This window comes from Doryrhamphus excisus, chromosome 15, assembly GCF_030265055.1.
Source record: "Doryrhamphus excisus isolate RoL2022-K1 chromosome 15, RoL_Dexc_1.0, whole genome shotgun sequence".
Lineage (NCBI taxonomy): Eukaryota > Metazoa > Chordata > Actinopteri > Syngnathiformes > Syngnathidae > Doryrhamphus > Doryrhamphus excisus.
Window position 1 is genome coordinate 9,449,144 of NC_080480.1, and position 71,573 is coordinate 9,520,716.

General features: G+C 42.9%; 4 protein-coding genes across 7 annotated transcripts in view; 2 read left to right on the forward strand and 2 right to left on the reverse strand.

Annotated features, from left to right (window-relative positions):
* The window catches only part of LOC131103405 (serine/threonine-protein phosphatase 4 catalytic subunit B), a 13,287-nt gene extending 76 nt beyond the window's left edge, over positions 1-13,211 (reverse strand). The window contains exons 1-9 of one of the 4 annotated variants that reach the window (XM_058049681.1): positions 13,050-13,211; positions 12,255-12,515; positions 11,352-11,403; positions 11,229-11,279; positions 10,960-11,061; positions 8,661-8,834; positions 5,704-5,830; positions 3,224-3,413; positions 1-438 (exon numbers count right to left, since the gene is read on the reverse strand). The exon at positions 1-438 is cut by the window's left edge and continues 76 nt beyond it. In XM_058049681.1, the coding sequence (XP_057905664.1) occupies positions 309-438; positions 3,224-3,413; positions 5,704-5,830; positions 8,661-8,834; positions 10,960-11,061; positions 11,229-11,279; positions 11,352-11,403; positions 12,255-12,364 (936 nt within the window). In that variant the 5' untranslated portion in view covers positions 12,365-12,515; positions 13,050-13,211 and the 3' untranslated portion in view covers positions 1-308. The remainder of the gene's footprint in view (positions 439-3,223; positions 3,414-5,703; positions 5,831-8,660; positions 8,835-10,959; positions 11,062-11,228; positions 11,280-11,351; positions 11,404-12,254; positions 12,516-13,049) is intronic. The other 3 variants (XM_058049682.1, XM_058049683.1, XM_058049684.1) reach the window with 3 other exon arrangements.
* Positions 13,212-18,401: 5,190 nt separating this feature from the next.
* On the forward strand, positions 18,402-29,778 carry engase (endo-beta-N-acetylglucosaminidase). Its single transcript, XM_058049671.1, has 14 exons — positions 18,402-18,619; positions 19,147-19,223; positions 19,307-19,508; positions 20,360-20,508; positions 22,676-22,827; positions 23,244-23,392; positions 24,498-24,669; positions 24,996-25,099; positions 26,638-26,749; positions 27,087-27,274; positions 27,357-27,499; positions 27,928-28,024; positions 28,380-28,491; positions 28,914-29,778. The coding sequence occupies exons 1-14, from the start codon at positions 18,519-18,521 to the stop codon at positions 29,319-29,321; spliced, it is 2,166 nt and encodes a 721-aa protein (XP_057905654.1). The 5' UTR covers positions 18,402-18,518; the 3' UTR covers positions 29,322-29,778.
* Positions 29,779-30,995: 1,217 nt separating this feature from the next.
* Positions 30,996-36,939, reverse strand: rpl23 (ribosomal protein L23). The gene is made up of 5 exons (XM_058049687.1): positions 36,858-36,939; positions 35,036-35,119; positions 34,409-34,537; positions 31,580-31,693; positions 30,996-31,123 (listed from the first exon to the last, which is right to left on the reverse strand). The coding sequence occupies exons 1-5, from the start codon at positions 36,868-36,870 to the stop codon at positions 31,041-31,043; spliced, it is 423 nt and encodes a 140-aa protein (XP_057905670.1). The 5' UTR covers positions 36,871-36,939; the 3' UTR covers positions 30,996-31,040.
* A 586-nt stretch (positions 36,940-37,525) lies between these two features.
* Positions 37,526-57,537, forward strand: mrpl37 (mitochondrial ribosomal protein L37). The gene is made up of 8 exons (XM_058049673.1): positions 37,526-38,185; positions 41,330-41,513; positions 47,544-47,659; positions 48,028-48,216; positions 52,529-52,683; positions 52,920-53,051; positions 54,358-54,432; positions 57,307-57,537. Exons 1-8 carry the CDS (start codon positions 37,807-37,809, stop codon positions 57,382-57,384), a joined length of 1,308 nt encoding a protein of 435 aa, XP_057905656.1. The 5' UTR covers positions 37,526-37,806; the 3' UTR covers positions 57,385-57,537.
* The last annotated feature ends 14,036 nt before the right edge of the window (positions 57,538-71,573 follow it).

The following is a 71,573-nucleotide window of genomic DNA, read 5'->3' on the forward strand; positions in this document are numbered from 1 at the left end:
GACAAAACAATAGTGAATACAGTGGCTTGCTTTGGCCAGCTCTTACAAAATAAATTGCATAACCTACCGGAGTATTTTTCTGGAAAAAAATATGCTCATTACATGCTAGCTTGAAAATAAACTTGGTGAGGAGAGGACTACAGAGTAAGAGAGCAAAAGAGGTATGAGAGAAGAACAAATGATCTGAAGTTGACATTGCCAGAGATTAATGGGATTTCCAGGTTTCCAGTCAAACTGCAGTGAGTTCTGAATTGCCCAGAAGCAGGACATCCTGTCCAGCGCCACATAAGCTTGGGGGAAAAAAATCTTCACAGGAAATAGTCTGCAACTGGCTTCTTTGATGGAATGCCTCTGGTCTCCTGCGGCGCTGCTTCAAATATGATGAATTCTCGTTGTAAATGTTCATCCAGCTCCAAAATGGCAGCCACGTTACCACATCTGCGTATCCAAATAGAAAAGATGGCTGTGATAATTCATTAACAAGAGATCGACAACTATAATGTTTATCCAGCTTATCCGTTTTTTAAAAAATGCATGACTCCAGTATCTCTCAAAAGTAATGTAAGTAAAAAATATAAAATAAAATCCTGTACAATATAATGTCTTCTTTCTTTTTCGGCTTTTCCCTTCAGGGGTCGCCACAGCAAATCAACTGCCTCCATTCAACCCTGTCTTCCGTATTTGTCTCTTTCACACCAACTACCCTCAAGTCCTCCTTCATCACATCCATAAGCCTCCTCTTTGGTCTTCCTCTATGCCTCCTACCTGGAAGCTCTAAACGCAGCATCCTTCTACAGGAAACCTTGGATATATCGGACTCAGATATATCGGAAATTTGCTCACAACGGACAGATAAAAAAGAACCAATTTTTCTGTAATGCACTTCCAATAAAAATTAATTGCATATATCAGATTTTTTATAACGGATTTCGCCTATTTCGGACAAAATCTCCAGTCCCGTTCCAATGCATTTCCATTAAATTTCCCTCGCATATATCGGATGGCCGCATCGTGGCGCTCCGATTCGCCGAATCGTGACAGGCCGCTATACGACGTCATTTGCAGCGTTTGCAGCGTTGCCTGCGCGTCCAGGTACATTGGAAACATAGTCAAGGAAGTGCCTTTTTTATAACGGATAAAATCCGATTTACGCATATACCGGATATAAATCCGATATATGCGTAAAACGGACATTTTCCGGTATACGCATATAACGGATTTCGCTTATATCGGACAAAACCAGTGGGAACAATTGAATTCGATATATCCGAGGTTTACTGTACGAATATATTCACTATCTCTCCTCTGGACATGTCCGAACCATTTCAGTCTGGCCTCTCTTGACTCCAAGGTCAGACTGTTAAAGACTGTTAGAATGTTAGGGACTTCAAGGTCTCTAACATATAATGTCCCTCTGATGGATTCGTTCCTGATCCTATCCATCCTGGTCACTCCCAATGAGAACCTCAGGATCCTCATCTCTGCTACTTCCAGTTCTGCTTCCTATCTTTTCCTCAGTGGCACTGTCTCTAGACCAGGGGTGCTCACACTTTTTCAGCATGCGAGCTACTTTTAAAATGACCGAGTCAAAATGATCTACCCACTACAAAAATGCAAAACATCTATTTATTTTCAAATGTATTGAGGATTATTTGTACGTACAATGTATGTTGATGTACCTTACATAACCAAATGAGCCAATATTGCAAAACACACATAATTAACTATTAAAATTTTTTGTAATTACCTGAGTTTACTTTGATGACTTGCACTGAGTTGAATCAGCCAGGGATGCATAGTCCGGACAGTAGCTGCTGATAGCCAGCCTCACGCACACTTCCAAATGTTCATGTACATTGTGAAAAAAAAGTCCACCTCCCATTCCATATGGAAGTGATATGTTTTTGCCTTTTTACTTGGTCCAGCGCCTTCACTCATTTTAGTGACCATAAACTTTAGCGAGGGCTTAAAATCTCGCAATTTGCCGACTAGCTTAGCACTTTGCATCGTTGTTTACGCATGAGCGGTGACCTAAAGGTCAAAATTCAGTTGTCATCTGACTGGTTGTCCTGTATGTCAATCAAGTAACGGGGGTGGATGATAGGCTGACATCGTAAGTTCTGCTGCACTTAGAGACGTTGTTTGATTTGATTGGTCACCCGAAGGGCAACATTCAGTTGTCATCTGAATGGCTGCCCTGTATATCAATCAAGTGACGGCATTGATGCCAGGATGATATTTTTTTCATGTCACGCCGCGATCGACCAGTACCACCTCCGCGATCGACCGGTAGATCGCGATCGACTTAATGAGCACCCCTGCTCTAGACCAAACAACATCCCTGGTCTCACCACAGTTTTGTGAAGCTTTCCTTTCATTTTAGCTGAAACTCTTCTATCACACCTGACACTTTTATCCACTTTTCGCCTGCACACTAAGAGTGTGGAAAATAATCAATTTAATCGATACATCGATGCGCGCGATGCGAGTGCATGGGCTCATTCAATGGGTACAGATGCAATTGACGGGTGAAATCTAGATTCATCGCGATGCGTTTGTGGGTATCGGTAAAACCTGATGCAAGCGCCGTACTTTTGTTTAGCTCAATCAATCAAATTGAGCTCTATTCAAAATACCCTAAAAACCCATTTTATTAAATTATGTCACTGTTTTTGCTTACAAAAATACAAAATGTGTTAGGTGGCAGCGGCTCTATGTCAATCTTAACTATGTGTAACATTAGTATTATATTTTTTTTTAGGCTTTATTTTTTTGCAGAATCAGAAAATAAAGTTCCATTGACTTCCCATTATAAATTAAGCCTTTTGTAACACGTAATTACAGAGCATAAACATGCATTTTCTAATTTCACAGTTTCAGTTTGTTGAAAAATCCTACAACATGTGATATTTACAGTTTAGGACAGATTGTAAACTTTTCAACAGTAGGTGATAGCGTTTCCTTCAGGGAAAAAAAATATATATATATTTTGTAATTGAGAACAGAAACATGCATTTTATAATTTTAGGGTTTAATTTTGTTCAAGATTAGTCAAATTTTAAATTTACTATATAGAGTGAGATTGGACAATTTTCTCTTTGTAGGTGACAAGTGTTTCCTTCTAGATTGCCGTCAGGTCAGTAGCTTACATAGCTGACTTGTTGATGCCCATACAAACACAAATTGGAAGAAAACGGAACATTAAAAATACTCTATATCTTACCTGTAGCAGTAGTTGGGTGCTGACCAAACAGTGAGCACAGTTTCATTGAAGTGCCACTTATAGCCTTCCATGACCAGTTGATGTGCTCGGCAAATCATGTGAATGTCATTAGCAGCATTGAACTGGGCCACCACATCGCTACCAAACAAGTAACCAGCACCCCTTGGACTCACCCCCCATCCTGTAGTGTCTAAGAGCAGGAACACAAAGTGAGACTACATTTTTTACATTGGAAGCTTCCAACATATAATTACACTGAACAAAAATATAAATAAAGTAATCTAAATAAATTTTTTGCTCTCATTATTCATGAGCTGAACTCCCTCAACTGTTGTTCACAAATCTGTGCCAGTGCGCATTCTAACATTGATGCGCATGCACGCGATGCAAGTGCAATCGGCTCATGGGTATGGATGCAATTGACGTGTAAAATCTAGATTCATCGCGATGCGTTTTGTGGGTATTGGTAAAATCCAATGCAAGCACCATTTTATTAATGTTCACCTTCACCCCATATGCTGTTCCCCAGGTGCAATGAATGCACCATCATTATTTCGCGCTTTGTATTGAATACGGATGGAAGCCATGAGGCACATATAACTACTAGTAAAACAACATGGACGTTCGCACACAAGCAGCAGCGAGGACGTTTCTATATTTAACCCCCCCCCCGCGACGTTTAAATGGTATGTTTGGAAACACTACGGATTATCAAGAACAGCGGAAAGCTCGACAAAACGTCCATCATTTGCAAAGAATGCCGCGTTAAGAAGCCATACAACGGCAGCAGACAAACATGCAGACCCCCACCCCCAAAAGGGGACACCATTTACTGAATATACTGCCAAGTGCCTATAAAGAATAAAGCCAAATCCTTTTTGTATGACCATACTGAATTCCATTGCATTCCCTTTGCTTATTTGCATCATGTTGAATTGCATCATATCACTAGAAATTGCATCATATCGGATTGCATTGCTTTGAACTAAATGATTATCGCATCGTATCGTATCGTGAAGAGGGTGAATCATATCGCCAGAAAATTCAATGTATCGTTAAAGTATCGTATCGCTGGCAGTGCATCGAGATGTGTATCGAATCGTCCTCAGTGCTGAGATTCACACCCCTAGCGCATTCATGCTTAACCTAATCTAGCCACCTTGCAGGTGTGGCATATCAAGATGCCACTGACACAGCATGTATATTGCACAGGTGTGCCTTCGGTTGACCACAATAAGCAGCCACTTCAAAATGTGCAGTTAAACTGTATTGGTGGTGGTCCAGACGGGTTCCTCAAATACCATATACACCAATCCAGTGCATCCCAAACATGGTCACTGGGTAATATGTTGGGTGAGTATGCTGGCCATGCAAGTACAGGGGTGTTTTCAGCTTCTAGGAATTCTGTACTGAGCCTTGGAACATGGGGTCGTGCTTTATCATGCAACAAGATGAGGTAATGCTTCTGCCTGAATGACAAAACCATGGGCCTCAGATTCATCAAAGTATCTTATGTTAAGTATGTGCATTCAAAATACCATTAATACTGTAAAATGCACCTGTGTTGTGGATGGAATGGCCCATGGTGGCAGTGGGGATGATATAAAAAGTCTTGTAAAAAGCTACAAACCTTAATTCATATAATGAAATACACTCTCAAATTGCAAAGAACATTTATTTATTAGTAACACACAGGCTAATTTTTCAAATGGGATGTCAGCCTCTGCACACGTTGCTATTAAATCTTCAACAAACTGTAATGCCTGTGCTTGGGATTAAGGAAGATGTGGTCACCTATGCAATTCCAACTGCATATGTAAGATATTTTTATGACACTCTTGTTTACACAGTTCGATGACAAACAGCTTTTGTTTTAAAGGCCAGTAGTATGTCCAACGACGAGTTGGGTACAAGAATAAATGTGCTTCCCGTCTTCACTCTACATTTAAGCGGTGAAGATATACTCATCTAGCCTGAGTCATGCACTCAACCACCACTAAATGAAGTTAACCCGCTAGTTTCCATTCGCTCTCTGAGCTGCCACCAACCGTCGCCAGTGTTTATCGCCATTTCAACCTGTTTAATCCTGTAGGAGGCAGTTTTATTTGTCTTATGTAGCAAAGTTCGCAGAGGCAGGCAACTCTGCTTGTTTCTGTTTAATTTAAAAGTAATTTTCTTGGAATTGAAAGACTCTATACCAGTATATAAAAAAATATCAGCCAACATCTTAGAGGCCAATGATGGTCACACCAGATACTAACTGATACTAACACCTGTGAGGATAGGATAGAATGATGAATGCTCACCAGCACATATTTCGACAGATTGTGAAAAATATTTGAGAGAGGTAGGCTTTTTGTGACTTGAAGTCTAGCATCTTTGAGTTCAGCTCATGAAAAATGAGAGTAAAAACAAAAGCATTATGTTTAGATTTTTGTAGAGTGCAAACTTAATCCCTTTGAAAATAGACACTGGATTACCTTCTGGGTCTGACCAAAGCAGGTCACACATGGGCCCATCATGGGGCACTTCCTGTTTTCTGTCAATCGTCCTTATTTGATCCAGTGTCTGGATGGAAGGAGACAGGCCACCATGCACACAAAATATCTGAGGGGACACAAAGGACTGAATGAAAACAGATGATCCACATTAAATGAAACCAGAAACTAAAAATAAGCACACACAGAAAATGTTTGAAGAAAGAAGAAGACATAACTTTGCAAGGCTCAGATTAACAACTTAAAAATGCGTGGTCGCAGACAGCCAGACTGTATCTCCCTCTGCACCTTCCAGTTGTTTATAAGGCTGTATATGTCTATGTACCTTAAGAAATAAACTAATTTACATTTTTTTATCCCTTTACACCAAGTCCTGAAGGTTGAGGCTGTCACGTGGTAACTCAAAGTTTCACATTCCTGCCCAGATTTTACATGGGATTTATGTGAGACTTGGCTGTACCGCCTCTTACCCATACCGTATGCTGCAATGTGTCAAGGCAGAGGTAAAAGAGAAAAGAGGAGTAGACATATAGAAACATTTCTCGTTTGATGCAATGGTGAATAAGAAACTGTGTAAAACCGTGGTTCTCAATTATATTCTGTCATGGGACAGAATTTTTTTTTTAACTCAACTGGAGTTTTTATTGAGAACCCCATTACCTGTCTTCTGACCTAGTAAGCAGACACCAAACCAAACGCCATGCAGGGGGGACGCACCCCTCTATATGACAAGCACTGGTGTAAACCATGTAAGCAATTACATGGTTACACAACAAACTTGAAGCGTCATATGGAAGCAAAGAGAAGTGACAATTTGCATAATAATCTGTTATTTTCATGTTATGCTGTTATCTTTACTGCTAAGAAAGCAGAGTTGTGTTGACTAGTACATTATGTAGAGTTTATACTACTTCATAGAGTAGTTGCCGATACCGATTTTTTTCCATCACCCTTAGCCAATGGCCGATTTTGCTTGGGCCGATACTGCTTTTGATCCCTCAATTTACATGAAAAAATGACCATGATAACAAATATTACAGGTCTCATGTTTAAACAAATATTTATTGAAATGTAAACACTGAACACAGTAGATTCAGCTTTCTTAAACACACATTTAAACGGAATTATCAACTTTAAAAGGAATAAATATACAACTATGTGCAAAACATTTCTGTCGTAGTTTAAATTTATCTAGCATCAATGTGATGACTGCTCCTCCGCAGTGTGACGCTCACCCCCCCGCACCACCGCCTCCACACACACAAACACATCACACTGACACAATTTAGTATGATATATAAAACATTTCTCTCACCATTAAAGTTTGTGTTGTGCACGCTAAAGACCTCTCATAAGCAGACACGGCTGCTCCAATTCCTTCTGTGTGTGTGCCTGCTCGGAGAGAGCGCACACACGACACGCATTTAAAGTTGCATAGTTGTTCATTCTTGTTCTGCTCAACTAGTGAGAGTGCTTTTATTCGTCTGTTGCGTTTGTATGCGATGTTTTTGGGCTTTCTTGTTGTCACACCGTGACTTTTAACTGTTATGCCTAGCAATCACCCAGTGAAATGTGATGGGCTTAGTAAAGTGTTAAACGTGAGCTAACTCTATTACTTGTGAAAATGCGCCCTTGATGTGATTCAACAGTGGGGACGGGGTACCGCGACTACGAGTGTTGCGGGGTCCTCTGCCGCCGGGGTAACACAAAGCTGCCCCGGCGGATGCCTGACTGTAAATCATGCGGTGGAAAAATACATCCGCAAACATACGCGTGTATCGGCCGATATCAATAGAAGGAAAAAACGCAAATATCGGCCCGATATATCGGCCGGCCAATGTATCGGTCGATCCTTAGTGCTAACTAACAATGCTATGAGGAACACAGCGATGAGGTTTGCAAGGCTAACGGATAACGTGCTTTGAAATGATAAATTAAGCGAGTTAAGGTCAAGGTGTCGACAGACATTAAAATGTTCAATTTTGATGACAAAAAAGCCTGGAATATCATGTTGCATGATCAGATAATGAAGTTAGCAGAACTGCACACAGTCAATTTTTTCGGTCAAAATGAAGGAACTAAGGATCGATCGATACATCGGCTGGCCGATATATCGGGCCGATATTTGCGTTCTTTACTTGAATCGGTATCGGCCGATACGCACGTGGGTTTGCCAATGTATTTTTCCGCCGCACGCGTCACACTGCGGAGGTCATCACATCATGCTAGATAAAACTTAAACTACGACAGAAATGTTTTGCACATGGGTGAATATTTACTCCTTTTAAAATTGTTAATGCTGTTTAAATGTGTGTTTAAGAAAGCTGAATCCTGAATTTTTTCATATAAATTGAGGGAGCAAAAGCTGTATCGGCCACAAATATCGGCCCAAGCAAAATTGGCTATCGGCTAAGGGTGATGGGAAAAAATCGGTATCGGCCGGAAAAAAGAACAAATACATTTAGAAGAAAAAAGTCAAGTGCATTATTGTCATGTTATTCCGTGGAGGGCCACATCTGGCCCCGGTGCCTTACGTTTGACACTTGTGCATTACTTTACAATAAAGTTTTCTACACAACTTAATTTCTTGAATGTAGTGTTTACCCTATTACTATGTTACAGGGGTGCATCAACATCTCTTTCTTGTTCAAAACAATCTGACATCAAAGTTGGCTCTATATTACGCTGTAGCATCGTATGGCTCTGCTGTTGAACACATTTTTATTTCCAGATTTGTAAGCAGACCAAAGTTAAGCCTGAATTAACTGCACCATATGCTGGTTGCTGCTTCTTATAAGTGGCTGCCACAAATAATCCTGTTGACACAAAAGGCTCAACTTCCACATAATATACAGTATTTTTTTACAATGGTCAACTCATTTATTTTCTCTACAAAGTATACTGTTTTTGACATAACAGAGCATAAAACATGATCTCACCTTGCCATCAATAATAGCAGAGAGGGACAGGTAATCAAATATCTCAGTGCAGTATCTCCAAACTGTGACAGAGCCGTATTTGCGGAGACACTCATCATAAAAACCGTAGACCTGGGTGATTTGCCGAGACTCGTGATTTCCCCGAATCAAAGTTATCCTGTCTGGGTAACGAACCTGTGAATGAAACACATGACCATGGCGAGGATTAAAAAACCACCATTTGTTATGTGACCCCATGCAGATAATTCATAGGAAGCATATATAAGCTTATATTACATACAGTAGTGTGACAAATTGTTTGCCCCCTAGCTGATTTATTTTTCAAGTCAAAAGTCAAAAAGTCAAAGTCAACTTTATTGTCAAAAATATGCTATACATGCTAGACCAGGGGTGGGCAAACTACGGCCCGGGGGCCACATCCGGCCCGCCAAGTGTTTGAATACGGCCCGCCCAATCTTTCCAAAGTATTTCATTTAAACTCAACATACAACCTGGCATCATGGCCTGAGCCAACCTTTTGATGGTTTTATCAATTTCGTTTTTTGACATGGTCTGTTGTTTACAAAGTGCTCCTGAAAAAAGGGACACAAGCACATAATAATAATAATAATATTATTATTATTATTATTAGATTGTTATAATATTATTAGAACTATTATGATTATTAGAATTATTATATTAATGCTAATTATTATATTAATTATATGTAATATTGTTATATTTGCATATTTTACATAATAATAATATAATAATTATTATTTTAATTTTATTGTAATTATAATATTTTATTATTTTTAAAATATTTGAATATAAATATAAAATAATAAATAATAATAGCAGATTGCATGACAATTTTACAGATACAATAATACCAGGTGGACTGTTACGTGTAAAATATATAGTCTGCCCCCCCCCCCCGTAAATTTTGTCATATCAATGCGGCCCGCGAGTCAAAAAGTTTGCCCACCCCTGTGCTAGACATACAGCATACATGAAATTTCAGTCCTTTCGGACCCCCGCTGCAACAAGTGATAAATAAAATTACAATAACTAAACTAAATAAAGACTACCTTCAATACTACAATTACCAATTAACAACATAAACAGTATAAACAGACATGAGGTATGAAACACAGTTACAGTGTCACAGTTAATGACAACACAACTGAACACCAAATTGCAGTTAATTTTAACTTTTTATGATTAAAGGGGATCTATTATGCTCATTTTCAGCATTTTGTATTAAGTTGTGGACTCCTACAGAGAAGCTACACACAATAACCTGCACAGAAAACGTATTTCCATGGACTTCCTTCTTCTGACCTAAATGGTCTGATTCATTTATATAAAAAACATTGAAAATCGCATGTAGTATTTTGGTCACTAGCGGACAGTAATGTTAAACGGATGATCCCAGTACCTTAACGCTGCATGGAGTCAGGCATGGCATAACCACCATGATAGCGGATTCTTTGGATTCTTACTTTGTCCTTCTTTCTCACTCAGTTTGAAACACTAAGTTTTGAACAAGTAAACAAATCGACAACTCAAGACTCAAAGAGAATGGAGCAGAAAGCATGAAGCTCTTCACTACGCTGTGTGCATCATATAAGTTTGGTTATTTTGTTGTTCATGAAGAGTGTTTCATCTTGAAAACGTCATTTATATTGGTATTCCAATCCCTGAACACAACATACACCATCCTCCACTCGCACCTGTCAGGTTGACTGGGAATTTGCCCAAAAATTTGGCTTTTTTTAAACTTCGGATACTGCTTTATCATGATTTTCAAAATCCATACTCGCCCAGGTACTCACCATTATTTTTATACCCGTACAATCTATTTTTAGACGCATATGGGCGTAAAATGCTCACAATGCGCATCCCTTCATTAACCATTCTTTTCTTAAACAGGTTAATCCAAGGGTAAATCAGTGAAACAACATACTGTCCTTATTTTGTCTGTAGTACTGTTTTCTATGCCACTGTCTGGGCATGTTACTGTACAGTGCATCCGGAAAGTATTCACAGCGCTTCACTTTTTCTACATTTTGTCATGTTACAGCCTCATTCCAAACTGTATTAAATTAATCTCTTGCCTCAAATTCAAAAAAAGTAAAAAAAAAAACTTTTTCACATTGTCATAATGGAGTATTTTGTGTAGAATTTTGAGGTGAGAGATTAAATTAATACAGTTTGGAATGAGGCTGTAACATGACAAAATGTGGAAAAAGTGAAGCGCTGTGAATACTTTCCGGATGCACTGTATGACAATGTTTTAGGATAGAAGCAGGTGTACCTTAAGAGCAAGAAGTAGAAGGAATGTTTCCACACTGTAGAAGCCCCTGTCTACAAAGTCACCCATGAAGAGATAATTTGTCTCTGGTACATCTCCACCAACCTGTCATGTAAAATCAAAATCAAAATATGACAATGTGATAGAATTAAAAATTGAAAACATTCTTAAACCATCACAATATATAAATTACATGTTGAGATTTATTTCAATTTGAGAATATTTTAATTTTAAAATTACATGTTAAGAGAAAGGATCAAGAAATAACTTACTCGAAAAAGCTCTTTCAAGTCATAGAATTGGCCGTGTATATCGCCACAAACCTGTAAAATTAATGCTGATTGTCACATATGATACTAACTGAAAAACAAGAAAAATACGACAATGACACTTACTGTAACCGGTGAATCAACTCTCTGGACATTGCTTTCTTCAACCAAAATCTCTCTGTAGATACACATCAAAAATGACAAATTATTTATCGTGTATAAATTACCACGTTAAAATTAATTTCAAAATTTCAGTTGAAAAAAAATAATATAGTGTCAAAAAAAAGCTGGAGCTTGAAGTCTCACATTTTTACACCTTACCTTTAACTTGAAATACATATACAAGTAAAACAAAACAAAAACTATTTAATAAAGCAAAAATTATTAAACACTGTAGTTATTTAACAAATAGATTAGGAATTGTCAAATGTGAGGTAACGGGACAAAATTGTGAATTAAAATTAGTAAAGCACCTGTTCTGTATAGTTAAGAGATTTTCATAACATTCAGTGCTGTCTATTTGCCTTTTAAAAGTGTGATTTGTTCACATTAATGCCTGGTAAAACTAAAGGTCCATTTGATTTACAAATATAATGACAACAAAAATTGCTCCTAAGAATGTAATTTAAAAGGGTGTATCGAGCCATTTCCATGGTACAGTTCTTACATCTATAGCTATGGAATTGTACAGCAAAAAACAGGGTTTCGTTTATTGTACAAGTATGGTACCATACTTGTAGTGGTACCAGCAAGACATTGAAGAAACAAGGCTAGTCTAAGAATTTTTTCCATGACTACATATAACTTTGAGTATATTGGGCTTTCAGATTAAATTTCCGGGTGAAAATGCACTCCAGTATAATCTTTTACAGGTGACCCTTAATTTGTCCAACTGTTAAATGTTTCAGTACTTTTTAACAAGGCACTGAATGGCAAAATTCACAATGCACTTTGTGCAAACTGTACGTTTTAGGTTAATCTGGAATTTCACCCAAATGAAGCGTATATATATTTATACAAGTTTATTACCTTGCTTTGGCACAAAGTGCTTTCACTTCATTTTCCTTAATAAGTTCACAGCGTCTGAGCTGTTCAATCTGTCGGTCCAAGTCGCTGATGTCGCCCATCGTCACACACATATGGGAAGCTCCTCGCTTTCTATGACCTCAGACCGTTATCCCACCCGGGTCACAAGTAAGCAGGCTCGCACACGTTGCGGAAAGACCACTCCTTGGACAGCTAATTCTTCGACTTTTACGAGCTAGGCTCTCACTCGATGACACTGAAGATCTATTTGGATTGGCGAGAGAGAACATTTCCAGAACCTGTTCCAGACTTGAACAACATTATAGACATTAAACACAAGTCAACTTAGCAACGTCCATGCAGTACAGCTGTTTCTTGTGACAGCACAGCTCGCAAAGAAATTATGTTGAGTAAGGACTTAATCTTATTCATTATTTGTGTTCATTTATACCAAATGAGCAAAACCTATCACAAAGAACACTCGAGGGGCCGCGAGCGTGAGGCCTATGCTAACTAGCGAGCGTTAGCATGATAGTTCCCCAAAACCGATGTCAAACAATTGTTTATTTCATAAGAGAAGCCTTGATTTACTCTGTTACTTTTTAATAACAATCTATGCAACGTTATACGCCGATTAAATAGTTACTTGGCCAGAAATTGTGACGGTTAACGAGTAAACATGCTCTGACGACATAAACATTAGCAGCATTTGGAAAGACGGGTAGTAGTTTGTAAACAGTCAATAATAGCGACATATCAAAATGATCAACACCAACAACAATGTGATATTACTATTACCGCGTGGCATAAGAATGAATAAGCACCAGGTTGTTTCATTACGTAGAGAGTTCCTTCTTCATTCACCAGCTCGTCTCCTTTTCTGCTTGTGTCGTCATTTCCGGGAATCGCTTTTTTTCCTTCGACAGATACCGGATAGTCGGTGTGTCATAAGTGAACACAATATCGATCGCAAAGGTGGTGTCAGGATGTGATAGAATATTAACTGATAAAATAGACATTTTTCAGTTGTCTTTTTTTGGTTATTTCCACAAATATCTGCATATTTTTATTCAGTTTGATAAATTGTTGATTTCGCTTATTTTTAATATATAATAATATAATATAATAATATTCATTCATTCATTCATTTTCTACCGCTTTTCCTCACGAGGGTCGCGGGGGTTGCTGGAGCCTATCCCAGCTAATATAATAATATATTTAATATAAAAACATATAAATATTGAATATATTATTATTATTATATATAATATTATATAAATACTAATATATATAATATTTATTTTTTACAAACCAATTCTCAGCACAGGAAATATGCCCTAATTGGACGAGAAGATTTGAAAGTTGTAAATCAGAGCTGACAGTAGTTTTTGCTTTTGTGTAGTTATTTTGACTTAATTTTTCTAATTAATTAATTGATTTAGTTATTTATTCTGATTTATGCTGATGATGTAAAGGGGGAGTGATATATTCCTACCAGTGCCGACATGCACATGGTAGCTGGGCATTCAGTGGGGACACAGCGAGGGCTATTATTAAAAAAAAAAACAAAAAAAACATTTCATTCATGAGCGCCTTTCTAAAAACCCAAGGATACTGCACATTACACACAATACAAAAAGAAAATAAAGATAAAAACAGCATTGACAAGTCAGAGGGAGCATGCAGTCTTGAACAGATGAGTTTTGAGTCTTGATATGAAGACATATGTGACATATGTAAGACATATATGAAGACATCAGTATTCCTGCTGTCGGGTGGTAATGATTTCCAGAGTTTGGGAGCAGAGTGGCTAAAAGTTCTGCTTCACACGGTATGGAGGCAGGCAGAGGGCACAGTGAGGTGAACGGAGGGAGTGAGCGCGGGTGGCAATGTGGCGGCTGAGATTGTGTAAGGCCTCGAAGAGATTTTGTACTGTATTTTCTGTTGGACCAGGAGTCAATGAAGTTGCAGTCGGATGGGGGTGATGTGATGAAATGAAGAAGTTCTGGTTCAAATCTGGATGCCAGAGTTTTGGACCAGTTGGAGTTTATGGAGGGACTTCTGGGGGAGACTGAAAGGGAGTGAATGTGAAAGCCTGACAGTGGACGTATGGATGTTTTACCAAAACAATATCCACAACTTATGTTTTGCATTTCACAATGCATTTATTTCTAGTCACTACCACATCGTGAGCGTTGAAAACTCACCACACCCTGCCATGTGCTCACCCACCAAATGCCGCACCAATCAAAGCCACCCCGGTGAGATATTTTTTGTGGCACGTTTTGCAGGGTGTACCCGCAGTACCTGTTAAGTTTAATTGGTGACTCCAAATTGTCCATAGGCATGAATATGACTGTGAATGATTGTCTATATGTGCCTTGCAATTGGCTGGTGACCAGTCCAGGGTGTACACAGCCTCTTGCTCCAACCTCTTGCCCAAAAACAGCTGGGCAGATCCAGCCTGTGACCTGTGACCCTCGTGAGGATAAGCGGCATAGAAAATGGATGGATGGATGGATATATTTTGACAGCACAACATCAGCATGTTTAATCATCCTCTTATGTAATAGGATGATTACTTGGTGAATACTTGGTGTTAGCCAACCCTTTGAGGTGAACCCAGAGGGTGTCAGGGATGTACTGTGTAGGACCAATGTCAGGGTGGAAGCTGCCACAGTCTTGTTATAGTGCTTAAACACAATTTGAATGAACCACTGTGTCATAGATAGATGTATTAGTATGGTAGATAGTATGGTTATTGGCTATTTAAGTTCAGAAATTTAAAAAATATTGTGAGACCGGCTGTCTCACCTCTGGCGTTGTCACCCTGGGCGGTTCTCCCTCCTCGGCTGGGAGTGGCAAACGTCTCACTTCAGTCTCTGGTGACGCTGGGGCCCGCCCTTTGCATTCCCTGGTATGGCGCCAGCCGGTCGCAATGAAGAACCACTTTCCTTCCTCGGCCTGGCAGCTGCACTCGGTACAGAACCTCCCCAACTCTCTCCAAGAGCTGTCCAGTTTGGGGCACTGCCCCTTTTTGCGCTGCGGGAGGTAGACCCACACCTGCTCGTCCTGTCCTCTGTTGCTGCTGCCGGACAAACTCGTGAGCGGCCTCCAGCCTGTCCTGGAGTTTTCTGGAATACTCTGTGGACTCTGGAGGACGTCCAAAGGACAACTCAGCAGGCGTACGAAGCTCCCTTCCCAGCATGAGCAGGGCTGGCATGCAGGCTGTAGACCCCTGTACGGCAGAGCGACAGGCCATACGCACGAGAGGAAGATGATCATCCCAGTCCTTCTGGTGCTGTGATGTCAAAATGGCCAGTTGCTCGCCCAGAGTGCGGTGAAATCTTTCCACCAACCCGTCACTCTGTGGCCGCAGGGGGGTTGTGTGCGTCTTTCTGATGCCCAGCCGCTGAATTTTGAACACTCGTGACTCAAAATTTCTTCGTTAGTCACTATGCAGTGTCTCTGGAACTCCAAAGAGGCTAAAAATTCCCTGTATTAAGGCGTTAGCGACTGTTTCTGCTTCCTGGTCAGCCAGTGGGTACGCCTTTGGCCACCGTGTGAAATAGTCGATGGCGGACAGGACATTCCTGTAGTACGAGGCTAGCCCCAGGAAACTTTTCAGATGCTTCGGGTTGGCGGGGACTGGCCATTCCACCACCGCCTTCACTTTCTCAGGCAGGGTGCTGACTCCTTCGCCTCCCACGCGGTGACCCAGGAATGTCACTTCTCTTTGCATGAAGTGGCACTTTTCTGGGTGGAACTTCAGGCCAGCTGCCCTGATTTTCTCTAACACCACCATCAAGGACTTTAGCGCTGCTTCGAACGAGCCAGCACTCTGTCCATCTGTCCATCAACCTTGAAAAGGTCCCCCGTGCATTGCACAGTACAAATGGGAGGACCTTAAACTGCCACAGGCCCCTCCCGGTGGAAAATGCAGTTTTGGGTCGGGCCTCCTGGGAAAGGGGGACCTGATAGTAGCCACTGCAGAGGTCCAAGGACGAGAACCAGGATGAGCCAGAGACCAGGTCTAAGGACTCGTCAATGCGCGGCAGTGGGTACGCATCCTTCTTGGTCACCCCATTGACAGTCCGGTAGTCTACACAGAGCCGCCACTCCCCAGACTTCTTTGGCACCATGACAACTGCTGATGTCCATGGTCTGTCTGAGGGTTCAATGATACCCTCCTCACAAGCTGTGTGCCGGGCGAAAGGAAGGCGACAAGGGTGACATTTAATAGGCCTGGCATCCCCTGTGTCAATCTCATGCTGTGTCAAATGAGTGAGACCCCTTCATCGTCACTCTTGGCGAACGTATCGCTGAAGTCCGTCAGCAGGTTTAGCAGCTGTTCTTCTTGATTGGGGGTCAGGCCGCTGCAGTTCCTTTTCCACAACTCCCAACAGCATCCCGTCCACAGCTCCCTCTTTCGCGGAGTCCCCTCATCTCTCGAAGTCGGCGAGGTTCCCTCGGAGGTGGGCCTGCGGCCTCCAGTGCACATACCATCTGCTTGGCACGGGAATTGAGAGAATCCAGGGAGGTCATAGGAATGACAGGGCCTCCCTGGAAGCTGATCCACCCACTTCCAATGTTCATTGCACAGCCATCTGCCTTCAAAAAATCCAGACTCAGGATGCACGGGTCTTGTATGGCTGCTTTCCATACTGGGTGATGGAGTGACACGCCCCCCACCGACAATGCCAGTTGTCCTTTTCCTTGGAGAGGGGACCACTCTCAAGACCACTCACAAGATGGGCATTCTTCGGCCACACGTCAGACCTTATCAGCGTCACCGTTGCCCCCGTGTCTATGAGGGCCGGACAGGACACGCCTTCCACTTCGATTATTACGGAGCTTGAGCCCTTGTCTGACGTGCGCCCCACAGCTCCAATTGCCTCTACGCCCATGTTCACTTGAGACCCCCTGGAGGCGGTAGACACAGTAGCTTGTGGGGGATTAGCTTCTTGGGTCTGCACATCCCCCACTATGCAGGCCCGTGGCTGTTTCCCGACCACTGGGGCGAGCGAGGGCATTCTCTGATCCGGTGGCCAGGCTGGCCACACCCCCAGCACACCCTGACCCCAGGACGTCGGCGTTGTAGCAACTGTAATTACACAGACCTGATCAGTTCTGTGATTTCAGCCACCCAAGGGGGTTTATGGTCATCCTCTTGACTCCCTGCTGCTGACCTCAACGTAGGTGGCAGGACCCTCTCCTCTGCTGCGCTGGAGCACTCGACCATTTCCCTCTCCACAGCCAACTCTAGGGTTTCTTGCAGGGTGCGGGGGTGTAAAAGGTGAACTTGAGCTCTTCATTCTGGAGGCCAGAGAGCTCTGACAAACTAGTCACGTGCCAGCTCACTTTGCACCTCTGGTGGCATGTGAGAGTATACCCGCCTTGAGAGACTCCCAATGGCATAAGCGAGGGCCCGCAGCGGTTCTCCTGCTGTGTGGCATCTGTAACTCAGTTCATTTCTCAGGAGAACCGGCTGTGTGCACTGTCAAAAGCGTCTCTTTAGCGCCCCCACTAGCGCATCATAATGATGGCGACTCTCTGGGTCAAGGAGCAAAAGGCAGGATAAGGCGTCAACACCGTCAACTGTAGGGCTTTATCTTTATTTGACCACTGCTGAGCATTTGCAATCAGCTCAAACTGGGCGTGGAAAGCCTCCCAGTGAAGTAAGTGACGTGATCCCGCGCATGTGCCGAACGGATAGTATCGTTAGGACTGTAGAGTTAATGAGATGGCGTGTATGACATGGAGATTAAAGTCCGCCATGATAGTGTGCAAGAGAGGTGGGCGGCGTAAGGTGAACAATAAAGTATAATGTATTCACTAGCGCTGCACTGAGTACAAAATGGATAAATGTTGTTTAGTGAACACAATGAATATATATGAAAACATGACCAGATATAAAAACATGAACTTACTGGAATATTATTACTGGAATATAATCAATATTTATTAATAACATTCAAGTAAATAACATTAATTCATATCATCATCAAGTGTAAGCACTGCGCATAACTTAATTTTACACTCAGTTCAGAGCTAGTGACTATATTACTACATTACTAGCCCCGCCCAGCTCGCTTTGCTTTCCATCATGGCTGACTTTCTGTTACCATGGTGTACTACACTCTGTTACATGCATTTGTGTTGGAGTCAACTGTCCCACCTATGTCTATGGTCTTTGGTTTATCATAACTTCCTGTTTGTCGTGGCTCTGTGGTGAAAAGGCTTTGCATTTTAAGCTAAATTGCAAAAATGTCAATACATTCAGGTGGAAATAATACTTCGAGAAGTAATGTTGAAGATGATTATGACACAGATGTTAGTGGGATAATCGACAACCCGAAAAGATTCAGGTAAACCCTGCTCTGACAGTTGTCGAATCATGTTATATTTATTTGTTTCATGTGTTATTCTACTGCACCCGATCATACTGCACTCGTATTACTCATCGAGATATTAAGAATACACATTAGTCACGCGAATACGATGCACTCTAAAATGATTATAGTGATGTACAGCAAGCATTAAATCTGTACACTGATTGTATACTCTTGTCAATGTTTGTAAATTCTTGGGAAAGGTAGCTTGTAGTTTATTGTTGAACAGGATGAAAGAAATTTGTGTGTACCCTAGACTATTATTGTGCTTACCAACAGTGACGTGTGTGAGTCATACTCAACATTGTATCCTAGCTAGCTTGCACTAAAAAAGAATCACCATCCACTGTGACTAAATTTTATTTACTGTGTAAGCTGTACCAACGTTCAGGTGCCCTGTTTTTGAAAAGTATAGCAACATTTTGTTGACCATTGATGGTTTCCTTAGGTGTTTTTTGTTTTAAATGGGTGGCATGACATATGCTGTCTGTTTCTCTTACTAGCTTGGAATCCTTGGATCAGCCTGTTGACTCAGACAGTAGTCATGAAGTCGTCAAGTATAGGCCTTCACCATTACCAGGTCGGTGACATGATCAGCAAATATTGCCCCACAATGACTGTAAACGTCCACTGGATCTTGCACTCATCTTTTTTCCCTTTCAGTCAAACATTATGATGCTGATACAACCGAGCCAGTTAGTTGTGCTATTCAGACTTTGGATGAGCTGTTGTCATGGAAGCAAAGTGTGGCAAACCCATTTAATGTGGCAGCCGTCCCTCTGGCAGAGCGGGAACCTGCACTTCGCAGTTGCTCACGTCGCACCTTGGTATCTCATGACATGATGGGTGGATACCTAGATGACAGGTACAGATGTGTATTTAGACTTGACAAGTGTCTGCTTCTCATTTATACAGTCTTTTGGATGAGTTACAGCCTCTTACAAAAGTTACAACACTCCTCGCATTTCAGCAGCCATAATAATCTTCTCAAGGGACAATGCTATAGGAATGGAACTGAGATGTACTTTTGAGAAGTAATGTGTAATAAAAGCTATATGAATTTGGCCTACACTGGATTTTAATTCGATCACGATAATACATGTCACAACCTAACCACAGCTGGCAAAACACAATACTTGCAGCTTTGAAGTCTCTGGAGCTATTATTTGTATTATGCAGTATTTTGTATTTACATTTATCTACAAAATTATATTGTATAATAACAATACATTACTGTGAATATTGTCATTGTATTCTGAGAGCACTGAACTGGTCGCAACTGGACCGTTCAGGTTGTCATAGAAGATGTTTTACCCATCATCCAAACAGCTTTCATTTACCTAGGTGGCTCAGACACCTTTGTCTTCCATTCACATGTTTTTTGTTAGTTAATACCATACAATTGCGCAAGTAGTAAAAATACCAGCCTTCAAGTCATATTTTCCAACTAAAAGTCAACCAACGTTATCATACAGCTAAGCATGTCCAGTAAGATCATTCTGATGCTACTTTCATGCTAGAGTGTGCTGTGCTATATTAGTATTATATTATAATCTTAATATTATACACTAATTAATAGTATACTATAATATTAATATTATAGTTATTAGAAACCCAAATTTCCTTGGGCATTTTGACTGTGGAACAAGTGTACCTAGTGGCTTGGATAGATGCTATTACTGCAATCACTGTGTAACAGGATTTTCCTCTCTGAAGGTTTGTACAGGGGACAGAGGCAGAGGCTCCATATGCCTTCTACCACTGGCAGTACATTGATATTTTCAACTACTTCACACACAACTTAGTGACCATTCCGCCTGCTGTTTGGACCAATGCTGCGCATAAACATGGAGTTCTTGTTCTTGGTAAGCCAAACCCCAAAGTACAGGATATCTCACAAAATTTGCCACAATCTACATAACTCCGTGGCCTGGAGAAACAAAATTACATCGGTTTTATGTAAAAAATAAAAAATGCTTTACAATTCTAACAAGGTGTTCAAAATATATATATTGCATTATTATCATTATTATGTATTTGATAATAATTAGTTAGAATAAGGTAATTAATAATTCTATAATAATATCTATATCTAATATCTAGCACATATAGCTTGTTTTCTCGTGCTAGAATTCACAGAAAAGGGATAGACTGCTTCACCCCAAGTGTGTGAAGGAGCGATATCGCAGGTCCTTTTTTCCTGCAGCTGTCAGACTGTACAACCAGCACTGCTCCCAATAGACTTCTACACCGCTATGTACATCTGTGCAATACTTTGTTTTTATATTCAGTATAGTTATTCCAGACTCCATTCACTGTGCAATATCTGATCAAGCGCCACTTGCAATATTTAGCTCTAAGTGCAATATATTAAGTTCTAAGTGCAGTATTTTTATAATGCCTCATATTTAACTCACTAGCAAGATCTCATAGTGTATAGACTGGTCTTATATTTCATCTTATATTTCATCTTATCTTGCAAACTCTGGGTAAAATTATTAATTTGTTAATAATTGGGTTGTTTATATTGTTTATTTTTTATATTGTGTATTTTGTACTGCTTAGCTGATTCTGTTCTCTTGCTGCTGTGCAATGCTAATTTCCCCACTGAGGGACGAATAAAGGCATATCTTATCTTATCTTAAATATGTGTTCATGTTTCATATAAGGATTGTGAATAATGGGCAAAATTCCCCCAAAAAGTGCAATAGTTTTGAAATACCCGTCTAGCAATTAATCTGCAATTAAACTCCATCCATGTTTTGACATTCTGTTGCATAGTACTTTAATGTACTGAAGTGTACCGTAATATAATGTAGGAGGATATAGCCATTCTTTGCATCTATTTTTAAATTAAACAGCTTTTATTAAGCTTATTTTAAATCTAAAATGTGAAAACATGCACATGCTGGTCAAGTCTTTTAATAAGAATTTATTTGACAGATAGATTAATATATAAATAAGAATGAGTTAGATAAAATCTTGAAAACAATCTCACTAAAATGAAAATATGTGCCTTGATATCTGACCACTTTTGTTTTTTAAGTTTGTGCGCCCTGTTCCATTAACCATTGACAGTGGAAATTGCCACTCAGTCATATTGCTTTTCTTTGTTAACTTTAAAATTCTTAACTTAAAAAAATAAAATAAAAGTTAAAATTCATTAACATTTGTTTTTTTGGGCCTCCAGCTTTCAAACCAGTATTTCAAACCACCTAGGGCTGTGGCTATATTTTCAGGTATTGTACTGAAAATTCCTTTGATTAATCGAGCAATCGGATAAAACATATTTTTGCTTGGATAAAGAGCATTTATACAGTAAATATACAAGTGCATAAGAACAAACTATATTTATCCACCATGCTCAGTGGGTGCATGTCTTGGACTATCATGTTTAGCTCAGCTGCTTGCTTGGGACTACTATGGTGCTTTGTAGATACATGCACCCATCCGAGACTGGAATGCTTGACTGGAAAAAGAGAGATATAATAATTAGTCAGTTGACATTACTAAGACTATATTACATGTTACATTAAGTTGATCGCTGTGTATTTATGAACCCTAAACTTGAACTGGCTGATTAGAAATAAGTCAAATATTTTAGATATAAGAGTTCTAGTTTTTGTTGTGTTCAAACTAAAATTAAGACACCTACTGAAGTGGAACACATTAGGATATTTTATTCATCAATATAGACACATAATAGACACAAAATAGACACAGTATTGTCTGCTAGAAATAACCAGCTTATGATTAGTCCTCAAAGAACTCAACATTTGGACCTTAGAATGCCTGATGGTCAAAGGTTTTGGCTGTAACTGAAATGAAAAATAATAACTGCTGCTGCCTCTGTTTTTTAACATTTCACATGTCTAATATTCTGAATAAACAAGCATTTTTGTGGGATCACAAAAATAAAAAAAGAAGTTAACTTTTTTACTTTTACAGTGCATTCATGTTTTTCTCTGTCTTCATCACTCATTTTTACTTTGTGTCATCCAAACTAAAATTTTATATTGTTCTGCTATTCAGGGACTTTCATCACAGAATGGACTGATGGAGCAGTGACATGTGAGGCGTTCCTTAAAGAAGACTTGTATCAGAAAGTAGCTGATAAGCTTGTTCAAGTTAGTCATTATTATGGCTTTGATGGCTGGCTCATAAACATAGAGAACACACTCAGTGTAAGTTGCTGACTTCTCCACATTTTGGCGATTGCTTTCTTGCATTATATCTTGTGTATTTACAGTATAACATAAAAAACTAAACATTAACTTCACCAATATAGGGAAAAGGGGACCTATTTTTAAAGGGAAATATTATGCTTTTTCCTCTTTTCTGACCTATAAATGTAGGTAGAATGTTGTATTCCCCTATTAAACGTTTGTGCATTTGGAAGCTAGCCTTGAAAGAAGTTTGGGATGTCTCTGAATGCTCTGTTTCAGAGAGTTTTTTCTAACACTGGCTCCCTGTGATGTCAAATTAATAGTCAAATTAATTTTTACAGTTTTCATCTGATCAAATTTTGCCTTTGTCATTATGCCAACATTAACATGCTTTGTATGGATCACACATTCTATATTCTGTTGTCTGCTTGCAGGAGGTTGCAGTGAAGTATACACCTGTGTTCCTACGCTATCTCACAGATCAGATGCATGAACGAATTCCTGGCAGCATGGTCCTGTGGTACGACAGTGTCATAGAGACTGGAGAGCTTAAATGGCAAAATGAATTAAATCAGTCCAACAGGTAAAATTTGACCAAAGTACCTCATTACAGTCATGTAAATTAAAGGAATGGACTAGAATACCTTTATTGTACCTTTAATGTCATCGCACAAAGTACAACAATATAAAAAAACTAAAAATAATGCCGATACTAACGGTAAAGGTAGAGTACATTTTCATGTTCAGCCAGTCACTGCCAGAGTTGATGTAGGTGGGTGTTACAAACTTCAATGCGCCACAAATATCATTGATCTAAAAGGGGTAGCGCGCAGGTCACACAGCTAGGAGACCCGAGTTCCACCCTCGGCCATCTCTGTGTGGAGTTTGCATGGAGTTTGTGTGGAGTTCCCCGTGCATGCGTGAGTTTTTGTCCGGGGACTACGGTTTCCTCCCACATTCCGAAAACATGTTAGGTTAATTGACGACTCCAAATTGTCCCTAGGTATGAATGTGACTGTGGTGTGAATGATTGTTTGTGCCCTGTGATTGGCTGGCGACCAGTCCAGGGTGTACCCTGCCTCTCGCCCAACGACAGCTGGGATAGGCTCCAGCACCCTCGCAACCGTCGTGAGGATAAACGGTAGAAAATGAATGAATGATCTAAAAGGCAAAAACTTACAAGTGAAATGTATATTATGTCCCAGAGCCAAGTGGTTGTCCGCTTTTGTTGAGGGTACCTCTAATCTCAATAGCACTACAAAGCTAAATATGAATTCTCTGACATATGTGAGGTTTAAGTGCCGTCCTGCCTTCAAAGAGACTGGCAGAATCAATTTTTTCACTGAAATTTCCCCTGTGGGACTAACAAAGGCTTATCTTAAGTGATTACATTTAAGAAGGAGTAATTCTGTTGCTAATTCAATATTTTTTTCTGAAAGTAAATAGTGGCTATAACTAATTCCTTTTTGAATATAATTTGCCTAACACAATTAATGACACTCAACTTGTAACTTGCTACAGTTACACCTTGGATGTAAACCAACTGCCATCTGTAATATTTTATGGGCCGAATGGCATGTTCTTGCGCCTGCAGGCTGCTATTTCACTCAAATATGCATGTTATTTGCCGTACTCAAACTCATGCGGACATATCACTTATATAGTGCTACTCTGTCTTTTTACAACAGGGTTTTTTTCAATGCATGTGATGGTTTCTTCACCAACTACAACTGGACAGCGCAAAACCTGCAGTGGATGACTGCTAACAATCACACCCATGGCCGCCAGGCTGACATCTATGTGGGGGTGGATGTTTTTGGTCGTGGCGAGGTGGTGGGAGGGATGTTCGAAACCAATAAGGTACAAACTCTATATTGTTTGTACTCACACATGCGTATGTACCTGTATATACATTGGGGGAAAAGTATTTAATCCCCTGTTGATTTGATAGGATTAACCCATTACAAAAATACAGCTAGTCCAGAATTTTTATGTTTGGAAATGAGGTCATTTTTGCAAAATGAATGGAAATGGTAGCATCTTTATCATCACACTTCTCAAGACTTCATTCAGGCTGTGGACTTTGTGTAATTCAGAAGCATGTCATGACAAAATGTCTGTGTCTCCACAATAATCGTTACATTGTAAGCAAATCATTCACTGCAAGCACCTTCTCGTTTATACAGGCACTGGAAATCATCCGAAAGTACAACTTTTCTGCCGCCATCTTTGCTCCTGGTTGGGTGTACGAGACCCAAGACAAGACTGAGTTTCGCCATAATCAGGATAAGTAAGATAACCACAAAAGATTGCTTAAAATACATGTGCATTCTGGTTCATTTTGCACTGAGTAAAGTGAAATCTTAGTAAGATTAAATATCTTCGAACAAGTTATATTGGGGTTCTATGTAATTGGGTAAGACATTTTGTTTTAGGGCTGTGTAATTGGGTAAGACAGTTTGTTTTAGGGCTGCACGGTGGACACAGCTAGGAGACCTGGGTTAAATTCCACCCTCGGACATCTCTGTATGGAGTATGCATGTTCTCCCTGTGCATGTGTGGGTTTTTTCCGGGTGCTCCCGTTTCCTCCCACATTCCAAAAACATGCATGTTAGGTTAATTGGCAAAATTGTCCATAGGTATGAATGTGAGTGTGAATGGTTGTTTGTCTATATGTGCCCTGTGATTGGCTGTGCAACCAGTTCAGGGTATACCCAGCCTCTCGCCCGAAGACAGCTGGGATAGGCTTCAGCACGCCCGCGACCCCCGTGAGGATAAGTGGTAGAAAATGAATGAATTTATTTTGTTTTAGCATTTTTTTAGCATTTACTTGTTAAGTGTTGTGGGAGATTTATTTGCTTAAGCTATTTTAACTTGAGACCCCAGATTTTATTTCCTTTTTTGGATTATGTATGAATATTATATTATGGATGTACATAGTAAAAGGTCACCATTAATATCAAGAAAAAAAGAAAATTGAATATAATATATAAAATATATACGTATGATATACATAATATATAAAAGAAAAGTGATATTCAACACAAACCAATTGAAAAAATTGAAAGAAAATTGGCAAGATTTCATAAAGAAAAGAAAAGAAAAATATATATACACACTATATATCCTGTAACAGGATACACATTGGCAATAAAACACACCTGCCATTCAGTCACATGTTCCATTTTGTTTTACATTTAACCTTTATTTGACCAGATAAATCCCATTGAGATTAAGATCTCATTTACAAAGGTGACCTGACCAGGAGGTCAACAGCACACATCATAATAAATACTGTTTTAAAAAAATCAAGAAAAGTAATTAAAAACACAGGAATTGTTCTCTACTTCTCAAAAAGCTTTGACGAAGATCAGTTCTGACATTTTCAGTTCGGTCGGTATGCAGTGGAGGCAGCATAAGAAAAAGCTCTTTACATTTAGGTACTCATTTAGATGATGAATTTTGCAAGACCATAAGGCATAGGTGCTCAGTGATTTCTGCAGCAGAGAGCATAGGTCGGTGAATCAACAGCATCTAATGAGCATACCTACCTACTCATATTACCAATATTTACAGACACCAATATTTTTTGTCACACGAAAAATGGGTCAAACCCTACTCTACAATTGTATGTAATCCACATTGTTTTCTGCATGTACAACCAGAATTATTCTCTATGAAAATGTATTAAAATTTGTATATTTCAGTTTTCGACTTTTTAGAATGGATTAATGGCAAAAACCAAGGTTCCACTGTGTTTGACTTTTTATGGTATAGAGAATAAATGACTGGGATTACCTTTTTGAAACAAGTCTGTTCTGTCTGTAGATTCTGGGATCTGCTGAAAAACAGTCTATACATTCATCGTCCATCTGTACCACTGCCCTTCATTTCTTCATTTTGTCAGGGCTTTGGGAATGCTGTCCATTGGAAAGGAAAGGTAAAGTACCAAAATGTGTGGAATTTTCCACACAAAAGCACCAATGTGCCATGTACCACTTGTATTACCACTGCGACTGTTCTTCTTTTTGTAGTTCTTTATGTCTATTTTGATATTAGTTGGTGTTTGGTGGGTGTGGATGCTGGAAGTCTAGGACTGTTCTGTATCGTACTGGGAACCAGGTTTTAGTTGAGCAAAGTAGAGCAATGTTAAAAGTGGGCATGCACTGTGTGAAAGCTCTTTTCAAGCTTGATTCTGTGTTTTTGGACAATGTTAATTGGAAAAAAGGAATAAAATGAGTTCAGCAGCTTTTTTTCCCTCATGTACTGAACGTCAGTGGGAAACAAACAGGAAGTGGTTCAACTTATCTGCCCAAGAAATGCAGCCATGGTACTACCGCGAGGAGCTGGGGGGTCTGGGCTGGGTGAGGAGCCGTGGTTGCCCAGAGGATGCCTGGAATGGAGCATCTTCATTACTGCTAGATGGATTCATTCCTGCAAGTCATACTTCACCAGTTTGTGCCAGGTCTTTCATCAATTTCTTTTGTCATATGTGGCTTTTAGAGGTCCTGTCATCTTTCCGGTTCTTGTGCTAATTACAATTACAGGATCTTCTCCCTTCATGTGCCTCTTGCATCCAAGACCCTGGTCAGCATGGTATACAAGTCATTGTCTCACGTCACAGTATCGCTGGAGCTCAGGATGACACATACTGGTGATTTCCCAGAGGAGCACAGCCATCATATGAAATGTAGGCTTTCCTCTTTTATTAGTTTATAAATATTTATAGTCCTGGAAGCTTGACAACTAGCTACACGCATACGGGGGAAAAGCCACACAATATGGAGTGTTGACCATTGGGGTGAAATATGTGGTGGACCAACTACACCCCTGTCCAGGCTCGTATGATTTCTAAAGGGACGATTGTGTGCTGGTGTGCATCCACCAATCACATTTTTTATACTTTTTTGTGCACATATATTCTCTGTAAATCTGTTTTATAAACGCGCACATTCTCATAAAATCAACAAACAACCCCTGACACCATGAGACGATTCCTACCCATATGATGACATGGCTTTTGCTATATCATTTATACTCCAAGGATGTTCTTGTTTGTGTCTTGATTAAGAGTTTCATGTTGGCTCTTAAATATTATTTCAAATGTTTATCTTACAGTAACAAGTATTTCTCCAGCTCTACTCGATGAAGAAGATGAGTCAGTACGGCAGTTGACACATCTACATGGAAATTTGGATACCGGTTGGACAGTGAGGTGAAAACAATTAAAATATATAATTTAATAAACATTTTCAATCTCTGGGGAAAACGTTTTGGTGAATTACATAAAGCAGGAGTGTCCAAAGTGCTACCGCTGCTCGTTTTGTGATGGGCCCGTGGCATTAAAAAAATAAAACTGTAAACTGACAAGACAGTTTAAAAAATTCACGTCACTAAAAATAATTCCTTTTTTTAATGGCTAAGTAGTTTTACAGTTTGGATTCGTTGTCCTGAACCCCCTCTATACTCCAACCCCATCCTTAAAAAAACAAATATGCAGAGAAGTACTTAGTACAGATGATGGGTGCAATATTTGACTCTGAAAGGTCTCTTTATTTTCATGTTTTTAGGTTTTGGAAGTTGGACTTTTTGGGCTTTATTCTTCAAGAAGTTTTGGTAAACATCCAGCCAGTTGGCAAACCTTGTGACACATCCTTCAGCTGCAGGCTTGGAGAAATTGCGGTGAGAACATCCAAGCTGTGTTTTATTAGGCTATTGTTAAATTGCGCTAATTTATTGGTTGGCAGATTGTTTTGTCATTGTTTCAGATTCTTTTATCCCCTTTTAAAATGCCCTCCAATGGAATTACATCATTCCTAAATGATGGAAATCCCACAGTTACAGATTAGATCACCAGTCATGTCTTGTGTATGTCAACCTCTAGATAAAATAGATCCTGGACCGTAGCCTGGTCTGGGGGATTTTGAACAGTTTGTGTCTGGGGTGTCAGTGTAATCAGCAATGATTAAAGGGTTGCATCCTCGGCCAGTGCAAGGTCATATCGCTACACATGATATGTGAAGAAGAAATAAGTCTGTTCTTCACTGACAATGTTGAATTCTTTCCTCATACTCGTTTTGATTTTTTCCCCTTGCTTCCATAAGTTCCTAGATCCAGCCCGTCAACAGACAGCCCCTGAGAAGGTTCAGGACTTTCGTATTTATGACACAGTGTGGCTGCGTGGTGCTGGGTCTTCCCCAGGGTCCCCTGATTGTTGCCTGTATCTCAACGCCACACTATGCTGGGAGTACCCAACCGACCTTGTACGGCATTTTAAGGTATACTATCGCCAGCTTGGTGGGCCGAATCCCAGAATGTCTGCGGGTCAGCTTGTTGTGGTGGGCCGGGCATATTCAAAATTGTTTAGGATAACAGAACTCCCAGTCCTTGAGCCCCCAGGCCTGCTGGAACTGTTGGTGGAGCCAATCACAAGGAAGGCGTCCCCACTGCCAGAGAGCTGCTGGGCAAGAAGAACTGTTAGCTACACTGACACTGAATGTAAAAACTGTTGAAAAGTCCAATCCATCATGTCACAATATGATATTCGCTATGAGAAAAAGCTGTATCTTCAGATTCAGATGTATATTGTTTTCACAAAGATTAGAGATGAATAAAGATTTGATCAAAGCATGATATACTGTCTGGTATACTTCAGAGGAACCCGTTTTTGTCAACAACCTGCGCAAGTCAACCAACTCATGAAGTGTTCTATGTAAGTCAGGGAGGCAGGTGAGGCTCTTCACCTGTCATCATAAATATTAATGTTTGTCCATTGACCTGTATTATAAATGTATCTTCCATCTGATTCCAGTGTTTTTTTTACAAACATTTTCTTCATTAAAATAGCTGAATTTGCACATTTCCAGAAATGAATGAACTCTAAAATGGGCTTAGTGCTCAAGTCCTGCCTGTCTGAATGCACTATTTTTTCCATGGTTGTTTAATCACACTCACCAGCAATTTCAGACTTTTACAATAAAGTAATGTTTCTACCTAAAGTCCGTTTTTCAGTTACTAAAAAATGATTGCGACCAAAAAGTATTTTAAAACTACAATGAAACTAAAACTCTTAACATAAAAAGAAAAACCAAGGAGCACAATTCACCGGCTGACTTTTTTTTAAGTCATACCGCAATGAAAAACTCCCCTGCAAAAAAAAGTGATTAAAAAGAAATTTATATATCTATATATATAGAAAAAAGAAAATATTGTGAACATGACCCCCCCCCCACTAACCAAATACCAGCCAGAAGTGCATACACTTCTACACAAGTTCCCAAGCCTTACTTAAACGTTTTATTACTGCAACTGTATCGCTTTTTACTATCACGGTTTATGTCTTCATTGTTACCATTACCACTGGTAAGTTTGTTTCATTTCAGTGATATCTCCATTGTGACCCTTAGCCATCATTGACATTTAACTGATGCAGTCCTGTTTGTCACTGTTGTTGTGACAATACAATGAATGAATACAATTACCATGAACATAGACGGGCATTTGCTCACGCATGTAAATGGGTTATTCATATTTTTTTTAGAAACTGATGTAATGAGCACCCATGCACTACACTATACCCTATAATCCCCTCTACACGGAAATACCAGATTTTTGATTTCAGAATTCTAACCTTTATGATCAGTGCTGAAATTGAAATCAAAGGCCATAAAAGCACAGTTTGAAGGTAACGCATTTTCTACCAGTAATGGACAGTGTTGCAATATGACAAAGACTCAGTTCTTAAAAGACTAGCATTTGTTTAATTGGGATAAATATTCCAAGAGAAAAATCTATTGTATGGAATCAAAAATCTGGTATGCCCTTGACTACTCAGCATCATGAGCATGACACACCCCATGACCTGTTAAGTCTGTCCTTCAAAATAAAATCTCAAAGCATTGAAGTGTTGACTCTAGTAACACTGAAATCCAGGCCATTTAACTACAAGTGTATGTTAACTTTAATTTCTTTTGACACTCAATTCAAAACGTTTAAGTCAATTCTGTAGATCTGTATAAAAAAATAAAAAATCTAAAGTCCCTGAAATCTCTCAGTATGCTAAACCTTTGGTGGAAAACACCCCAACTGTACATGCATGTTCATGTGTCATGTCAACATACCAGGTTACCAGGAGAACACACAGAACAAATGTATACCATAGTACATAAACGGAAAATGAGCCCAGATGGCAAAACAAATTGTTTTTATTGAAAACAACATGACAGTCAGGCTTAGGCAATGCTGCCAGCATTAGATGCAATTCTGGGCCATAGGTCAGCACACTCCTTTGCCACTGGGCCAGTGATGGCAGAACCTGTAGAAACACAAAGTGCATTATTTATCCACTTGATAGGCTGATGTTTTTCCCCTTTAATTACAAGCCACTCTTTGGTGTTTTGAGTTTGAGGGCTTTGGTGTCAAAATAGGTATTCCCCATGATGCCTGTTGCAAGCCAACGCATATAAACTTGTTTTGTTGCGCTATAATGCACAGAAAAAGGAAAGATGTGTTCATGTTTCACATAAGGATCGTGAATGATGGGCAAAATCCCCACCAAAAAAATTTAATATTGTCAGACGCGGCCAGCAAAAAGGTTGTACCATACCCGATTGAGAGCAGCAGAAACAAGTTTTACTGCTATCTCGCCCAAAGTTATGAACTTAATATCCTCTTGCTTGACAACTCACCCTGTCACAGTTCATACAGAGCAAGTGCTTTTAGAAGAGGGTAGCTTTTTTTCTTCATCAAAACCATTAGAAAGTGAACCCACCTTTCATTTCTCCTTTATTGTTTACAATGACGCCTGCATTGTCCTCAAAGTAAAGAAACACTCCATCCTTTCGGCGATATGACTTCCGCTGCCTTATCACCACCGCAGGATGTACTGTTGAGAGCAAACTTACTTAGTGCACACATCAACTTGCCCATTCCCAAATACATTTGTTTTGCACATATAGTTGCTTCCAAGCACAGAAAGGTCTGGACAAATCCATTATTTTCTTCAATTAATCAATTTTTGTTTACTCTCCCTCTACACATACACTATCTCAGGGGTGTCAAACATAACGACCCCAAGACAATTTCATAAAGTATAAAAATAAATAGCATTTTTTCAATCAAATTAATTGCTGTTCTAATTATGTCCACTGGATGGCGCTATAGTAACTGTTGAGCAAGGAAACTATACTAGGGCAGAGCAAGTCAAGTGCAGACAGCCACATTGTGTTTAACCCACATTTATCTCGGCTTCCAAGTAAGGACTAAGGATCGATCGATACATCGGCCGACCGATATATCGGGCCGATATTTGCGTTCTTTACTTGAATCGGCATCAGCCAGTAAGCGCATGGGTTCGCTGATTTTTTTTTAGTTTTAAAGACATATATTTATTTACTTCATAGACAATCCTTGAATACAACTTTTCTTTACTTAAGTGTTTACTGGAATGTGTGTTTAAGAAAGCTGAATCCTACTGTGTTCAGTGTTTACATTTCAATAAGTGTTTAAAACTTGAGACCTGTAATATTTGTGTCATTTTCTCATGTAAATTGAGGGAGCAAAAGTAGTATCGGCCACAAATATCGGCCCAAGCAAAATTGGCAGTCCATAATTGGCCATCGGCTGGGGGTGATGGGGAAAAAATCTTTATCGGCCCCAAAAAAAATCTACATCACTGTACCTACTAAGGACAGCCCTGCGTCTTAACAGACACGGAATCAGATCCTCCCGCTCAGCGCAGGTGAAATTCTTTTGGGTTTACTACTAGACTTCCGCAATGCTCTGGATTAGGTTAAGTAAGCTATAGCCCAGGACAGTTACCACTGTAGCCTTCATGTAAACCTATAGGCCTATAATGTGTTATTGTTATGTGGGATCTCCCTCTCTCAGCCATGCCTTTTGGTAAAAAAATGGTAATGTAATTGTTTTATTTCATTTGAACATGCATCAGATTACAATTGAGTGCATCACAATCACTTCAGTCCCACATGTCCAAAAGGAGTAGGAAGAAGCAAAGCTTATTAAATCTTACCACTGCATCTGGTTCTTTTACAATCAGTAACTGTTACATTTGTTCACTTCCTGCTTTCCATTAATACAGTTTAAGGTTGTTTTTTTTTAAATAATGTACCTCGTACCGAAGTATGAGGTGATATGACATAATGGGTAACATAGTAAGTGTCAATATAGTGATATATATAGCACATCATGACTGGTTCAAGACTCACCATCCTTGTATTTAGCAAACAACTGCTGTATTGTTTCTTGAATTGGCTCATTGTTGCATTGTTTGAGGTCCTTACTCAATCCATTCCATAGTTTGATTCCACATACTGAAATGCTATGGCTTTAACGTAGTCCTAGCATATAAGTGTTTCAAAATTTAGTTCTTCCCTGAGATCATATTTCTCCTCTTGTAGAGAAGTATTGGATGACATTTTTAGGTAATTGGTTATTTTTTTTAGCTTTATGCATTATTTTAGCTGTTTGAAGATTAACTATATCAGCAAGTTTAAGTATTTGTGATTTTAGAAACAAGGTCAGCAATGAGTCTACTTTGTTCTTTGATTAAATGACTAGTAGTTAATAATGATGGTTTATTTTCATGTTTAAAAGAGGGAAATGTAGCAATTTTTTTGTTTTAGAGAATAGCCTATTGGTTCTTATTTTGTTAAGATAGAGTCCTGACGCCTCTGTGTAGGCCTATTTCTATTGTTTAACAGTCGCACATTTAAATTGTAAATGGCGCAAGACGTGGATTAAAGTTCTCAAATTATTATTATTCAGGATTTTTTGTTCTGTCTAAAAGAGGCGGAAAATAGTAGTCACTGGCTTTTATTTTGTGAGGTGTTTCAGCCCGACGCCTTGAGGTGTAATTGTTGAACAGTTGCACATTTAAACTGTAGCCTAAATTATGCAGGAGGATTGTTTGATTAAAAGGTTCTTGAAATAAATTCTTAATTGAGAAAAAAAAAATTCTATCAGACATTTCTTAATGGTTAAATTGATAATTGATTCCAAATGATTATGATCAAAAAGCTTGTCGTAAATGCCCATCCCTACTCTGGATCTTTAAAAAAAAAAAAAAAAAAGAAAAGTACAACGACCGTATTACTGCGTCCAACCTCAGAAGCAATGGCACGCTGCCTTTGGCCTTGTTTAGGCAGCTCGACAATCCGACCGCGTTCAAAAGAGAAAGCTTCTTAGCATCAGGGGGCATGACCATGTGAATGTCTGGCACTAAATAAGAATTTTGAGCAGATTTGGGCTTTTAAAGCCTGTGGTGTTAAAGCTTTCAGGTGAAAAACAATCTTCAGTTTATTAAATGTTGTCTCACTCCTGCTTTTGCATATTGAAGCTCTACTTAAATCATTAAGGTCCAAATGTGCAAAATGCATAATCCAGCAATTTTTCCAATTGGTCTTGAGATTTTTATCAAGCCTGTATACTGATCTGGCACAGTACGAACGCAACTTTTTTCCAAAAGCGCCCCCCAAAAAAACAAACCTCAGCAACATTCCCACGTGGACAGGGTCTTAAGTCAAGACTACATTTATTCCTTTAAAATTGCATGCTAATTTACTTCAAAACGTTCACTCACCCTTCTTCCTGAGCTCTGGTTTGCCCTTCTTGACTGTTGCCATTACCATGTCACCCACTCCGGCAGCAGGCAGACGGTTCAGACGCCCTTTGATGCCCTTCACAGAGATGATATACAGGTTCTTGGCACCTTAAAAAATACCAGTAAGACATGTTGTGTAACAGTTCAACTCATATGGCTTAAGTGTGTAATACCCATGCTTGAGGTAACTTGTCCAAAACACCAGAAAAAAAACACCATCAGAGGATCTAATCATTATCTCCCTTATAGATTCCACATTACAATATAATGAAATGGGTCATCGAGTGCCCATTCAATTTCCCCTCATGAGCAAGACATGCTAAGGCATCATGTCTCATCATTGATTGAGATTGGTCAGTCATAAGTTGTCTGCCATCTCACCCATAATGATGACATCGCTATCCCCTTCATCGACAACTCACTTGGTCACCAAATAGACAAAGCAAGTGCTTTTTGGAAGGGGTTATATGCCTCTTGTGATGTGCTCATTCCTGTTGACGAGGTACAAGAAATGTCTGGGTTCTACACTGCCCACAGCAACAGAGTTAGAATAAGAGCAATAAAGGTTTTTAATGTATTGATTCATAACCACTACTTAAAGCATACCTGTGTTATCTGCGCAGTTAATAACTGCTCCCACTGGAAGACCCAACGAGATGCGGAACTTCGCTCCGGATGAACCACCACGTCCTGCAATTAGAAGCATCCTTCGGTATTGTACAACTTCAAGCATAACTCCATTTCAGAATCACCTCCTACGGTCATCTTGAACCCAGTCTTTTTCCAATTGCTTCTTGCACTGATATGGTTTTGAATTTTTAATGTGGATTTGTGGACAACATTCTGGATCAATTTTTAGCAACAGTTGCGCCGCTACCTAGGCAGTGCCAACTTTTGACCATGCTGCAAGAATTATGTGTGTGTGTGGGTGTGTGTGTGTGTGTATGTATGTATATATATATATATATATAACTAAAATTGTGTCAGACATGTGTCACCAATAAAACTTCAGGGGCAGGCTTTGCGTTTGGCAACAGCTTCTCTGCACTTGTTTGATGGTCAGGTTGTGAAGCACGTAGCAAAATGATATGGTCTGCACTGGACAGGCACAGCCATAGCTATGTGGCTTTCCACTGTCCTGCCACTAGGTAGGGATGCACTAGGCAAAAATGTTGACTGCTCTTTCCCAAAGTCAAAGCTTATGTGTGACCATCTTGTTGTTCCTGAAACAGAAAAAGGTCTACTTCATGGTCACAATAAAGAAGCTGAAATCAGCATATTTACATGAATGAAAGGAAACGCTCCTAAAATAGTTGTCAATTGCAGCTCTAATTTAAGATAATTACCAGATTCATTGGTAAATATGTCACCAATTCCAGGTTTATTATTTGGTCTCAATGTTCCCTTGCGACCAAACCTGCTACAATACGTTCAATAATACAATGCACTATTTTGTTATCATGCCAAAAATTATAGACTTACCGGCCTGGATAGGGTACAAACCTGAAACTAATCCAAAATCTGATGTAACGCTTTAAATCAGGGGTGGGCAAACTGTTTGACTTGATTGGTTTAGCAAAATTGACGGGGGGGGGGGCTACAATATATTTTACATGTAACAGTCGACGTGGAATTATTGTATCTGTCAAAGTGTCATGCAATCTGCTATGGACATTTGTGTCCCTTTTTTCAGGAGCACTTTGTACACAGCAGACCACGTCAAATAACCAAATTAATAAAACAGCTACTTAATCCATCAAAAGGTTAGTTCAAGCCATGATGCCAGGTTGTATGTTCGGTTTAAATGAAATACTTTGAAAAGAACAGGGGGCCGTATTCAAACACTTGGCGAGCCGGATGTGGCCCTGCCTAAAATGATGCAGCCTTTGACAAAGTCCACGCGAACCGCGAATCTATATAACGTAACAATAACTGCTTCCACTGTACTGCGCCTCGGATCGAGCCAACGTAAAATAGCCATTATTGCGGAGATTTCCAGTACAAACCGCCAATTGGTAGCGTTACCATTCGTCGTTTATTTACGAACAAGCCTGTGGGTCGACTTAAAAGCTCCCAAGTGTCTCAGTCTCGTTCAGGCCACAGATAAGTTAGCATTAGCTATCTCGAACAAATTGCAGGTTTCAAACAAAGCATTATACCGACTTAGCCTACATTTTACCCTTTCAGGACAACGCAGAAGAAAGTAATTGGGGTACGATGTAGTAATTGATAATAAAAAGAGGATGCCTCACATTATTTTATGTACGATAGAACCACCACTATTTAAGTACGAAAAGTGCCGTGATCAACAACAAAACTGTACAAAAAGCTAAGTAATAAAATACAAGACACAACAAATACACGATTACATTCGATCGGCAAATGGGAGAAGCAGATGGCGACAGATTTTACAATACGGTTTCCTCACCTCTCTTCGACATCGCTGCACAGGGGAAAGAGATCGAAGGCGGAAGAAAATCTAGCAAATAAAGAATTCTACATCCGGGTCGTGACACAGGCATGTGCTGCATTTACAACCATCGGAAACAGGAGCGTTGATGTGGTATTGTTACCACTACTGTCGTGAACATTTTTGGTCTGGACAAAGACAATATATATTTATATTTATATTTATATTTATATTTATATTTATATTTATATTTATATTATATATATATATATATATATATATATATATATATATATATATATATATATATATATATTTATATTTATATTTATATTTATATTTATATTTATATTTATATTTATATATATATATATTGTCTTTGTCCAGACCAAAAATGTTCACGTATGTTCATGCATATATATATATATATATATATATATATATATATATATATATATATATATATATATATATATATATATATAAACAAAACCACATCAACGCTCCTGTTTCCGATGGTTGTAAATGCAGCACATTGAATATTCCTTCAATGTGTATTCGGAAAAGTAATTCGGAAAGAGGAATCACTCCTCATGTAGACGTGGCTAATGAGAGTAAACTAATCGAGGGTGGACAAGGTTGATAAGTTTGTGTTTATACGGGCTAATATATCACCTCTCTGACACAAAGTATTTGAAGGACACATGACTATATAACATAACCTGCAGAATATAACTGAATATATAAAAGTAGTGTTATTTTCACATTTTTTATATAGTTTTTAAATGCATGTAAAGTCGGTTGCACGGCCGATGCTACATACTCCGGTACAGTAGGTGACGGTAATGCACCTTTGAAGGCATGGTCGTCACCAGCTTTTAAACCAGACGAGGAAGAAAAGGCAGACAACGAAGAAGACAAGGATTCTGTGAATGTCCTACAGCCAACATCGAGAAGAAATATCGATATGATTTCCGAAACCCTGTGTATGACCCCAGTGGCTTTTGGCTTTTCGAAATGGCTTCTCTGCGGACATTTTAGCTGGTTGTCTGCATGTGGAAAAAGAAGCGGACTACATGCCCGACACTTCTCTGTCAGCCACAGCATTGCGAGAAAAGCTTCAAGTCAACGGGAGCCCAAGGAAAAAGTGCACGTCCCAGGACTGGATACGGTCACCTATGGAGAAAAGATGCACTATGTCCCGTGGCTAGCTCAACCCATTTATTCCCAATGGGAAATGGATTACAAGGATCCCAGGTATTTTAGGTCTCCTCCAAAACACGAGATGCCTTTGTACAAAGAGAAGCCATGTTATGTGTTCAACCAGAGGACCAGCGCACTAGAAGGTATAGTGTATGGCATATCATATATTACATTAAATTCGCATTTCGTGCTAGTTTTTCAATATATAAGCGAGTAGGATTGTATTATATGTTACGTCACTGTCTTTCCACATAATAACATCAATGTACATTAATATGCAGTTTAAGTTCACATCTGAAAACGTAGGTTTGATAACATTCCTGGCGTATTATAATTTCTTCATTTGAAGCTGGGCCTTTGTGATTGATATATTTGTTTGTACTCGATATTCAGTTTCCTTAGTGTGTCCAGCTTCACTTACAGTGAAAGTCTAAAATGTCGAGGCCTCTTTTGTTACCTAACCTATGTAGTCCAATAGTACTATGTGACAAGTACAATAATTTGTACTATCTGACATAAATTTAATTTGATGCCTGTTTTTAGAGCAACATAAATACACGAGAAATAAAAATTTCAATAATATATTTAGTTCAAAATAACAAAATATGGATAATCCAAAGTTTCTCAAGAAAAGAGGTTATTTCAAGATGTCTCTCAATGGTAAGTAGCTTTAGCATTTTAGCGTTTTCTACAGCATCGGTAACCAAATGTGGCCACTACAGTGGGTTGCAAAAGTATTCATACCCATGAGAGTCACTCAATTTCTCGGCACAGAACAAATGAGGTGTGTTTCCCCTGTTTACATGAAAGGAAATAGCACAAACATGACAATCCATCAAATTGGCAGCTCCAAATTGTCCATAGGTATGAATGTGAGTGTGGTGTGAATGGTTGTTTGTCTATATGTGCCCTGTAATGGTGACCTGGTGACCAGTCCAGGGTGTACTGTACTGTACTGTACTCGCCCAAAGACAGCTGGGATAGGCCCCAGCACGCCCCTTGACCCTTGTGAGGATAAGCGGTAGAAAATGAATGAATCCATCACTGTTTTTGTTCATAAGTATTCTTTACTGTATGCACTGTATGTCATTGTTGCAAAAGCATTCATACCATTGCACCAAAGTTGTCATTTTTAGTCAAATGACGGCACACCAAAAACTCTTCCATCACGGTGTCACAAGCCTGCATTTACAAACCTGTGACTCTTATAGGCTCATTACTGCCTACAGTGCATCCGGAAAGTATTCACAGCGCTTCACTTTTTCTACATTTTGTCATGTTACAGCCTCATTCCAAACTGTATTAAATTAATCTCTTACCTCAAAATTCTACACAAAATATTCCATTATGGCAATGTGAAAAAAGGTTTTTTTTGACATGTTTTGAATTTATTAAAAATAGAAAACAAAAAAATCACATTTACATAAGTATTCACAGCCTTTGCTTAATACTTCCACCTTTGGCAGCAATTACAGCCTCAAGTCTTTTTGAATATGATCCCACAAGTTTAGCACACCTATCTTTAGGCAGTTTTGCCCATTCTTCTTTGCAATAAGTCTCGAGCTCCATCAGGTTGGATGGGAGACGTCTGTGCACAGCCATTTTCAGATCTCTCCAGAGATGTTCGATCGGATTCAAGTCTGGACTCTGGCTGGGCCACTCCAGGACATTCACGGAGTGGTTCTGAAGCCAATCTTTTGAGATCTTGGCTGTGTGTTTCGGGTCGTTGACCTCAGGCTGGGGCGAAGGTTCATTTTTCAGCAGGACAAGAGCGCTCTGGAGCAGGTTTTCATCCAGGATATCTCTATATATTGCTGCATTCATTTTTCCTTCTATCCTGACTAGTCTGAAAAACATCCCCACAGCATGCTGCTGCCACCACCATGCTTCACTGTAGGGATGGTATTGGCCTGGTGATGAGCAGTGCCTGGTTTCTTCCAAACATGGCGCCTGGCATTCACACCAAAGAGTTCAATCTTTGTCTCATCAGACCAGAGAATTTTGTTTCTCATGGTCTGAGAGTCATTCAGGTGCTTTTTGGCAAATTCCAGACGGGCTGCCATGTTCCTTTTACTAAGGAGTGGCTTTCGTCTGGCCACTCTACCATACAGGCCTGATTGGTGGATTGCTGCAGAGATGGTTGTCCTTCTGGAAGGCTCTCCTCTCTCCACAGAGGAACGCTGGAGCTCTGACAGAGTGACCATCGGGGCCTTGGTCACCTCCCTGACTAAGGCCCTTCTTCCCCGATTGCTCAGTTTAGAAGGCCGGCCAGCTCTAGGAAGAGTCCTCGTGGTTCCAAACGTCTTCCATTTACGAATAATGGAGGCCACTGTGCTCATTGGGACCTTCAAAGCAGCAGACATTTTTCTGTATCCTTCCCCAGATTTGTGCCTCAAGACAATCCTGTCTCGCAGGTCTACAGACAGTTCTTTTGACTTCATGCTTGGTGTTTGTGCTCTGACATGCACAGTCAACTGTGGGACCTTATATAGACAGGTGCGTGCCTTTCCAAATCATGTCCAATCAACTGAATTTACTGTAGGTGGACTCCAATTAAGCTGTAGAAAGATCTCAAGGATGATCAGTGGAAAAAAGATGCACCTGAGCTCAATTTTGAGCTTCATGGCAAAGGCTGTGAATACTTATATAAATGTGATTTCTTAGGTTTCTATTTTTAATAAATTCAAAAAAAGTAAAAAAAAAAAACAAAACTTTTTCACATTGTCATAATGGAGTATTTTATGTAGAATTTTGAGGTAAGAGATTAAATTAATACAATTTGGAATGAGGCTGTAACATGACAAAATGTGGAAAAAGTGAAGCGCTGTGAATACTTTCCGGATGCACTGTACATTTTTACATTTACACTGCATATATGTGTATGTATTGGTATCCATATCGGCCGAATCATAAAATCCAAATCGGAACATCCATAATATATACTGTACTGTATGTATCTACATTAAACACTTGATAAAGTACATATTGTATATCCATTTAGACACAATATATTACTTGATATTAAAAAAAAACAAATTTTTAAGGCGAGGCGGGAGTTATTTTGTATTGGCAGAAGCCCTGCATATTGTTCAAATATGCATAGCCACCAGTTTTGACATGCTTGATTTGACCATATAAAGTTGGTGCTTTGCGAAATGGTCTTTTGGCAAGGTTTTAAAACACTGCCCCCTTGCACTAGTGCTTCATTTGGTTTAAACAAGCATAAAATCACTTCATGAACCACAGAATGTAGGTTGCCTTTGTATAATGTGTTTGTAATCTCTTAGGTGTTCGTCAGGCTCTCTGGTTAACCAAAAGCAAGGAAATCTCTGGTTTGCCACCAGAGCTTCTCTCAACGGCAGAGAGGCCTGCTAATCAGCTACCAAATCAGGACAGTCGTGTTCAGAATGCCATCAAACATGCCCGCTTCTGGGACACAACCGAGGAGCGACCAGATGGAGTAAAATACAGGTACTCCGTCAAGTGTGTGGTTTTTGGAACAATTATGCAATGTACATTTTGATGATTTTTCAAACAAGAAATTGGGTGTAGTTCATTCATTCATTTTCTAGCGCCTATCCTCACGAGGGTCGCGGGCGTGATGTCTTCGGGTGAGCGGTGGGGTACACCATGGACTTGTCGCCAGCCAATCACAGGGCAACAACTTTCAACAAATTGAAATAATAATCAGTGACAACACAACTGAACACAAAATGCAGTTTTTAAATGAAACTTTTTATTATTAATGGATGGCCTTATGTGAAAAAGCGACCCCCGCCTCCCCCTACTCATTAAAACATAACTGAAAATAATTGAGATCTATCACTCTGGAAAAGGTTATAAAGCCATTTCTAAAGCTTTGGAACTTCAGTGAACTACAGTAAGCGCCATTGTCCACAATGGATAAAACATGGAAAAGTGGTGAACCTCCCCAGAAGGGGCATTTTAATATTACAAATTATATAAAAAAAAAGAGCATAGCGACGACTCATCTAAGATGTCACAAAAGACCCCACAACAACACCCAAAGAACTGCAGGCTTCACTTGCTTCAGTTAAGGTTATTGTTCATGGCACCCCATAAGAAAGACACTGGGTAAAAATAGCTTGCATGTCAGAGTTCCAAGACAAAAAATACTGCTGAACACAAAGAACATTAAGGCTTGTCTCAATCTTGCCAGAAAACATCTTGATGATTCCCTAGACTTTCGGGAAAATACCCTGTGTTCTTATGAGACAAAAGTTTTAATTTGTTGGAAGCTATGTGTCACATTACATCTGGCATAAAAGTAATGCCACATTAAAAAAAAGAACATCATATTAACAATAAAATATGGTGGTGGTAGTGTGATGATCTGGGGATGTTTTGCTGCTTCAGGACCTGGAAGACTTGCTGTGATAAATGGAACCATGAATTCTGCTGTCTACCAAAAATTTTGAAGGAGAGTTTCTGGCCATCTGTTAGTGACCTCAAGTGTGGTCCTTAGTGCTTGTGCAGCAAGATACACAACAGCATGTTCACCTTTAATGGCTGAAGAAAAACAAACTGATTTTGGAGTGGCCTTGTCCAGTGGTTACCAACCTTTTTACTGTGTCATGTACTCATGTACCCCTTCAGACATATGACCTGACATGTCCCTACTCCTGCACGCTTAACTGTTATTATTTTAATTAACTTGAAATATTGAAGATAATTCATTGTTTGTGATGCAGCTTGAGCTTGAACAGCACTGACAGCCGTTTGCTAGTTTTGATCCTGCTGATTTATCTGACTGGAATAATTCCATGGTGTCCCAACTCTAAAAGAGTCCGAACTCTGTGGCTTTTCTTCTTCCTTGATGAACTGGATGGCTTGGCAAGTAGCCCGGGTGCATCGACTGACCTCAATCCCCTGATTGCCTCGGCGGTGGATATTAGGACCAGGCATGTCTCCATCTGTAGCAAAATTTGATCCACTGCCAGATGTTAAACACCTGTACCTGTATCTGTTGGAACACAGCACTTACATACCAAAATAAGATTTCCCTCCTGATTCGCCATCACTGCTGTGCAACAACTATGGAATTCCAGCTGATGCTGGTGTGGCTTTTAGTTAAAACAACTATGTGGTACCTTTCTCGATTGCCACCTCATATTTGAAGCCACTATCTTGTGTAGGCTGTGTGGAAAAGTCACTTATTTGTTCCGATCGCGCCATGAACTCCAATGCGGAAGTATTTTTACTTGTTTAATTTATTATTGCGTGACTAATGACTATTGGTGTCATTGGCTTAAGTTTTTATTGCATTACCTTGATTTTGGCTGTCTTATTTTTTTTTTTTTTTTTTTTTTTTTGTGTCCCGTCCAGCCATTGGGGCAGATAGTATTGTTGATCTAAATGCCCTTACATGCTAGACAGATTTGCTCTGTGTCAGGAAAGGTGTTGGCTACAACTTCCCTGTACCATGAAATTTTATTTGCCGTTATTTGATGTTTTTGTTATGCCATTTGGAGCGACTGGACCGGAGCAAGAAGAAGAACAGAAAAGAAGAAGAGAGAAGAGAAAGGTGGGGTCGGGGGGGGGGGGGGGGGCAGTAGAGGGAGAGACAAAAACAGCAGCAACAAGAATTCCCAAAACAACAACAGTGACAAACAGAACAGTTAAATGTCAATGATGGCTAAGGGTCACACTGGAGATGATATCAGTGAAATGAAACAGTCCAACTTACCAGTAGCAATAGTAACGATGAAGACATGACCCATGATAGTAAACACAATTGCAACCATACAGTTACAGTAATTAAAATCTCACTGCTTGACATCATTATTACTGTAATAATAGCATACAAATACTATATAAACATCAGGGATAAGATAGTAGATTGTATAGAGAAACACCCATGTGCTGTGAGTGCCCATATGGAGGTGTGTTGTGTATGTGAATGCGAGTGTGTGAATGTGTAATTGTCACTGAGAATGACAAAAGGAGAGAGACTGCCTTCTACCACCCAGCAACCCCGCCCCGCGCAGCCAGGTCAAGCCCCCACCGCCAGAGATCCTCCGGCCCCGTGGGGGTGGGCAAGGCCAGGGCCGACTCCCCAAGACCCGCCCCCGAAGCAACTCCCCGAAGAGACCAGCAAGAGGCCATGGAGGAGCAATCCCAACCGGCAACAGGGCGCCAGCAGGCCGGAGGAGAGCCGCACCCCCGAGACCAGTGGGAGACCATACCCCACTAGGGCAGAAGGGCATCGAAGGCCACACACCCGTGGGCACAGGGGCGCCCCCGCCGGCCGGAAGGGAGCCCGCCCACGGCCGGAGGCACCGCCTCCCGCCCCCCACACACCCCCAGGAAGCAGAACCAGGTCCGCCCCAGGTAACCCCAGGCCTGACATAGGACCGCCCCGGCCAGGACAGAAGAGGCCCGGGCACACTGCCCCATGGAGGACCGGGCGGTAGAGATGGAACGCCCTACGCCAGACCCCCGCAGAGCCCCCCCCCCCTCCCCCCCGTATATCCATATGGCCATATACCCACATACACACCCACACACACATATACATATATATATATATACGTATATATAATTATAATAAAACTAATCATTATTTATCTAAATATTTAAAACAATAAATACATAAAATAAACTCAAACACATGCACACCCCATCCACTCAATACACACACACGCAAGCACATGCTGTGGACGTCCCCGGGTGGGGCGTCCGGGGCATCACAGGGCGGGGGACCCAGGGGTCCCAGACCCACAACCAGGCCCCGACCCAGGGAGGTGCGGACCGCCAAGGCATAGCACCCCCAGACTCCCCTCGACCACGGCATCAGGGATACGGCAGTGTGGCAGACAAAGGAGCGGGTGAGGGGAGGAGGCCCGCACATGAGCAAGCGGAGGGGGCGAGCAGGCGAGTGGTGAGGCGCTCCACTGCGCCGGCCGACACCCGCCGGGCAGCTCACCCCCGTGAGGGAGAGCCATAGCTCCAAGCCACGGGGAGGCCAAGCACCAGAGCCGGGGAGTTAAGACCAGCGCAAGGCCACCGACGGACCCCACCATCCACCGGGAGGGCCAGCCCCCCCCCCCGCCCCCAGAACCAGCAGTGCTCCACCCACGTACCGGAGAACCATCCCCGACGAGCCCTAAGGCAAGACTGGGGAAGGGCAAAGACAGGGACAGCGATGCGGCAGAGCATAGGACCAGTGGCAGCAGACACCCAAACGCCCGGAAGAGCACCGCCCCCCCCAGCAGGCCCCACCCCGAGGAGCATGCTCCCCATCCCCACACGCCACCCAGGCCCCCGTCCCCATGAGCAGGATCAGGCCCCCTCCCAACACACAGCCCGGTCCCCGCAGCAGCCACCACAGCGCAACAACCCCAAGCCACCACCGTAGACTTCCGGCCCCCAGCAGCGCGGACCCCACCGCCTGGAGGTCGGTGAACGCCCCCCCAAGGGCACGTTGGCGCCCGCGACCCAGGACAGACCCAGGGAGGTAGCGCCAACCATGACACCAGGGCAAGCCCCGGCGTCAGCTGGTTCCAGCGGGACCCCCAGGAAGGCCAGGCAGACCAGACCAAAATATCCTGCAGCCCAGGGCACCCCGAGCGAGCCGCCAAGCCCAAGCAGCCAGCGGGCCAACCGCGGGGGAAGGCAGTAGGCACTCCGGTCCAGCCCGCTACACCTGTGTGTGTGAAGATGGTATTGTGTAGATTGTGCAATTAAAAATAGGCCTGCCCCATAGGGCTGACCTATGTGTGTGGTGTATGTGTGTGTGTGTGTGTGTGTGGAGGGAAGCTGAGCAATGGTGGGTCCCATGCCTGCCCAGATCCCCCCCAGAACTGAGTGTCTAAGGTGCGCTTAAAATTGAAGGGTGACCAAGCCAGAGGAATGCCGAGGACAAAAGGGCATCCGCAAGGAAACCCTTCGCCCCCGGCAAAACCAGTTGCAGGCCACCCCCCAAAGTCCTACATGTATGTGAGGTGGTGCAGTGCAGCAGGGAGGATCGGGGCCCCACACACGCCCACCCCGCACTACCGGCCAACCGAGCCGGGCAAGCCAGCCGCCCGGAGCAAGCCCTGGGCCACAGGACCAACCACGAGCCCCACCCAGCCCATCGTGGCAGCCAGTCCGGCCTGCCAGCTCCCCCCCGGAGGGCCCCACCAGAGATTGTGCCAGCTACGCCACCCCCGGACCACCAGGAGCCGCGGACAAACCACACGCCCCGAGGCAGCTCCTACAACCACCAGAACAGCAAGGACCGCGCCCCGGCAACTCATCCGTCACCATGGCAGCCCAGGGAGTGACACCACAGAGACCGCAGGAGAACCGGGACCCGCATGGGGAAGAGCCCAACCCCGCCCCCCGGGCACGTGAGCCAAGAGTGCCAGGGCGGGACAGAGACACACACACCAGGCAGCAGAGCCCACCAGGTAGACGACACCCCAACAGCCGCAAAAAGTGAATGCCCCCCCAGTCCCACCCTCCACCACAGCGCCGACCCGTCTCCACCACATCTCCCATCCACCCACGGACCCGCCGAGTAGGACACCCCGGAGGCGGGAAAACCGCCACCAGACCGGAGACAGAAGGGGCCAACCAGACACCGGCAAATAGCAGGGGCCGCCCGTGAGCCACCGGCCAGCCCCACCCCCCAACCCTTGGTCAAGGCCCCCCCACGACCCAGAGCCCACCACCCCGCCCCCCAAGCAAGCCCCCCGCTAATCCCGGCCCGCGCCGCGCAGAGCACCACCCCCACCGCTATCCGCCCCGCTACCCACAGGCACACTCAGCCCTTCGATAATTACATTAAGCGATTAATTTAAGAGATTAATTATTGGAGCCCATATAGATTGAAATTCTGACAGTTGTTCTTTGGATTCAGCAGACATTCTCTCAATCTTATTTGTTTTTAAATAATTGTCTCTTTTTTTATGTATCTTTAACGGTTGCTAAACTCAATGCTAACTAGTAGTAGAACATGTAATGGATGCTATGTAATCTAGTTGATATGCTATTAAATCAATGAACAGAAATATGAATGGATCCTATAATGATCTTGAGGCTGAAGTGTGAATTATTCCAAACTTTTTTTACCTCGTTCTACGTTTTGACAATGTTTAATATTGGTGCATCATGCATGCTTTCTGTTATATTATTACATTCAGTTTATTTTGCACAGCTTAGTTTTGCCCCCAAAGCGAGTATTATTTTGTTTCCTTTTTAAAAAAAAAATCCTTATAGACCTTGTAAGCCTTTGCAGATGACATTGTAATCTGTAGTGAGAGTAGGGAACTGGTGGGGGAGATGCTAGAAGAGTGGAGGTTTGCCCTGGAATGGAGAGGGGGACCCAAGTGGAAGAGTGAGGTTGCAGGGAGAAGAGATACAGAAGGTAGAGAATTTCAAGCACTTGTCAAATTACTTTTTCACACAAGGCCATGGAGTTTTGGATTTTTTTTCTCCCTCAATGAAAAAAACGGCACTCCAAATGTTCCTAAAATGTTTTGTTTTTCCTCTTAGCAACACGCTCCTCTTCAATCTGCTCCATCTTTGTGCTACTCTACAGTCCAGTCATCCACTGACTAGAAGGAGAATGAGTGTTGAGAAATGTTCATTAGCAGTATCATGGAAAAGAGGTATGTACCTAATTCACAATCAAATGACCTTAATGTTTGTAATGCCTACTTTGAATAGATTCATACTCATGTTTATTATCAAGAATGTGTTCAAGTTAAACACAGACGCTGCCTGAAGAGTCCAAATATGTAATAAAACTTGCAAAAAAAAACTAAGTACACACTGTGTCAAAGACGAGTCTTTGTTGAACTCCCAGTTAGCAATAGTGCATATACAAGATAAAATGTGTATCAGTTGAAATTGTTATTCAGTGTTTTTAAAATCATATTAGGAGGAACCTCTTTATACACCCTTCATAAAGACATAAATTATGCCGTCATAATGACCGTTAGTTAAACCTTTGTTAAATATCCTGTTTGTTTACCAGGCGACAACTTGTTCCAGATTCGGGGTCAAAATGCTTTCGTGTATAACAGCATGGATGCCCTCCCAAGGGTTTCTGGAATACAGCAAGTGTTAGACACAGCAGATCACGCTCTTGAAACGTTCTATCCTGTGTCGCCTACTGTGGACTTGCAGACAGTACATGTGTACAAGGAGGAGGTGAATTGCACAGGTAAGGAGAGGCTTTCTTTTTCATGTCCTGAACACTTTTTGTTGAGGTGTATGTTGTAATGCATTAAAGTGTTTTGCTCATACTTATAATGCATTAATATATTATCCCGCCATCTATTTTCTATACCACTTGTACTCATTAGGGTCATGGGTAAGCTGGAGACTATCCCGGTACACCCTGTGCCAATGTCAGGGCACATATAGACAAGCAAATTTAATTATTAGTAACAAACTGGCTAACTTTTGTAATGGGATATCAGCCTCTGCACACATTGCTACTATGTAATGTCTATGCTTGTCATTAAGGAAGATATAGTCACCCATGCAGTTCCAACTGCTTATGTTAATATCTTTATGACTCTTATTTACAGTTAGACGACAAACAGAGCTTTTAATTTGAAGGCCAGTCGTATGTTCTATGTAAAATGTAAAAAAAAAAAAAAAACTTTCTGTCCTCACTCATAACTTATACGTCGTCATTGGGCATTTCAAACGTTACATTAAAGCGGTGAAGCCAGAGTCACGCTTGCAACAACACTGGCATGCTACTAAATGAAGCTAACCCCGCTGGCTATATTCACGCTCTGAGATTCCGCCAACCTTCAACAGTGTTTATCGTCATTCAAGCGGTTTAGGTCTAAAACAGTTCTAAAAGGAAGTGGTTTACTGCTTACAATGAGAGTAGTCCGCTGGTCTTTGGCGGACAAATCTGGTTCTTTGGACCAGATTTGGTCCCCAGAGACACTTCTCTGGTGGGGAAAGAACCTGAACTTGTGCGAGAGGTTGAGACATTCCGCCTCGATATAGTTGGACTCACTTCAACCCACAGTTTGGGTTCTTGAGTCAAACTCCTTGAGAGGGGGTGGAGCTTGATCTACTCTGGAGTTGCTGCAGGGGAGAGGTGGTGAGTTGTTGTGGGCTTGGTGCCTCTGTGTTAGACTCATCCCTGATGACCAGCAGAGTCATTTACGTATGCCTTTGGGTTGGGGAAATGGTCCTGACTAGGGATCGACCGATATGTTTTTATTCAGGCCGATATCAATTTTTTTCCATCACCCTTAGCCGATGGCCGATTTTGCTCGGGCCAATATTTGTGGCCGATACTGCTTTTGCTCCCTCAATTTACATGAAAAAATGACAATGATAACAAATATTACAGGTCTCAAGTTTAAACAAATATTTATTGAAATGTAAACACTGACCACCGTAGGATTCAGCTTTCTTAAACACACATTTAACACACGGCATTATCAACGTTAAAAGGAATAAATATTGAACCATGTGCAAAACATTTCTGTCATAGTTTAAGTTTTATCTAGCATCGATGTGATGACTGCTCCTCCGCAGTGAGACTCCACACACACAAACACATCACAGAAAACACAGACACAATTTTGTACGATATATAAAACATTTCTCTCATCATTGATGCATGCATGCTCGGAGAGAGCGCGCACACACATAACACGACAAGCATTTAACCTCAACCCGGCATTCGTTGAATGACACTCCTACAAACTCCATGGGACTGAATTGACAACGTTGACATTAAACCGGTGTTGGTAACAGCTGTACATATTAGCCTCCAACTACATCAACAGCTCCCTAATTACAACGGTAGGCACTTTTAAAGATGAAGCGTTCAGCAGCATTCCTGTTTTTAAGACCCACAAACTAAACTATATTTTCAAGCACATCTATTGCATGCTCTTGGCGTTCATGTTTCCTATTTCAAAGCAGGTGGCAATACTTCAACTAAGTTTAACTGTTAAACTGTTAGAGGCTAATTAAAAGTAGAAAACGTACCCTTGTTTTGATTCACCATTGTTGCAGTGTGGGAGGGGTACCGCGACTGCGTGTGTTGCAGGGTCCTCCGGCAAAACAAAGCTGCTCGGCAGATGCCTGTCTGTAAATCATGCTGCGGAAAAATACATCGCGAACTCACACGCGTATCGGCCGATACCGATTCAAGTAAAGAACACAAATATCAAGTAAATAATATTTACTTGAATATCGGCCGGCCGATGTATTGGTCGATCCTTAGTCCTGACAGTCTTTTGTGCATCCGCTCTAAACGGCAGTTCACGGTACCTGGCCTTCTTGGAGTCCATCATGAGGGTGCTGGTGAGGGTGCTCCAGCATTCTACTGGGAGACTTCAAAGCCCATGTGGACAATTACAGTGTGACCTGGAGGGGCGTGATTGGGAGGAACGGCTTCCCCGGTCTGAACCCATGCAGTGCGAGATGTTATTGGACTTAAGTGCGAACCACAGTTTGTCCATAACTAACACCATGTTTGAACATAGGGATTTCCATAAGTGCACTTGGCACCAGGACACCTAGGCCGCAGGTCTATGATCAACTTTGTAGCCGTATTATCAGACCTACATCCGCATGTTCTGGACACACAGGTGAAGAGAGGTGTTGAGCTGTGAACTGATCACCACCTGGTGATGAGTTGGATTAGATGGCGATGGAGGTTGTCGAACAGCCTGGGAGACCCAAACGTGTAGTGAATGTGTGCTGGGAACATCTGGCATCTCCCGTTCGTCGAGTCTTCAACTCTCACCTCTGGCAGAGCTTCCCCTGCATCCAGGGGAAGGACCGAGATAAAGTCCGAATGGGCCATATTCCGTGCTTCCATTTCTGAGGCCGCAAGGTGGTCGATGCCAGTCGTGGCGGCAGGTCCCGAACCCGATGGTGGACACCAGAGGTTAGGGCTGCCATCAAGCCGAAGAAAGAGTCCTATCGAGCATGGAGGCCTTGTGGGACTCCTGAAGCAGCTGACAGGTACCGTCAGGCCAAGCGGTACGTGGATAAGGGCGGTGGTCAAGGCAAAAACTTGGGTGTGGGATGAATTTGGTGAGGCCATGGCGCACGACTTTTGGTCAGCCTCGAAGAGGTTCTGGCAAACCGACCGACGCCTCAGAAAGGGGAAGCAGTGCCCTTTCCACACTGTATACAGTAGGACAGGGTCTTGCTGACCTTGATTGAGGATGTAGTCAGACGATGGAAGGAATACTTTGAGGCCCTTCTCAATCCCACCAACGTACCTTCCATAAAAGAAGCTGAGGGAGAGGACACATACGCAGACACTCACTGTGGCTGAGGTATCTGGGGTGGATGAGTTTCGCCCTGAATTCCTCAAGGCTCTGGATGTTCAGGGACTGACTTGGCTGACACGTCTCCTCAACATTGTGTGGAAGTCAGGAATAGTACCTTTGGATTGTCAGACCGGGGTGGTGGTCCCCCTCTTTAAGAACAGTGGCCGGAGGGTGTATTCCAACAACAGGGAAATCACACTCCTCAACCTCCCTGGAAAAGTCTATTCCAGGCCGCTGGAGAGAAGGGTACAACCGTTGAACCTCTGCTACAAGAGGTTCAATGCGATTTTTGTCCCCGGCGCAGAACACTGGACCAGCTCTCCACCCTCACAAGGGTGCTGGAGGATGGACAGGAGTTTGCCAGTCTGTATTTGCTCTCTGGACTTCGAAAAAGCAATCGACAAGTGTCCCTCGCGCATCCTTGAGGGTTGCTCCGGTAGTATGGGATTGATCGGTACGACATGCCATTTAGTCCTTGTACAACCGAAGCAAGAGCTTGGTTCACATTGCCAGCAATAAGTTAAGCCTGTTTCCAGTGAATATTGGCCTCGCCAAGGCTGCCCTTTGTCACCAATTCTGTTCATAATTTTCATGGACAGAATTTCTAGGCACATCCAAGGTGTCCGGTTCAGGGGCCTTAGGATCTCATCGCTGCTATTGGTGGACAAATGTGGTCCTGATGGCCTCCTCAAGCTGTGATCTTAAGCGTACGGTTTGCATCTGAGTGTGAAGCTTGTTGGATGAGACTGAGCACTTCCAAATCAGAGGCCGTGGTTGTCAGTCTGAAAAAGGTGGAGTGGTCCTTCCGGGTTGGGAATGAGGTCCTTTCCCAGGTGAAGCTCCTCAAGTACCTTGGTGTTCATGAGTGAGGGAAGATAACAGTGTGAGGTCGATAAGCAGATCGGCGCAGCATCTGCAGTAATACGTTTGCTGTACCGGACCATCATGATGAAAAGAGAGGGTTTGTGTCACCAGATCACAAGCACAGAGGAGCACAGTGCAGCAGCCTCCCAAGGGAGCGCTGACACACAGCACAGGGAGACAGACCTTTGTCAAGAGAACAGTGCAAATCCAGTCTATATCGATATGAACCATAAGTTTGATTTTCTCATCGTACTTAAAAGAAATATTGATATATTGCCCAGCTCTAATGTAAACCTTCTTAAATTCAGTTTCAGTCTGTATTTTTTGTTTTGTTTTTTCAATTAGGTTTTGGAGGTCAATATTTTTACCCTCATGCCCACACACTTTACTTCCTGGAAGGAGATGATGTTCGCTGTAAGCTTAAACCAGAGCAGTTCAGAGCCAAGATGATCATGTTCCTTTTTGGATCTGCTCTGGCACATGCACGGAAATTGTTTGGGGTAAGGCCTACTTATCTGATATAATACTGCAAAAAAAATCTTAACTTCGGCAGCAGTAATATTTATCAAAAAGCTATTGTGCTCTAAACCAGAAATTGCTTCTGCGATATGTCTGATCATTGGTAACCTGAAAGTTTTCTAACTTATCAATGAAAGTGGTCTAACTTATTTCTCTGTGTATGTCTCTGTCTCTTTGTCATGTCTGGGTCTGTCTGTGCATACATACACATGCTAAGACCAAGACGAAGGGTGTGTTAGATAATCCTATTACAATACAGGGAGTCGGGACCAATGGCAGAATCTTCCAGTTCATCGTTTTCCAGCTCAACACTACAGATCTGAGAGGAGACGACGGCATCAAAAACCAGGTTCCATACAACACTATGCAGCAAAGGATTTTCTCAAACTCTAATTGTAAAAGTTAAATGACCAGGTGGGGAGCAAACCAGGTTATTTTAAATTTTAAAAGGATAGTTTTGACCGGGCACTTTTCAACAGACACACTTTTTGTCCATGTCCAGTCTTAGTTTTTTTGGTTCACAGGGATTTGATGGGAAATTCCACCTTCTCCAGATTAATGAGGTGAAAGGTTTGTGAGTTCATCCCTAGCCTACAGAGTCTGTGATGACCTTCTTAGTCTTGGTGGCGTACGGTTACATGCAGATGTTGCAGGGGGCATCCCTCATGACTGAGGGCTCTCGTCTGTGTGGTAACAGCTGTGTTTTTGCCACTTTAAGTTGTATATTATTAATGTGGGATTTCCAACTCATTTTGTTGTTTATTATAATGCCTACAAATTCATTTTTGCTTGCCCTGTCAATGTCTATGCCATCTATTTGTATTCACGCATAAATGTCCTTTCTGGTATTACCAAATCGTTGTATTAAAGTTCAGGAATAATCTTTTTTTTAATCAAACCATCTTTTGTATAATCATTTCATCTGATATAATGCTTTTACATACTTTATCAAGAAGAAAAGGCAGTAGTATCATCTATCAAATAATTCTAACTTTAAATATTTCATGATTTTACAGACGTCAATTGGAGTGGCAATGCTCAGGTTGTAAAGAACGTGTCGACAGAGGGCTGAAGCACTGCAGGTTTTCTTTCCAACCAGTTTCTCCAGCAGGTGATTTAATTGACGAGCTCGTTCCCTCAAACCAAAGGAGGGTAATCATTAAAATCACCTGCTATAGTGACCGGCTGGAAAGAAAACCTGTAGTGTCTCGGCCCTCCATGGCATGAGTTTGACACCCCTGTTGTAGACGCTCCCAACCTGAAGGTTGAGGGTTCATGTTGAAGTATCCTTACTGAACCCCCAGTTGTTCCTGATGCTGCATCATCAGTAGATACAGTAAATGTGCTCACAGCGTCAAAGCACTTTGAGTGCTTTGGAGGTGGAAAAGCACTATACAAGTGAAAGACCATTTACCGTATACGTATATCTAAAAGTTTAACAGTTTTAGACTTCTTTTATGGCCGTTTTGAACAAAGTTCCATATACAGAGCTTCAATGAATATTAAGTTAGAACAAATTTGGTTGCTGTCTGTTGAGGTTTACATGAAATTAAATTATAATTATTCAAAACGCAATAAATGTTTTAACAAGACTTTTATATATTTTATTCATTGGTGTAAGAGATGAGAGTTCATTTTAAATTAACTTGTTGCAGGTGTGGCTGGATGAAGATGCAGAGCTCTACGATTTTGCAAAAGTCAGACCACTCATCGTCAAAAAGCAAGTGAAGGTAAAACAATCATCCCAATCATTGAAATTGAGATATCAGATTTAGCAACTGCACAACGGGCACACAACATTGATATAATGTTGAATGAACATTCATCACGTTGAAAATTAAAAGGATCATTATTACTAGCCAGTACTATTATTGGACCTATTGTGCTCATTTTTGGCCATTTGTATTGAGATGTGGACTCCTGTAGAGCAGCTACACACAATAACCTGCACAGAAAGCTCTCTAGATCTTCCAGAATCTGTACTTCTTCCAGCTCTCCTAGCACTCACGATGTCTGATTTTCCTGTTTCACTGCCCCGTTCACTCGATGCTTGCTAGCTGCTGCTCACAGCCTTCCTTATGCACGCACAAGAGCTACCTGAGGTTTCTACGCGCTCTGCATGTAGCATTTTTGGCGGGGGTGGGCATTGAATGGACGGGCCCCCGAAACGCCCTCTTTTTTGGATTGATCACTTGAAGCGCCTACTGTCTCCAGGTCAGAACCAATCCAAGGCAGTGTAGGGGCGGGTGAACACAGGGTCAACATACCAGCCAAGCGACAACTAAACTCTGAACCACGATGTCACTTCCTTTGTGCCATGCATCGGAAACACGTTTATTACGGTTATGCTAGTTCCAAGAAAATAAACAATTTCCATAGGAATATTATGGCTGAGCAAGTAAGTCCGACACAATTAGTGTATCGCGCAGACTTAATGATATAATTTGATGGATTCACAATAATGTAACATTAATATAGTCACACAGTATATATGTGAATATATATTAGGCCTGTCAAAGTTAACACATTAAAATACATTTTACTGTAAAAAACTGGCAGCTGGATTGCCAGAATTTACTGTTAAACAGTGGTACCGCTTTTCCATTTACAGTGATACACTGTAAAAATAACAACGGTAAAAAACTGGCAGCTGGGTTGCACACGGTGTTCCGTTGTGGTTACTGTTGAAATTACTGCTATTCTGTATACATTTTTTCAAAAATACTGTACATTTTTAAATAAATCACAAATTTTACATTTCAGTAAGTAAGGTTTTTAAAAAAATCAGAAAAAGTAACATAAAAGGTAATATATTTGTATATGATGAAGGGAGATTCTGCTTCCCTAAAGCACAAATTTATAACCTTGTTTTTTTCTGCCTCTGTTGCAATACACTATAAATAAATTAACAAATATAATGTATTGTAATGGCCACTATGAAATGACACATTGATAGTGGCCACGTTGGAGTAAAACTTACTGAGAGTAATAGATTGTCAAAATAAGAATAAATGAATATGGATAAAAGTACATCAATTTCATTATCTTGTAAATTTAGGCTATATACATCTGAGTTCTGCAAAGGGGGAATTACATCCATTAAGTGTTATTTGTGAATTTATTATCAATTGGTAATCCTAGCATTAAAGGGGAACTGCACTTTTGGGGGGGAATTTTGCCCATCATTCCCAATCCTTATGTGAAACATGAACACATTTCTTTCCCTTTTCTATGTATTACAACACAAGAAAACAAGTTAATTTCAGGTAGCTTACAATACTGTCATTAGGACACACCTATTTTGACTATGAAGCCTCTAACAACGTTCACATAAGGATTGTGAATGATGGGCAAAGTTCCAAAAAAGCGCAGTTCCCCTTTAAGCTCCAACAGACACATCTCTGATTACAGTTCTTACCTCCAATCATAAAAATACAAAATAGGTAAAAGTTTTTGTGGAATCACCCCTGTGCTGACTGAAATACGGAAGGATCAAGGGAAAAACTTCCATCAGGAAGAAGTGAGAACACCAAGCTCCATAACCTGCCGGGGCAAAACCCAAAGTGTAGTCATCAAACCAAAAAAAGTGCTGTCTACCTTGGTTAGGTACTGCGTGGGGTACTTTCCAATGTACCCGGTTCATCTTCCAACATTGCAAACCACTGCCCACATGACAGACATGCACATCATTGAGGTTTGTTGTCAGGTTATGATAGCAATTTGGCAATTGAGGTACTATCATTGACTATTTAATATCATAACCCCACAGTGACCGCAAATTATCAGTCTCCTCTCTAATGAGACTGCTTTTGTGTATGTGCACACACTATGGACACGTGTGCACATACACACATGAACAAATACATGAATGTGAACTATCCGCCAAACTGTTGCTGGAGCCAGAAGCAGCGCGCTCCTGCCTGGAAAGGTGCAGTAAAGCTGTGCATCCACGTGGGGCCCTCACATCCGGCTTCTGAGCACCGATCCATCACACCAACGGTAGTTAGGAAGCACTTTGGCCATGTGATATAATCACAGTGGAGTGGGCGTGCCCAGAGACAGGCTGTGAGTGGAATAAATTAAAATTGGCCGTTGTGGCGGGAAGCATAAATCCAAGGAAATACACCTGGAGTAGGTGCATATTCTGGAAGATTACTGCTCTATAAGTGTCCACAACTCAATGCAAAGGGTCGAAAAATGAGCATGATAGGTCCCCTTTAAGAAACTCATTCATTCATTCATTCATTCATTCATTCATTTTCTAACGCTTTTTCCTCACGAGGGTCGCGGGGGTGCTGTAGCCTATCCCAGCTGTCTTCCGGCGAGAGGCGGGGTGCACCCTGGACTGGTCGTCAGCCAATCACAGGGCACATATAGACAAACAACCATTCACACTCACATTCATACCTATGGACAATTTGGAGTGGCCAATTAACCTAGCATGTTTTTGGAATGTGGGAGGAAACCGGAGTACCCGGAGAAAACCCACGCATGCACGGGGAGAACATGCAAACTCCACACAGAGATGGCCGAGGGTGGCCTTTAAGAAACTGTGACTATGAAATCTAATAAGATTTTGATTAGCTCTGTTTCTTCCACTGTAGGTACCAGCTGGTCTAGCAGGATATAAGCCAAAGACGTTCTCCAAGTTCCTTGCCTTATACCTTCACGGTGCTGTATAGACTCTCTGTACCATCCATGAGTCAATATTTCAGTGTCCACAAAGAAACAAGAAAATTGTCATGTCTCAAGACTCTCATACCATTAGGTAATCTGAAACACCGCTATGTGTGTATACCTTTCACATAAAAATAATAAAAACTGCCATTTGGTTGCTGAAGAGTTGACATTTCTTATACCCAGAACTTGCTTCTGCACCTGAGAATCGGACCACCAAGGTCCCCACTTTCAGCTGACACCCAGCTCCTCTGCACCTAACCTCCTCCCATTCCATGAATGGTGAGATCATGGGAACCCATGTTGTTCTTCGGGCTACACCCAGCCAAGCCACATGGGTGCAGGCACGTCCCACTCGCACTCGCCATCATGCCCCAACTTGGGGCCTGGTTCCTGCCAGACAAAAACTGCTTTTACTGATGTTTCATTCCGTTCCTCCATTTTATATACCGCTTATCCTCATTAGGGTTGCGGGGGTATTCTGCAGCCTATCCCAGCAGACTTCGGGCGAGAGTCAGGGTACTAGACTGGTCGCCAGGGTCCAATGGCAGACGCACATATACACAAACAACCACTCACATTCATACAATTTGGAGTCGCCAATTAACCGAGCATGCACGTTTTGGGAAGGTGCAGAACCCGGAGAAAACCCAAGCACGGGGTTTCACACAGAGATGCCCAAGAATCGAACCTCGGTCTTCCCGATATCCTGACTGTCTGGCCTTCATGCTAGCCACTCATTAGCATAATAAAAGGTATAGATCTAACAGCAGAGTGCCATTCATAAATAGATTTATGCATAATTTAACAGAGCATTATAACAATATTACTGTGTGATTTAACAAGTATTTCAACATAATTAGTATGTGATCTAATAGTGTTATATAATAGAGAAATCAATTGTTATAATAAGTAGGGGAAATCTCATTGTGGTAAACGATTCGTGCAACTACAATGACAACTACTATCAAATTTTATGTTTTACGGGATATCAATTTCGGAAATATAGGCCATTATTTAAAAAAAAATATAAAGTCAGCAAGCGTATTTTTGTATTACTATTTTTATTAGCTGTTAAACTCCCCCACAAAGGTTCAGCAAATACAAAATGTGAGCGAGTGAGACCTCTCACACTGACACAAACATGTAATGGTAATGGTTTATTTTTATTTGAACATGCATCAGGTTACAATTGAGTGCTTCACTTAATCAAATTCACAGTTCCTCATGTCCAAAAGGAGTAGGAAGAAGCAAAGCTTATTGTATCCTACACCTCCAACTGTTTCTTGTACAATCAGTAACTGTTATATTTGTTCACTTTCTGCCTTTCTGATATAATTTTAAAATGTTATTTATTTATTTTTATAGTATTTTTTATTTTATTTATTAATTTTTTACACATGCTGAATATGAGGTCATATGACCATGTAATGACATAATGGGTACCATAGTAACCGTCAATATAGTGATATACGTATAAAACACATCATGACTGGTTCAAGACTCTTCATCCTTGTATCAAGTCAGGTCACGTGCCTTAGAGATTTCAGCATTGTGCTTTGTCAGGTGGTCATTCATGTAGACATTTGTGCCTTTCAGCCTCTTTCCCTGTTTCAGTACAGCGGTCTTGGATTTCCTGTTAGTGAACTTGACGATGTGGGATGCAAGTGTCGATGGAATGAATGTCAACATCTATCTCTTTAGATGTTAGGAAATCCACTACTAGTTGCTCCGTAGAGACGACATCCATTTCGTCTGCTTCCTCCCTGTTCCTGACTAACCTGGGTTTGATCTTCAGCCCCATCACTATTATGTTCATCCTTGTGTTCTGATCCATGTTGTCGATTGTGTTTTTCAGCTCTTGAGTTATTTTAGCTTTCTCCTCATTATTTTTTTTGATGGTGGTATGACTCTCCTGTAATTCTTTATATTCCACTTTCAAATCTGTGATCTCCTGCAATAGTGTTTGAACGTGTAGATCCACCTTTTTGACTTCCTCCCCCGTTTTATCCAACTTCCAACTTGTCAACAGGAACCTCTCTGAAAAAACATGTTGGCTCTGTGTGTTAATTTAGTGCAGTGGTTCCTGCAAGTGGTGTATGCATACCCCCAGGGGTACGTCAATTGCAACGGGGGTAAGTGACTAAAAATCAAAAACAATTAGCGCCTAACACTCAAATTTACAAGTCCACCTGAACGCCTCACCATGCAAGGAGACCGCAGTAGGAAGGAGACAGCGGCATGTTGTTTCTTGCTCTGTGTGCATCATATCAACAAATAAGTTTGAATTATTACTTTGTGCATTGAGAGTGTTCAATCTTGAAGATTTCCTTTATAGTGGTGTTCCAATTACTCCCCGCACAGCGCAAAAGGTCACTTGTCACTGTGAGTGTATTCAACCTAAAATGAGGCTCAAAGAAGTGTGTGGTGGTTCTTTAACTCCTTGGACACAAGTTGCCGCTGCTTTTTGGGACACTTCTGTTTCCAGGTTCTGTGGGCTGACAGCGGCAGTTATTCCCTGGTGGTGGTGTCTTCACACCCCCCTTCGCTTTTTTATTTTGTGCGTGCATTTGTTGTGTCACCGGTGATTCATTTGAGGTCCTTCTTTCCCCTTATTGCTTTTTCTGCCGCTTTGTGTGTTTGGTGCAGCACCCTCCTCGCCAGCATGGAGGAGGATGTGCAGCAACTTCTGGAGCTTGTGTTGCAGCCGAAGGCAGGTAATGAGCGGCTTCGTCAGGAGCAAGCCGCTGCCTCCTCTTCCTCTGCTCCAGCTGGTCCTGCCCTGTCTGCAGGAGTTGCCACCGCTGTGGCAGAGCGGTTGGTTGTCGTACCAAGGGATCGTAAGTGCCCTTAATGGAAAGACTGGCATTGGGATCGCTGAGTGGGTGGAGGAAATTCGTGCGTGTGCGCCATCTTTCTGCTGCTGAACAAGCCCTTTACCCTTTTGACCATTTGCAGGGAGAAGCGAAGGAGCAGATCAAGTTTCGCTCTATTGCAGGATGTGGAGACCGGCCCGGGTTCTCGCCATTTTACAGGAGCTGTATGGTTGTGTTCAATCTTATGCCACTGTACATCAGGCATTGTTTTCTCAACACCAGCTTGAAGATGAGACACGACAGGGGTTTTCTTTAGCCCTTATGTCTTTAATGGCAGAGGTAGAGCAGTGCGCACCTGATGGGATGCCCAATGCTGATGTTCTCCTCAGAGACCAGTTTGTCGAGCATGTGCTGGATAGTTCACTTTGGAGGGAGCTCAAGCAGTTTGTTTGCCGTCAGCCAGCTGCCACTCTGTTGGAGTGAGGCGTGGGAGAGAGAGGGTCTTCCAGAGTGTGCTCTTTGCCATCTGCTTACAGCTTTCAGTATGGGGTACAGGGTCATGTCCAGCCAACCCCTAATGTGGCTTCACAGGAGCCAGGGTTCAGCGAGCTGATGGAACTCATGTCACACCAGCAGGAGCAACTCAACCAGCTGACTCAGACTGTGTCCTCCTTACAGGCCACCCGTTACCAAGGACGGGGTCCTCACAGTAGCCTGGTGATTTGCAGAAGGTGGTTTCTTCCCGCCCCCGTGCTAATTCTGTCACATTCTGTGAATTCTAACATTGTTGAACTTCCTTTTCCCCAACAGCCTTGTTGAGCCACATCTCAGTTGGGGAGTCTTTAGGCTCACAGGAAGGTGCGGCAGCTGAATTAGTTGCTCCTTGTCCAAACCTTGAAGTCTCCATTTGGGGAGTTGCGGTTTCATGCTTAGTGGACACCATCGTCACAGAGAGCTTCTTTCTGGCACAATTTGTGCCTTGGGGCCATGATCGCCTTCGCTTCGCAATTCCATATATCAGCTACTTGGAGCTCGATGTGGAACTTTGTGGAAAGGTGCTACCCCGCTGTGGGATACTTGTAGTTAAAGACCCCCCCGCCCTCGGTGCCATGTTTCCTGTCCCTGGGATCCTGGGGATGAATGTGATTCGCAGATGCTATAGGGTTGCTAGCTTCTCCTTGCCTTTTACGTGCTGTTCAGGGTACAGTGCATGTCCCTGTGGTTAATGTCGGAGCTACTGAGGCTCTACTCTACCCAAGAACCGGTCTTGGCTCCCTTGGGTTGGGTCAAATTGTCAGTCTGCCTGCCGGTGTGACTGAGGAGCCTATGTTGGCTACCATTTCTTCCCAAACAGCTGCCCCTTCTGTGCCAGCTAGGATAGTCACTGGATCTGTCTGTACTGAGTGAGCAGACGGGTGTAAAGTCATTGCTGTGCAAGTACCAGTCTGTCTTTTCCACCCATGACAGTGGTTTGGGCTACACAGGTGCATTCTGCCATCAGAATATGAGGTGGTGAAGACCCATATTCATCAGCTTTTGAAGCCAGCGGTCATTAGGGAGAGCAGCAGTCCCTACGCTTACCCCATTGTGCTGGTTTGGAAGAAGGATGGGAGTTTGCGTTTGTGTGTAGACTACTGCCTCTTAAACAGCAAGACCAGGAAGAGAGTTTATTGAGAGAGTTTGGATGCACTTTTGGGAGCCCGTTGGTTCACCATGCTTGACCTGGCCAGTGGTTATAACCAGGTTACAGTATCAGAGCAGGACCGGCCCAAAATGGCCTTCAATACATGTTAGAATAAAATGTAAATTCAATTATTATAGTGTTAATTTATCACCCTTATATTCGTTTGCTTAGACAATAGTCTTGAGTGTTTCAAAGGCAGGAACATTCCGTGACCCTGACCAGCAACTCCCAACACCACTAATCTTGCAGGTGCCAGGGAATGCCAGCAGCAACCTTGAAGAAGTTTCATCATGCAATATGTGCCAAGATAAGAACACATGCACAAAAAGTAATTATTCTCACATACACACACACACATAGACAACAAGTACAGCTCGTGCAACTGCTTGCTTGAGAGGGGAGAGAGGAGCATGAATGGCATACTCAGAGTGGAGTGGCATGTCACTGGGTATGTGGTTTCACTCTCCTCGCTGCGAGAAACTTTGAATTTCGTTGTCTGTCTCTTCTGTAATTAAGTGTTTTTACAAGTGTTACAGGAGTTTGAACCTGACAATACAGCCTTTGGCCTTTTTGAATTCAGTCGGATTGTTACGGTTTCCCGGAGGTGGACCACTGAATGCAGATGCAGGAAGTGGAAATAAAAAGTTTTTTAATGACTCAGGGGGCACAGAAAGACAACTAAGGGCGCTGGTGGCAGCACCAGGAAATAACGAATGGGAAAGAAAGTGTCACGCTGCGCAGTGACATGTGTTGTTACCTTGTGTGTCGGTTTGGGGGTACGCCCGGTTCATGTTGTTATTTGGACTCTTACTGCTCTCTGTGTGCATCTGCAGATGTGGACCTCCTTTGAGTTGGGCGGAGCTACCTGATGGGCGCAGCTGCTGCCAATCAAACTCATTTCCGGTTCCCTTCTTAAGGCACTGAGCTGCGGCAGGAGGGTGCTGGATTATTCCTTTGTGGACGTGACAGACTAGCTCCTAGCTGCGGCCCTGCTCCTGTGCCCCTCCTGCGTTACTCACGCCTCGGCCACGCATCCTCCTACCCGTCCGGTAGCCCGATGGCCTCTAAGACTGCTCTCTGTTCTTCCTTGTATTTTGTGTTGTGCCTGTGTGCACCCTTCCACGGAGCCCCCTCTTTTGTGCTTCGTCGCCTTTCGTTCATTGCTTCTCGCTCACCTGAACAATTAAAGCAGCTTAACCTTACCTGAGCTTGCTGTGTCCTGCATCTTGGGATCCACCCTCTCCGCCACACGGTCAGATCGTGATAGAATAATCCAGCCAATGCCATGGATCCCGCGGAACATCAGCAACTCGAGTTTGCCCTCAAGGCCCAAGGGCAGATGATCAGCAACCACGAGCGGACATTACAGGACCTATCCACTTTGGTCCGCGACATGCACTCCCGCTTGACTGGCACGTCTGTGGTCGCCCCCTCGGACGCCGTTCCACCACCGGCCACAACATCGTCGGCGCTCCAACTAGTCCCACGGGAGCCCAATATCCCTCACCCTTCCAGGTATGAGGGTAATTTTGGCGAGTGCAGACTATTCGTCCACCAGTGCTGCCTCGTGTTTCGTCAGCAAGCGCAAACCTACGCCACCGACTCTGCCAAGGTGGCGTATATAATTGGTCTATTGACTGGACGCGCCGCCAAATGGGCCATGGTGGTGAGCGAAAACAAGCCGGAACTCCTCTCCAGCTTACCCCTGTTCGTTGAAGAGCTCAAGAACGTGTTCGACCACCCGGTCAGAGAACGAGAGGCTGGACTGCGCCTCCTGGCCCTGCGCCAAGGCACGAACTTGGTGGCGGATCACTCAATCTCCTTCCGCATTCTCGCAGTGGAGAGCAGCTGGGATGAAAAAGCCCTATGGTGCGTCTTCCTGGCCAGCCTTAGTCCCCGTCTGCTGGACGAATTGGCAGCCCGGGACGAGACCCGTTCCTTCGAAGAGCTCATCTCCCTCGCCATCAGAATGGACAACCGTCTGCGGGAGCGCAGCCGTCAGCGTGGTGGGGAACGCCCCCAGCTACTCTCTCACCCCCACGAAACTCTTGCGCTTCCGCCTCCACCGTCGATGGTTTCACCCACCGAGAGCATCGAGGAGGCGGTTCCTATGCAGCTGGGAGCCAACCGGATATCCGCCGCGGAAAGACTTCGCCGTCTGCGTCTTCGTCTCTGCCTCTACTGCGGCGCTGCGGACCATCCAGTCTCCCGCTGCTCCAGCCGGCCAGCTGCTCGACGTTCGTCCCCCTCCAAGAGCTCATCGGTGGACGGACGATCCCCCCCTCCCTCCTCCACTGCTTCCGTGGGCCGTCTGCAAGTGGAAGGTACGTTGTCTTGGGGAGGGGAGGGGCACCTCGCTATTTCTGTCCTTGTTGACTCGGGCGCTGACGAGAACTTTATAGACAGTGGCTTGGTAAAGGAACTTAATATCCCCACGGTGCGTGTGGAGAGATGCAAAAATGTGCGTTCTTTGGATGGATGCCACTTAGCTAGCATCACGCATCAGACACGCCAGGTCTCACTCCTGCTGTCTGGCAACCACCGGGAATCCATTTGTTTTTTGTTATCCCCTCACGCTACGCTCCTGTAGTTCTGGGTCTCCCTTGGTTGCACCGTCACAGTCCTTATATTGATTGGTCCACTTTTATAATAGTCAACTGGAGTTCATTCTGCCATGCTAACTGTCTCCGCTCCGCCTCTCCTCCGGTCTGTCCTTCAAACCCTTCTCCTGTCTCACCTGACCTATCTCTGGTTCCGGAGGAATATCACACCTTTAGGGAAGTCTTTTGTGAAGATCATGCTATGTCTCTTCCCCCTCACCGCCCCTACGATTGTGCCATAGACTTATTGCCGGGGGCGCCGCTTCCTTCCTCCCGACTATACAATATTTCCAAACCTGAACAGAAGGCTCTCAAGGAGTACATCTCCACTTCCCTCGCTGCAGGGCATATCCGGCCATCCTCCTCCCCCTTGGCAGCAGTGTTCTTTTTTGTCCAAAAGAAGGACGGTTCCTTGCGCCCATGTATCGACTTTAGGGCACTCAATGCCATCACGGTAAAAAATAAATACCCTCTTCCTCTCCTTGATTCCGCCTTCACTCCACTTCACACTGCCACCATCTTCATTAAGTTGGACCTACGTAGTGCCTACCACCTCATCCGTATTCGGAAAGGGGATGAGTGGAAGACAGCCTTTAACACGCCATTATGGCATTTTGAATACTGCGTCATGCCTTTTGGTCTTACTAACGCCCCTGCAGTTTTCCAATGCCTCATTAACGATGTCTTACGCAACATGATTGGCCGCTTTGTTTTTGTGTATCTGGACGACATTCTTATTTACTCCTCTTCCACCAAACAACACCTGCAGCACGTTCACCTTTTCCTCCAGAGGCTCTTGGAGAACCGTCTGTTCGTCAAGCCTCAAAAGTGCACTTTTCATTCACCGTCGGTTCCTTTTCTGGGGTTTATTGTGGAGAAGGGGCAACTGAAACCGGACTGGCCCACTCCTACATCTAGGAAGCTGTTACAGAGGTTTCTGGGTTTCGCCAACTTCTACCGGTGCTTTATTCGCGACTTTAGTAAAGTCGGCGACCCTCTGAACACGCTGACATCTACCAAGGTTCCGTTTTCCTGGTCACCGGGGGCCAATTCAGCCTTTCGGCGCCTCAAGTCCTTCTTCACTTCTGCACCTGTTCTGATTCACCCTAACCCTAATCTCCCGTTTTTCGTTGAGGTGGATGCGTACCGATACTGGCGATACTGGCGTGCTCTCCCAGCGCTCCAGCTCTGACCAGAGGCTGCACCCCTGCGCCTTTTTCTCCAGGCGCCTATCGCCTGCTGAACGCAACTATGATGTTGGCAATCGGGAGCTGTTGGCGGTGGTCCTCGCCCTGCAGGAATGGAGGCACTGGTTGGAGGGCTCTGCACACCCATTTGTCATCTACACGGATCACAGAAACCTTTCATACATCCGCTCTGCCCAGCGCCTCAACCCCCGCCAGGCCCGGTGGGCTCTCTTCCTCACCCGCTTCGACTTCACTCTGACTTATCGCCCAGGTTCTCTAAACGGCAAAACAGACGCACTCTCCCGAATGTATGCACCACAAGCTGAGGACCAAACACCTGACTCCATCCTTCCCCTGTCCTGCACCGTGGGCGGACTCCAGTGGGAGATCGAGAAGAGGGTGGCTGAAGCCAGCGGAGACACCCCTCCCCCAGCGGGCTGCCATCCAGACCGACTGTTCGTCCCACGGTCCCTGCGGTCGGAGGTCCTGACCTGGGGCCACTGTTCTAAGATCGCCTGTCACCCCGGAGCCAGACGTACAGCCTTCCTCCTGTCCCAGCGCTTCTGGTGGCCCTCCCTCCACGCCGACACAAAGAGCTTCATTGCTGCCTGCTCAGTCTGTGCCAGAAACAAGTCATCCAACCAACCACCGGCTGGCCTGCTTCACCCGCTCCCCATCCCCTCTCGCCCTTGGTCGCACATTGCCTTGGACTTTGTGACGGGTCTGCCCGCTTCAAGGGGTTTCACGGCTGTTCTTACCATTGTAGATAGGTTCTCGAAGTCTGCTCACTTTGTTCCCCTCCGCAGAATCACCTCCGCCCTGGAGACGGCCAAGCTCCTGGTACGACATGTGGTCCGCCCCCATGGCATTCCTGTCGATGTGGTGTCCGACAGGGGGCCCCAGTTCGCCTCAGCAGTCTGGAGGGCCTTTTGCAAGTCTTTGGGAGCCTCGGTAAGCCTCTCCTCTGGATATCACCCCCAGTCCAACGGGCAGACGGAACGGGTAAACCAGGACCTGGAGTCAGCCTTGAGGTGTGTGTGCCACCAACATCCCACGTCCTGGTCTCGGGATCTCCTGTGGGTGGAATACGCCCACAACATCATGGTGTGCTCCTCCACTGGCCTCTCTCCTTTTCATGTTGTCCACGGCTTCCAGCCTCCACTGTTCCCCCCTCAGGAGTCCGGATCATCGGTTACCTCGGTGGCCTCGTTGCTCCGCCGGGTCCATCGGGTGTGGCGGGATACATGGGCGGCGCTATCCTGGACCGCCAAATGCAATCAAAGACTGGCGGATCGCCATCGGAGGCCTGCACCCAACTACCAGCCAGGGCAGAGTGTCTGGCTGTCTTTTCGGGACCTGCCCCTGGCCGTGGAGTCAAAGAAGTTGGCCCCCAGGTTCGTGGGACCATACAAGGTGGTTCGTATGGTCAACCCTGCTTCCGCCAGACTCAAGCTCCCCCCTTCTCTCAGGACCTACCCGGTGTTTCACGTGTCCCGCCCGAAGCCGGTTACAATAAGCGAGCTTAACCCACCGCCAGTGCCTCCTCCCCCTCCTCGCCTGGTGGACGGACACCCAGCCTTTACAGCCAGGTCTATCTTGGATGCCAGGAGATGGGGCAGGGGTGTGCAGTACCTCGTGGACTGGGAGGGTTACGGTCCCGAGGATCGCTCATGGGTCTCTCGGTCAGTTATCCTCGACCCTACCCTCTTATCCGATTTTTACCGCAAGTTCCCAGACAAGCCAGGTTGTCCGCCTAGGACCACCCGTTGAATTGGGAGGGGGGATACTGTCACGCTGCGCAGTGACATGTGCTGTTACCTTGTGTGTCGGTTTGGGGGTACGCCCGGTTCATGTTATTTGGACTCTTACTGCTCTCTGTGTGCATCTGCAAATGTGGACCTCCTTTGAGTTGGGCGGAGCTACCTGATGGGCGCAGCTGCTGCCAATCAAACTCATTTCTGGTTCCCTTCTTAAGGTACTGAGCTGCGGCAGGAGGGTGCCGGATTATTCCTTTGTGGACGTGACAGACTAGCTCCTAGCTGCGGCCCTGCTCCTGTGCCCCTCCTGCGTTACTCACGCCTCGGCCACGCATCCTCCTACCCGTCCGGTAGCCCGATGGCCTCTAAGACTGCTCTCTGTTCTTCCTTGTATTTTGTGTTGTGCCTGCATGCACCCTTCCACGGAGCCCCCTCTTTTGTGCTTCGTCGCCTTTCGTTCATTGTTTCTCGCTCACCTGAACAATTAAAGCAGCTTAACCTTACCTGAGCTTGCTGTGTCCTGCATCTTGGGATCCACCCTCTCCGCCACACGGTCAGATCGTGATAGAAAGCACACTAAACTGAAAGCGCTGGTGAAGTGGTACACCAGGGTACAAAGCTTAAGAAGAGCCCTCTGGCTAGGGAGACAGGGACAGCTGGGCGACAGGGGAATGCTGGCAGCGAGGCTGTGGCATGCGGAGACATCAGGTAGCGAGTGCAAAGATCCAGCGACTCTCAGCTGCCTCCACTCAGCTTAAGTAGTGGTGAGGTCTAATGAGGAACAGGTGCGTCCAGCTCTCCCAGCTCAAGGAGGGCAATACACTGTGGAGAGAGAGTGAGAGAGAGGGCGAGCACCACAAAACAGGTGATCGTCACACAGATGCCTTTTGGCTTGTGTAAGGTTGTGCTTCCATTTTGGCGACGGAAAGCTCCACCTACCAACCCAATACTATCCTGGCCATTGACTTTACGTTGTTGGAACTGTCGAGAATGTGTTGGTCATGACCGACGTTTTTAGTAAATTCACTGTAGCAGTCCCTACAGGAGCAACAGGCCTCTGCTGTGGCTCAGGTCTTCTTTTTTAGTAAAAAGGGCTGCACGGCGGACGAGTGGTTAGCGAGCAGGCCTCACAGCTAGGAGACCCTAATTCAATTCCACCCGTGGCCATCTCTGTGAGGAGTTTGCATGTTCTCCCCATGCATGCGTCGGTTTTCTCCCACATTCCAAAAACATGCTAGGTTAATTGGCGACTCCAAATTGTCCATAGGTATGAATGTGAGTGTGAATGGTTGTTTGTCTATATGTGCCCTGTGATTGGCTGGCGACCGGTCCAGGGTATACCCCGCCTCTCGCCCGAAAACAGCTGGCAGAGGGTACAACAGAGATGGTCGAGGGTAGGCAATTTTAAATTGACACAACCTTTTTAAATATATCTAAAAGGTTTAACATTTTCCAAATATTATCTCATGACATATCATTTTGTAAAATATGTAAATCAACAATCCATTTATCAACACACATATAATTTGCTTTCCTAGTATGATGTTCAGTTATCATTTCATAAAATCTTATAACTGCACTTTTATTAATTATATCTTGTGTGCATCCTCCAGATCGTGTTTGTGGCAAGTCATACTTTCAAGAGATGTACATCTTTTAATTGTACGTTTTAGAGAAATACAATTTAAAAATTGACTTCTGGGTATACTATATTGATCAGATAATACACTTAATGATTTAGAAGAATTTTCATAAATAATGTCATAGTCTATTAATACCTTTATCTTTCCATATATTCCATTTCAGTACCTTTTTATTAATTAAAATATTCAGGTTATGCCAAAGAGGTTGATTCATAGATGTAGTTGGATTTATTCCAAGTATATTATGACATAATTTAAAAATATTAAAAGTTGCTTCAATTGGGCTCTGTTTCAATGTGGAAGGTAAGATTTTCATATAATATGAATATTAATGCCTCTCCGTGAATCACCACCTTATCGTGGTGGAGGGGTTTGAGTGCCCGAGTGATCCGAGGAGCTATGTTGTCTGGGGCTAAATGCCCCTGGTAGGGTCTCCCAAGGCAAACAGGTCCGAGGTGAAGGGACAGACCAAGAGTGATTCAGAAGACCCATATGAGCAAGAACAAGAGGAGAAAACGTACCTCGCCCGGATGTGGGATACCTCACCCTGGAGCCAGGCCCGGGGGAGGGGCTCGCAGGCGAGCGCTTGGTGGTCGGGCCTTCACCCGTGGAGCCCGGCCGGGCCCAGCCCGAAGAAGCCACAGGGGATCTCCCCCTCGTAGACCCACCACCTATGGGGGCATGCATAAGGGTCCGGTGCAATGTGCTCTCAATTTACCGGTCAATCTATGTTCCCACCCTCACCTATAACCGAAAGAATGAAATCGCGGATACAGGCGGCTGAAATGAGTTTCTTCCGTAGGGTAGCTGGACTCACCCTAAGAGATAGGGTGAGGAGCTCAGCCATCCTGGAGGGGCTCAGAGTAGAGCCGCTTCTCCTTCACATCGAGAGGAGTCAGTTGAGGTGGCTCGGGCATCTAGTCCGGATGCCTCCCGGACGCCTCCCTGGTGAGGTGTTCCGGGCATGCCCAGCCGGGAAAAGGCCCCGGGGCAGACCTAGGACACGCTGGAGGGACTATGTCTCACAGCTGGCCTGGGAACGCCTTGGTGTTCTCCCGGTGGAGCTGGAGGAGGTGGCCGGGGACCGGGAAGTCTGGGCTTCCCTACTAAGACTGCTGCCCCCGCGACCCGGACCCGGATAAGTGGAGGAAAATGGATGGATGGATGGATGAATATTAATGTATATTGTCTAAATTCATTAATAATTCCCTTTGTATATCAACCCAGTCTTTATCTAAAGTGGGGTGGAATAGTTGTCTTGCCAAAGGATATAATAATGTAGAAAATAGTTGTAACCCTCCTTTGGCTTGTGAACTAGACAGTCTTAAGAACATCTTGTCAGGATTCACTCTGCTTGGTCCGCTGCCCTCTGCTGTCTGCTGCCCTGCTGAGGCTTCCACCCCCGGCTCATCTGGCCAGCACACCTGGAGCCCATCTTCAATTAGGCCTTCTTATGTTATGCGGCCAAGCAAGCCCCTGTCAGATTGTCCTACTTCATTCCCTGCATAGTTCATGCTTCACGACTCCTGACACCTTTGCCTAACCTTCTTAGTACTATTAGTTCCTGCTGCATACTCTTCTCCTGTGTTTTTCCCCAAGCTCCCTAGTTTTTCCTTGTTTGCATTTTTAATATATAATTCACAGCTGGAAGTACATTCATTTTAATGATATTTACCTGACCCGAAAGAGATATTTGGAGACATGACCAACGTTCCAGTTTTGGTTCTATTCTCTTCTTTAAATCTTTAAGATTTATGTGTAGAGTGTTTATGTAGAGTAGTGGTGTAGATTTGGTGTAATATATATTCCTAGATATCTTATTTGAAGATATCTCTCCATGGCATTTAAAAATTCAGAACTCATAATTTATTACAATACTTATTTAATGGTTCACAAGAGAGTTCACAAGAGAGTAAGAGTTCACATTTTCCCCAATTAACCTTATACCCAGACAAACATCCATATTCAGTGATGACCTTATTGACACAGTGAAGAGAGGAGTTCACCATAAATATAAATATATATATATAAATAAATGAATATATAAATATATAAATATAAAAATATACTGTTTTGTTCCTCTCCTTAAAATAAATGGTTTTGAAAACAGATTTTTAGTTTTAACTGATGCTGCGTGGTTTGTATAGAGCATCCTAATCCATTTGATAAAATTAGCTCCAAATCCAAATTTGTGTAATGCACGGAACATAAAAGACTAACTTATGCGATCAAAAGCCTTCTCTGAAGCAATAGTTCAAACTGCTGAAATATGAGGAAGGTCCTTAGCATAATGTATAATATTAAATAATTTCCCTGTATTATCGGATGAATGTCGGCCTTGCATAAAGCAAGTTTGATCGGTATGAATCAATTTCCTGTAATATTTGACAAACGCATAGCTAAAAGTTTTGCTAAGATTTTATTGTCCATATTTGCTAGAGATATATAGGACGATAATTGCTACAAAGCAACAGGCCTTTATCTTTTTTATGTATCAATGTGATATG

What these genes read in the sequence shown, in the direction of transcription:
- engase (XM_058049671.1), top strand. Translation starts at nt 18,519, where the DNA reads ATGTCAATACATTCAGGTGGAAATAATACTTCGAGAAGTAATGTTGAA. An exon ending in GACAACCCGAAAAGATTCAG is followed by an intron (nt 18,620 to 19,146) that starts GTAAACCCTGCT and finishes TTCTCTTACTAG; the next exon opens with CTTGGAATCCTTGGATCAGC. An exon ending in TTTCGCCATAATCAGGATAA is followed by an intron (nt 25,100 to 26,637) that starts GTAAGATAACCA and finishes TTCTGTCTGTAG; the next exon opens with ATTCTGGGATCTGCTGAAAA.
- rpl23 (XM_058049687.1), bottom strand. An exon ending in TAACTGCGCAGATAACACAG is followed by an intron (nt 34,538 to 35,035) that starts GTATGCTTTAAG and finishes GTATTTTTTAAG; the next exon opens with GTGCCAAGAACCTGTATATC. An exon ending in CAATAAAGGAGAAATGAAAG is followed by an intron (nt 31,124 to 31,579) that starts GTGGGTTCACTT and finishes GTGTTTCTACAG; the next exon opens with GTTCTGCCATCACTGGCCCA.
- mrpl37 (XM_058049673.1), top strand. Translation starts at nt 37,807, where the DNA reads ATGATTTCCGAAACCCTGTGTATGACCCCAGTGGCTTTTGGCTTTTCG. An exon ending in CCAGATGGAGTAAAATACAG is followed by an intron (nt 41,514 to 47,543) that starts GTACTCCGTCAA and finishes TTTTCCTCTTAG; the next exon opens with CAACACGCTCCTCTTCAATC. An exon ending in ACGACGGCATCAAAAACCAG is followed by an intron (nt 53,052 to 54,357) that starts GTTCCATACAAC and finishes AACTTGTTGCAG; the next exon opens with GTGTGGCTGGATGAAGATGC.